This window comes from Vigna angularis, chromosome 7, assembly GCF_016808095.1.
Source record: "Vigna angularis cultivar LongXiaoDou No.4 chromosome 7, ASM1680809v1, whole genome shotgun sequence".
Classification (NCBI taxonomy): Eukaryota; Viridiplantae; Streptophyta; class Magnoliopsida; order Fabales; family Fabaceae; genus Vigna; species Vigna angularis.
The window spans coordinates 14,616,256-14,667,479 of NC_068976.1; the positions used below are offsets into that span (position 1 = coordinate 14,616,256).

The following is a 51,224-nucleotide window of genomic DNA, read 5'->3' on the forward strand; positions in this document are numbered from 1 at the left end:
ATTTAATGTTTATTTCCATATATTATTTGAACTTTTTTATGTTTCCTGTATAATTTTTTTTCTTATAATTATTAATAGATTTTGAAGGTACGAATGTAGCTTAATCATAAAGTTCATAATAATATCTATATTTTTTTAAGTTTATATATTTTATATTAAGATATTTTATAGTGAACATTTAGAATTTTTTTTTAATTTTGAATTTGTTTTCAAACAAGATATCTTGGGACACACAACATCCACTTTTTTACAAATAGGGATAAAAACTGTTTAACACGAGTCACGTGGAAATCTTATAATCCACGTAAGATTTTAGAATGTAGAAAGTAAATTAAACATTATTATGACATACCATGTGGTTCTTCTTTTTTCACAAAATAAATTATACTATAATCATCCTAAATTATTTGTAGAAGTAAAACACGTGTACTAATATAAACATATTTTTAGATAAATTTTCTTTTGAATAACTTTTTTTATATTTCCTTAGATTTTTGGATTATTTTTTGCATGTTGTATGCATATATAGTATTCAACTGTTAAAAAAATTTGGACGTGCGCTGGTAATAACAATATAAATTATTATCAATAAAATGTTAATGGAAAGATTTAACGACAAAGCTTAGTACATGTTAGCATTTCTTTACCTATTTACAATGAACAAAAATGAAAAAATAAATAAAAAGATTAAACATGCAACTATTTATTTAAAATAAAATAAACATTTGTAAGAGAAATAAATTAAAAAATGAAGATAAGTCAAGAACTATTGTTGAATTGAAAACTGTCAATGCCCTTGTAAACTAGCTTATCTCTATTTTAATTTTCATTGAATTCAACTGTTTGAGATAATAATAGCATACCACATAACATAACAGTCATAGTATAAGTTCCACGGTTTCGTTCTTATCTCAATAAAAATCCATTAGTCTTCAGAATCCGGTGTGCTACAAAAAGGTCCACATCACTTCCTGCTCACAGTTTCTCACACAACAATATAAATATCTATATCCACACTGCTGTTCGTTTCATATTCCAACCTTTTTATTTCTTTACCAACAGTTACGATTCAACTCATATTCCAAAATGAAGAGGAGTGAGAGCAAGCTGATGAGGATCATTGGATCGCCGATAAGAGCGCTGGGGAAAGCGAGGGACATGTACGTGCGGAGCATAACCAACTGTGGCCAGCACGTCAGCTACTACGGCGATCCCATGGAAGGTGCCGGAAGGTTCTCCAGGAGTCACAGCGTCGCCGCCACGTCGGTGAGGTCCGAGGTGAACGACGAGGATTACGCGGAGCTCGTGAGAGCCGCGTCGGCGAGAACAACCTTGGCCAACCGAATCCACGTTTCGAAAGTGTTGCCGAAGTCTAGCAGCGTCGGGATGGCGAGGATCGACGAGGATAAAGCGGTGGAGTCGGAAGGAGGCGTGGCTTTCGCCGCCGATCTGTATCCGAGGAGTAGAAGCTACGCTGTGGCCAAGAGCAAACCTGCGTTTGAAACCGTTGTGAAGGTTCAGGCTAGGAAGTAGAATCGCTTAGGTTAATTAGAGCAGAGATTTCAATTGAATTTGTAAGAATTTTTCTTCTTCTTCTTCTCTGTTTGTGGTTCCTGTTTTGGAGAATTAAACGCATTCTGTTTGAGTTTATGTGCATTGATTTTATTGATGATCTGAAAGATTTTCTTCTAATTAAGACTTTTTGGCTTTGTTTAAGGACTATTAGAATTAGAACTTATACATTTAGGCATTCGCATGTTTTTAATCATATTTTTAATTGGAGTAATCGTATCTAATTTTTATCACAATGATCTACTTTAAGGATTCCAATTGGATAACACATACATTTTATATATTTATTGTTTTGAATTAAAATAATTTGAGAATCTAATATTTACTGAATAAATAATAAAAAGCAAATACATTATTACAACACAAATAAATCACATAATCCCAAACATATAGTTTTAGACTGACTATTCGAATAAGGTATGAATGTCGAAACCACACAAGGTTAGTTCGTCAACTACCTATGTACAAGGAACACCAGACCATATACTAAGACATCCTGCCACTCCTCACACAAAATCTCCTTCTCTATCTGAGATGGAACGATTATTGGAGCGTCATGATAACCTCCAAAATTGAGCTCCCTACATTCATACCAACACTACATGGCACCACCATGTAACCTCTCCACAAGGGTCATGGAATCGACTACACAGACACCTATGCTCCAGTAGCAAGGTTGGAAGCCATTTGTATTCTTCTATCATTTTCCGCGTTCAACAAAATCAAGTTATATCAAATGGACGTCAATAATGCATTCTAAATGGCGATATTAAGGAAGAACTGTATGTGGAACAACCGTCAGGCTTTGAGTGCCAAACGAATCCCACACACTTCTTCAGGCGTAACAAAACCTTATATGGTTTAAAGCAAGCTCCTAGAGCTTGGTATGAACAATTAAATCTCTTCCTTATAAAAAAATGGTTTCACTAAAGGTCTAGTAGACACCACGCTCTTCAAGAAAAATACTAATCAAGACTTATTTATGTTAATGACATTATCTTTAGTGCTAGTGATGAAAAATTATGTGGAGACTTCTCGATTATGATGCAAGAAGAGTTCGAGATGAATATGATACGCTAAACTAAATATAAAATTTAGTTTATTAGGTAATATAAATGATTTTCTCCATTATCTTTCATCTTAGTTTCGTTTAATTTGAAGAATCTTTTTTTTTCTTTGAAAATTTTCTCTCTTAACGTTTCATACATTTTTTTCTTTGTATAAATTAGTTTAAACAATCAACTATATTTCAAGAAATGTAATTTTTAATTTTACTGAATTAAATTATTTTTAAAGTATATACTTTGTTAGTTTTATTTAATATTTACTTTTTTATCACGTGCAAATATTTTATTTTCAATTTCTTTTTAAATAAAATTGAATTATTTATAGTTTCATATTATCTTGAAGTAGGTTTGATTTGAACTTATTAGTCTTGTCATCTTAATCATAAGCAATATAAAAAGAAAAGTTTTGACAATCACACTTTTTTTTAATAAACAACTATCTGGAACACTTTATAATAATAAAATATTAAATTAACATAAATTAAAATAAAAATTGAAATCATTCGATAGAAAATTAATGAAAAGAGTTGTGGCTAGTTACACATGATAAAATGGTTTTTCTTATATTATTGATGAAAAAATTACATGAACAATTTTTAACATGTTGGTTGCATTTCACTGAAATGTGAGATGTATTGAATGTATTCTATAATATTGTGGATGATGATTTAAGGTATTGATATATTTAATTTTGGTGGATGAGACATGTTGATGTAAGAATTGAAGGGTATCACTTGCTATGGTTGCTCTATAACATGTCATGAATACTTTTTCTCCTCTTTTGCTCTTGTGATTTATTTTGACGGATAAAATAATTTTTTGCATGGTTGGCCACTTGACTTGAACTTTTTGTTTGAATGTAGGCTGAAATGTTTTTCCAATCTCCTTTTCCATATATATTAAGTCCTTCTAAAAATCCCCTGTACTCAATAAACAAATATAAAAATTAATATAATGTTATGGTATAAAATAAGTTATAAACATTATGATTATATTAAAAATGTTATTTTCATATATATATATATATATATATATATATCTAAAATTTGAAAATCAAAATATATTAAAATTTGAATCAAATTCTAAGTCTAATTTTGCGTTCAAGTTTAAAAATTAAAAATATATTTATCTTAAAAATATATGATAGAAAAAGTATTGACACTAAAATCACCTATGTTCCTCTGCAGTCCATATTATCCTTTTTCTTTTCTTTGATTGAAACTGCATGCTCTGTGATGTTTGAGACGACGACAACATTAAAAGAGCTTCGACAGCGATCGGAAGAGGGTGGTGCTGGAAGGCGGCTGGATCATTGAAGGTGTCCAATGGCACATCAATCAAGTCATACCATTCTACACTCAACTCCTTCCACCAATTCGCACTTTGCTCTGCCATTGCTCTTTCTTCTTTGCTTTCTTTCTTTCCAACTCACTATTAGATAAATTCACTCTGAATGCTTTCTATCTTTCTTACTTTTCTCTTCAACCTATATCTTATTTATAGACAAGATAACATGATACACTGAATTTATCTATGAAAATAATGTTGAAGATATTAATGAGATCATATTTAAAAAAGAATATCTTTTTCACTTAAATTATGTGTAATTCTTTGAAAATGGATAATACAAGTTATAGAAGATATTATTTAAATTGATTATACAATAATCGAATTGATAATATTATGTGAATAGGATGCTTTATTCTATTTATTGTTTTTCTTTATAAACGGGTTAAAATAAAATACATAAGAGACTTTTAAACTTAAAGTACGAAACACTAAAATATAAGACTTTAAAAGGTAGCATTTAATTTATCTTATTTATACATTCAATTGTAAACAAGTTATATAAGCTATTTTATTATTCTTTAAACTATGTTTGAATATTTTGTTATTATTATAACATGAATTTATGTAATAAGTTTAATTGTTATTATTATTATTATTATAACTTAATTTTAAATATTTTAATTATATGTGTGTGAAGAGAGATATGTATTCAGCTTAACTCAGCTCCTTAACTAAAATAACTAACAAAATTATATATATATATATATATATATATATATATATATATATATATATATATATATATATATATATATATATATATATATATTAGAATTGAATAGTTCTTATATGTGTGATTCTAAAAAAAAATTAATCGATGCTTGAGATTTTAATTGATACGGTCTAAACTAAATATTAATTATATTATGTGTTCATTAAAATTAAATAACTAGATAATATATATTTAAAAGCCTAATTTTTCATCAAAGTTATGGGTTTTTATTAAAATTTGAAAATGAAAAGTATATAAAAGATATTCTTATAATAATATAGATATCTAACGATAAAATAAAATGTATCACAATATCCAATTAATAAGATTATGTGTAATTTATAAGTTGATATTGGAGATTATAAATGATGTATTTTAAAGTACATGATAAATTTGAAAACTATGAGATATTAATAATATTAGATAACTAATAATACGTGTTCATAAAATTAGATAACTAAATAATATATATTTAAAAGCCTACTTTTTCTTAAAAATTATTTGTTTTTTTAATATTAATAATGAACAGTATAAAAGATATCGTTTATACTAAATGCAAGATAACAAATTAAATAATGATACTACGTTTGAAATTAAATTATTAGATTATTCAAAATCAACTTTTAAAACAAATTATTTTAATGTATGCCAGAAAACAGGGTGGTTTTCTGATAACGGGATGAGCTTGCTATCTTGGCCAGAGCTCGCTCGATCCATCTGTGTGAAATAAAATTAAAATTGATCAACTAATTTAATTAAATTAAATTAGCGTGTTGTAAAATTAGGTTTAAATCCATGAGCTTGTCATTGGCTTCAGTAGGAAAAAACATTGTAATTGTTTTAAATTTGAATTAAATTGAATATGACTCACTTGATATAAGTGTTAAATAGGTTCAAATTAGATTTAAGGTTCATTAATTCGTAGTTTACATTAATTCTTTATTAATTTTTTGTCATTTTTTTTCGTAACAAGTTTATTATAATTATTTATTATTTTTAATTATGTAAATTGATTTTTTAACTTTTTTTTAAAGATCAAAATGTTATTCATGATTGATTATTCACATCAATCAGGTATGGCTATGACTAATGTTTAATTTTTAAATTGATCTTTGAGAACGGAAATGAATATATACATATTTTTGGTCTATGTTTTGGGGACACAGAATTGATTGAAAATATGGTCCATGGATTCTCTTACATCCAATTTTGAACCATCGATAATAATAAAACAAAAATATGTTTGGTTAGCTTTTGATATTCCAAACTTCATAAATTTCAATTTATAAAAAAAAAGTTCTGATGAAAATATAATTGTGCGTGAGAATAAAAATTAGATAAATAAAATAAGGAGATTAATTTCTCTGGAATAAAACATATCCTGAAATATAATTGTCCCATGCGTGTACGTGTCAATACTAGTTCTTTAAAACAAGTATTAAATCATTGAAATCCTTAAAATGAATTATTACAAAAAGAAATATAATTGATAGAAAATTTAATACATATATATGCAGGATTGCAGAGGTAGGTAGAAACCCTATAAAACTAATTGATAGATGAAAATCATGAAATGAGGTTTCTACTCAGAAATTCAGTGACGCTGGAAACAGAAAAAAACAAAGCCCTTTTTTTAATTTGTTTGCAACAAAAGTTGTTTTCGACTCAGATATATTATATTTCAAGTTTCTTCTAATAATTATGAATATGTGAACGTCATTAATAATCGTATGTTAATATCATTAAATATTTTTAATATTGCCTCCATCCATTCTACTGAGAAAACCTTAAAGGGAAAAAGAAAAGTTTTTACAATCACACTTCTTTTTTAATAAACAACTACATAGAAAATTAATGAAAGAGCTATGATGAAAAATAGTTTTTCATATGAAAAAATTACATGAACAATTTTTAAAATGTTAATTGCATTTGATTAAGCTCTGTGGGATGTATTGAATGTATTCCATAATTTTTGTAAGTGCTGATTTAAGGTATTGATATGATTTAGCTCTGGTGGATGAAGCATGTCGATGTAAGGATTGAAGGGTATCATTTGTGAGGGTTGCATTTGATTAAAGTTTGCATTATGATCAATTATGTTGTTGGAATTCATATGATTTTGGTTGATCATTTCTTCTAACTGTTGATAAGTCATGTTGATATGATTTAGCTCTTGTGGATGAGGCATGTTGATGTGAGGATTGAAGGGTATCACTTGTTGTGGTTGCATTTCCAAAAATTGTGAACCTGCAAGATTTCTGTTTGATGATGAATTTTGAATATGAATATTAGTATGAGTGGTATTCTCTATAACCATGTCATGAATACTTTTTCTCTTCTTTTGCTCTTTTGATTTACTTTGGCGGATAAAATACTTTTGTGCATGGCTTGCCACTTGACTTGCACTCTTGGTTTGAATGTAGGCTGAAATCTTTTTCCAATTTCCTTTTCCATATATATCAAGTCCTTCTAAAAATCCCCTGTGCACAATAAAAAAATTTAAGAATTAATATAATGTTATGGTAAATAAATATAAAATCTTAATTACAATTTCGAATTTAAATTTAAAAACTAAAAATATATTTATCGAAAAAGTAAATAAACAAAAATATTGACACTAAAATCACCTATGCTCCACTTTCGTCCATGTTATCCTTCTTCCTTTGTTCGAGTGAAACTGTATGTGCTCGGATGTTTGAGATGGTAGCAACATCCGAGGAGCTTCGACAACGATCGGAAAAGGATGGTTGTGGAAGGTGGTTGGAACATTAGAGGTGTCCGATGACACACCATTCAAGTCATCCCAATCCATACTCAACTCCTTCCACCAATCCACACTCTCTTCTGCCATTGCTTTTTCTTCTGTCAATGCTTTTTTCTTTTCCAACTCACTATTACAGATATTCACTTTGAATGCTTTCTATCTTTCCTTACTTTTCTCTGGATCTCTTTCTTATTTATAGATAAGATAACATTAAAATTAGATAAGTAGAGAATATATATTTAAAAGCCCAATTTTTCATTGGGCTTTTATTTAAATATTGATAATCAAAAGTATATAAAAGATATACTTATACTAAATACAAAATAAAATAAATTATAATAATATAGATATCTAACGATAAAATAAAATATATCACAATATCCTATTATAATAATATAGATATCTAACGATAAAATGAAATATATCACAATGTCTCATTAATAAGATTATGTGTAATTATTTAGAAGTTGACATTGGATATTATAAATGATGTACTTCAAATTATATGATAACTTAGATAACTATAAGATATTAATAATATTATGTGCTCATAAAATTAGATAACTAAATATTTATTTAAAAGCCTATTTTTTTTAAAAAAAATATGTTTTTTTTAATATTAATAATTAGTAATATAAAAGATATTTTTGACATAAGCTCATGCCACAATTAGGAACAGATAAATTTTGCATGCATACTGTTCAAACTCGACAGAGTTTTGACGAAGACCAGATACATTTTTGAACAATATATGCTGAATTTTTAAGTTGGTTTTGGAGACAAAAAAAAATGTGTACATATATATCTCGGCTCTATCTCATATTTGTTTCCATTTTCAATTATCAAAACACTTATAATTTATTAGGTAATTTGAAAATTTATTTTTATGGTTCTCTTTGGTTAGTGTTTGTTTTAGTTGAGAAATCCTTTTTTTTTTTATTTTGCTACACAATTTTTTTATTTTCTTTATTCTACTTATTCAATATGTACACAAAGTTCACTTAGATTTTTAAAGTGTTAACTTTCATTATACATTTAGTTCTTTTATGTTATTTCGTTCAAATAATGTATTGTAATTCACGAAAAATAAATCTTAATTTCATTTAAACAAACAATTTACAAGATACACTTTTGATACATAAAATTGTTTTTAATTATTTTTTTCGCTTTTAAATGTCATATTTTCAATAATATAAGACTGTCTAATAACTCATGTTAAGTATCTTGCTTAAACGCTTAATAACGTCTAACGTATTAAATGCTTGTATGATTTGTACTCTTTTCTATGTTGTATTGCGTTCTCTTTATTTGTGTAGGTCACAAAAGTACAAAGCTTTTCCAAATGATTTGTGTTGGATCAGAAGAACATTATAAGATAGGAAGACATTCTAAGAATGTTTCTTCAAGTTCTTTATGCTTTGCTCATCCGTACAAGCTTTCTCTGTAAAAACATATAAGCACAAGAAATAAAGATTTGTTAAGGGAATTATGAGGCAATTGCAAGAGTGAATGTATTGTAGGTTTTTCAAGGTTGATTATCATTATTTCTCAACGTGTAAAATAAGTTATAAAGGGAACTTGAGTTTTAGTGAGACATCTTTTTTGGCATCTAAATTACATTGTTCTATGTGGGAGAGAGAGTTAGCAGAGGAGTTATATTTAAACGGATTTCGAAATTCGTTCATATCTTAAACATATTTTGAAATTCGTCGAAACCTTTAACAAATTTCGAAATTCGTTTGAATATGCAAATTCTTTTATTTTTAATTTATAATTAATTTGTTGCACAAAATTTATTGTTTTAAATTTTTTATTAGTTAGTTAGTTGATTCATTTTAACATATTTAAATTTTAAATTTATTTATAACTGAAAGGTGCAGCAGCGATGACGCATCATGTCACCAATATCTCACTCATCGGGAAATGAAAAATGTTGGTCTCAAAGTGCTATCTCTCAACGAACACTAACAATAAACTTTATTTAACTAGAATTTAACACAAAATTGTTGAATACCTTCATGGTCCAAATTTATTTAACTTTTTATGATGGGATCTCCCCTTAATCCTACACAACAATAATTAATATAAAATTTATTGAAACCAAACAATAACCATTAAAATTTAAGTTTTGCAGTAACCTTGCCTACCACCATAAGGCATAAGGAGCATGCTCCACATAATGAATAAGTATGGAAGTATCTTGTGAACCTCCTAAAAATCCACCAACTTTCTCTTTTATTTTAGGAACATCCTCATGCTTTTCCTCCTCAACATGATGTTGCTCAATTAGATGCTCATCAACATGAACATTAATATCAACTTCTTCATGCCTTTTATGAATGGAAGCCGTAATTTTTCTCTCCCTTCACTTTATGAAGAACTTTATTCCCTATACATAGATACACCTCGAGTTTTAGCTATATCTGTCAAAAATTAATAAAATTGAAGTAAAAGATTAATTAACACCACAAATTAAATCAATTGTAAACTTATCAAAACCTATTAAATCATTAAAACTAAAAAACATTAATTAAAAAAATTACGTAATAAATGAATTTCGAAATCTGTCGAGTCTTTCAACAAATTTCAAAATCTTTTCAGCCTCTAACGTATTTCAAGTTTTGTTTAACACTTCAATGCATTATGAAATCCGTTATATGCATCCAAACCAACCCAAATCCAATACACACATGTATATATACAATTATACCTAATTCATCGAAACAAAACCAAGCACGAAATGAAAACAAATGAAAGAAATTGTGATGGAGATGAAGGAAACTGTAATGAAGTTCCGTAAATGGAGAAGAAAGCAACAGTCATGAACAGCCAACAATCACGAACCAATGGACGAAAATGGAGAAGAAAGCACCGATTTGAGATGAAGAATGAAGAAGAAAGGGAGAAGAACAAAGATGCAAGAAGAAGAGATCAAAGAAGAAAGGGGTGCAGAGTGTGTGTGGCGACTAAGGTTTCTTTCCCTTTTGTTTCCTCAAATTGTGATCAAATGGTCAAACACAAAGTTATCGCGAAACACTTTGAGCATTTCTGAAAAATTTGGAGGCATAAAAAGAAATGCATGGGAGTGGAGGTACAGGGAGAAGCTCCTTGAGTCGAAACTGGTGAGATTGATATTCACATCCAACATGTTTTTTTCATTCTTTTAATTTTACAACACTTTTTATTTAAAAACTATTTTTTAGAACTTAATTTGTTTTTAAAATTATAATTGTCATTGTTAAAAACATTACAGAAATTAATTTTGGCAGTGTAAATAAATTAAGAAAATAGAAACAATAATAAAATAAAGTAAAAATATTAAGATTGATAAAAAGAAGAGAGGAGAAGGGTTGGCTTTTGATGATCTGTAACAACTAACTGCAACTTAATTACATTAATGTATATATGTGGATGCATTAATGGCAGAAAGCAGAGGAGACTTGCATCATCAATTATATTATTTTATTTCATAAGTTAAAAAAATAAAAGACAGAAAAGAATAGTCTGGATAATTATAAATAACGCTAAAAAAGTGGTTTGGTTTACCTATTTTGCTCAAAATAATCTCCAAAACATGGGCTTTTCTCGCTGCACCTATTTTTTTCTTTAAGTATTTTTAAAAGAATTTCATCAATCTTTAAAATAATTACAATAATTTAATACATGTACTATACTCTTTAGTGAATTTTGTTTTACCATAACTTATGTGTTTAGGATATCTTAATACATATATAGCTTTCAGCATGTTATCCTATAAGGTTTCTTTTTTCATTAGACACCATTTTGTTATACACTATCATTAAATTTCAAAACAATGATTGTTAATGATCTTGTTTTAACCATTATAATTATAAAATAAAAATGAATTTAGTTTTACATAATAAAAAAAATCAATACATAATTTCACCATGTAATGAATTATAGATGATGCAAGAAGAATGAAGAAACAGGTAATTAAGATATTTTGAAAGGAAAATTTTTAAACATTTGTTTTTTTTTTTTGGTAAATATTTTAAAAGTAAATTTGTAATTTTTTCAATAAATTATTGTGCATATATGCCTATTTTGGTAGCCAACTTTTTTACGGATTATTGTGTTCCTAACATCTCACTCACTAACTCAGGTGAGGAAGAACACTTTGTGGTTTTTGTTGTTATAAATTGTATAATCCAAAGATTGTTCCAGAAAAGACCAGAAAAGGGAAAGATGGTGGTGCTGTCATCGGAGGATGACTTCGACGAGGAGCCCGGCGAGGTTATTGAATCAGCGCCGCCGCAGAAGGTGGGAGAAGAGAGGCAACTCAGAGGTCTCAAGAAGAAGCTTCTCAGACACGGACACGGCTGGGAAACCCCCAACTTCAACGACGTCGTAACAGGTTAGTCACCACCACCACCAACCACCGTGGCTCTAATTTTTTACATTCTATCGATATAAATTAGTTATCAATGCAGTTCACCGTGTTGGGACATTGCTCGATGGAGCGGCGTTGGGTTCTTCCACTTGGGACACGGATCAACCCTTGACGTTTACTCTTGGCAATGATGATGTTCCTGGGTTGGACCGTGGGATTACGAGTATGAAGAAAGGGGAGGTGGCATTGTTCACATTACCTGCAGATGATGAAGGTGATGTTTGGCGTGATTCCGACTCTGTTGTGCAGTTTGAGGTGGAACTCCTTTCGTGGATCAGAGTAGTGGATGTGTGCAAAGATGGAGGCGTTATTAAGAAAATTGTGGAGCAGGGGAGTGGGAACGACCGCCCTTCTGATCTCGATGAAGTGCTTGGTAGTATTCTACCACTTCCTTGTCGTGCCTGTTTATGCTTCTTTCTTTTTCCTTGCATCAATTGAACATATTACTAAGTAGAGGGTTGTATGTTAGAATGTGATTTTCACAGCCTGAGTATGTTGATCAACTGAGACACAGTTAGTTTAATTAGTGGTCTCGAGTTTAGGTTTGACTTTGTAACTGTGGTTTAAATATTTCAGGAAGAGTCATTTGGCTCTTGGTTGTGGTGTTATGATTTTTTCTTGTGGAGGATACCAAAAAGAATAAGTTGACTTCCATATTTTGTTGTTGTACAGATTTTTCACAATACTAACGTAGTAATAATCGGCTTAGATAAGTAGTTATTTCAAAAAGGCAGTAATCTTATCGCACGTGGCGATCCATGATCGGATGACAGTGTTAAAAATCTTTACAATAATAGAGCATTTTGATTTAGTTCATATAGTTGCACACTTTGATGATTTCTGTAGCTGTATTGCTCTTGGCACGCAGTGAAGATTTTGTCAGCTTATTAGTTTGTGTTGGATATTTTGCCATTGCAGTGAAGTATCAGGTGGCACTAGTTGATGGTACTGTTGTTGAAGAGACACCTGAAGGAGGAGTTGAGTTTTACGTGAAGGATGGTATGTTGTTCACGTAGCTCTATCTCTTATTGATTTCATGTAATAGGGAGTATAGTTTCATTTTTCATCTCACAGTTTGTATGACTAATTATGGTGCTGGTTGAAGGTCATCTTTTTCCGATTTTGCCAAAAGTGATCATGACTATGACGAGGGGAGAAAAGGCCGAATTAATTGTCCAACCTCAGTGTATGTTTTTTGTTCCTCTCACCTGCCTAAATTTCCACATTTTTTTGGCTTTTCTGGTAATTAAATGAATGGCTTTTTGTATTGGCCTAATTTCCTTATTTTGTTGAGAGTTGGGATACATGAAACTTTGGTGGTCTCAAAATAGGAGCCTGATTGGTGTAACAATCCCTGTAGTCCATTGTAACGTTTATGCTTCTCTCCTATTCAGTTTCTGTTCGCTAGCACTTTGGTTACTTTACCATAATATTCCTTGTTAAATAGACCAATGTAGGTAAGGGAACTGCCAACTTCCAACATTTGGCATAATTCTTTTCTATAAATTGGGTTCATTCCCGTTTAACCTTATTAGTTTTTACTGCTTCTTTCAAGTTGTGCTTGGAATTACGCTTTTATTCATTATCTTGAGGGGTCTTGTAGTTTGATGACTTGGATGATTAATTTGGAATTTATTTTATATGGTTACTGCAGATGCCTTTGGGGAGACAGGAAGAGATTCTGGAACTGGGCTCTGTCGAATCCCTCCAAATTCAGTACTGCATGCTAATATTGAATTGGTGTCCTTCAAGCCTGTGATAAATGTTACTGGTGACTCCAAGGTGCTTAAAAAAATATTGAAAGAAGGGGAGGGTGCTTTCACAGCCAATGAGGATGCACATGTTACTGGTAAAAATTTAAGAAAACAACATAATCAAGCTCAATAAGCTCAACCACTAGTTGATGGGTTATTAATGTAGTTGATTTGAATCAGAACAAATCTAGAATTGTAAGGATAAGGATTATTGTTATATGATGTGAGAAGAAATTTCAAATCTATGGTCATGGTCATATTATAATCTATATTCATATTATTAAACTCTTGTGTGACTATAATTTTTCTATTTCCGATTTCGTGCATCTCTTCAATGTTAAAATTGTTAACATATAAGTAGTAAATCACATAATCTAATGTTACTGAATTGTGATTCTAGTTTAAAATTGAAATACGATAATTTACTGTGATGAAAGAATAATTCAGTTCATACACTTTCCATATTAAAATAATGAGTTGTTGTTAGCTAGTTTCCTGTTGTTATTCCCACATCTAGTGTCGCTTGATGTTATTGGGGACAGGAGTTAATGTTCTTTTTACCATGTTATTTGCCCATTCAATTTCAAATTTAAAGGAAAGGAAGAAGGCTCGGTTGAATAATTGCTTTTGATGAAATTCCTATTGCAGTCAGCTTCACAGCTATGCTAGAAGATGGCACGGTATTTGAGAAAAGGAGAACTGGTGAAGAACAACCCTTGGAATTCATAACTGATGAGGGTGAGGTTTTTCTTATCTATTTTAGCTACATTATTTTGTACATTGTTTGTTATAATATGAAAATATCTTATCATAAATATATTAGATTATGCTCTAGTGTTAGTTTCTTAATTTCCTCATCATTTCTTAAGATTGACTATCAACTTTCCCTATCTATTGATGATTTGTTCCTTATCTAGCCCAAGATTTGAGGACCGCTCGCCCTTCCCCCTGGGTGCCACAGCCTGCCCCCATCATGGTTGTTCCCCCAACCTCCAAAGACAAGGGGAAAAGAAAATCTTCCAAGGAGAAGTCTTCCACCTCCCAAAAAAGAAGCAAGAGGAGTTCTCCCGAAGGGCCTCTTCTAACGGGACCGCTCGACCCTAACGTCCGTGTAGCCAAGCGAGTGAGCAATAACTTGTCGAGTGAAGAGAACGCATTCTTCAAGTGGATGACTTCTGAGGAGGCTGCGGACATGGCCTTTGAGCTGAACGTGCGGGCGGGGATTTGCATGGCCTTCTCCGCAGGAACTCCTAAGGAGACCGCTTATGCCGAGGAGTTACAGGCCGCCCAACAGGATTTGGAGGTTGTCCTGAAAGCGAATGAAGATTTGAATCGCCAACTGGATGAGGCAAAGAAGGCTTGTGCGACCTATGAAGAAGGCAAGAAAATGGCTGCCTCTTCCCTTACTGAGGCCCGAACGACTTATTGACAACTTTAGTAGGAGATCGATGACCTCAAGTTGAATTATAAAAGAGTGAGTGGCCGATGCAAGGATTTGTTAGCCGAGCGGGATGCCTTGCTGACACAAAAGGCTGAGATGACCAAAGAGAACTAGATATTTGGCAATGCTATTTATGATGAGCACATTGCCGGCTTCAACAAGGCACTCACCCAAGCAATTGTCTTCTTCAACATCCCTACTGATTTTGGAGGCTTCGATGTCATGAAACATATTGTTGATGAGCAGTTGGTTGACATACTAGTGCCTCCCGCTCAGGTCGAGGAAGAGCAATTGGTCGAGCAGGAAGAGCCTCAACGCACCGAGGTTTATGCTCAAGCTGAAGGGGCCAAAGTGGAGGAGGGGGAGGGGGACCCTGTGGGTGAGGAGGAATGAGGGACCTCTTGGGGTGTTGAGGTGTTTATATTTTTCTAAGTTATTTTGTATTCATGGTCATTCGTCAAACGAAGCTTTTAAGTTAGGCCACCTTGTTTTCCGTTCGGCCTTCTTTTGTATACCTCCATACACAATTGATGATTAATTGAATGAACACTTCACTTTTCATAAATTGATTTTTTATTATTATTATTATTATTATTAATTTGATCAAATACAACTTTCAGTTGTCTAACTTGGCGTTTATGTTGTTGCAATGCGGTTTTTCTTTAACTGTGCCAAATAGGCGTTTATGTTGCTTAAGTTGGTCATTGTCGACCGATCATCTACCTCGTGAGTTCTAAGAGCTCACTTAGATTGTTGTGTATAGGCACATTCTTTTGACTCGACAAAAGTTCACGAAGAACGTTCCTCGCCAATCGGTTAGTGCTAGGAGTTTACTTAGAACATTATCTGGATTTGTGATTTTGATGCGACGAGAGTTCACGAAGAACGTTTCTTGTCGATCGGTTAGTGCTAGGAGTTCACTTAGAACATTCCCTTAGACTTTTGATTTTGATGCGGCGAGAGTTCACGAAGAACGTTCCTCGCCGATCGGTTAGTGCTAGGAGTTCACTTAGAACGTTCCCTAGACTTGCAATTTTGATGCGACGAGAGTTCACAAAGAACGTTCCTCCCGATCGGTTAGTGCTAGGAGTTCACTTAGAACGTTCCCTAGACTTGTGATTTTGATGCGACGAGAGTTCACAAAGAATGTTCCTCGTTGATCGGTTAGTGCTAAGAGTTCACCTAGAACGTTCCCTAAACTTGCGATTTTGCGCAATGAGAGTTCACGAAGAACATTCCTCACTGATCGGTTAGTCCTAGGAATTCACTTAGAATGTTCCATGGACTTGCGATTTTGATGCGACGAGAGTTTACGAATAATGTCCCCGCCAATCCATCAGTGTTAGCAGTTCACTTAGAACGTTCCCTAGACTCGCGATGTTGATGCAATGGGAGTTCACTTAGAACGTTCCCTAGACTTTCTTGTTGATGCAATTATGGCCACTGGGTTAAATGGCTTGTGTAAAGAAGTGGTCAGAAACTTCTGATTTCATTAATCATCACAATGCTTTACATAAAGTTTCTAACTGAAATAAAATTTGAGATGAGATGCATTCCACGAGTGTGTATCTTGTTAAGACTTCCTCAAACACTTCCAACCTTCAATCTTTCGAGTACTCGTCCTCCTCCTGAGTACTTGTTCTCATTGAGCTGGGTAGGGGTTGTGCTGGTAGAAGACACTCCAACACCCAAGTCATTCTAGTGCATCAGCAAGCAAGAAATGCAATAATTAATGAATGTAATTAGCATACCTCATAGGATGTGCTATTTATACTTATTGTTTATGGTTTTTTTTTGTGGATGGGCCTGGGCCCATAAGCCCAAATACTTGTTAGCTTCTAAATTATTGCATTCAACCATGAGCCAATGTGATTAAGTGTTTTGTGTGATGTTGTTCTAGTCGAATAGGGATAGGCCGAGTACATGTCGACTTAATAGTCTGACATGTATTCGGCTAGGGATGGGTCCTATACTGGTATGGCTGAGAGGTACTCGGTCATATACAGTACAAGTAGTACACATAAGGGTTAGTGATAAAATTTTATTGAAAATATCAAACACATCAAGACAATATAAGACTATCTCAATTAGTATTGATTCTTTTGCCCTATAACTAAATCTCCATAATTTCAACACATACATTTTCCCCTTGCTTGGGGATGACATGAGGATTTTTAATATTATGACATCAAGGTGGTGATGATAATAGTGTTTTTACTTTGTTGTGTGTAGAACAAGTGATTGTTGGTCTAGATCGAGCTGTGGCAACTATGAAGAAGGGTGAGAGGGCCATTATTTCCATACATCCTGAGTATGCATTTGGAAATGTTGAAGTGAAACGAGATCTTGCTATTGTTCCACCAGGCTCAAATGTAGTCTATGACGTTGAGATGCTGGATTTTATCAAGGTAAATAGAACAAAATATTCCCCTTGTCAAATTGAAAATTTTGAAGAACTTTGTTTTTTCGATAACTATGATGGAAACTTGTACCATTTAACGAAGAGTGGAGAAAACCAAAATGACTTGTAGTATGATTTGGTTTGTTTTGCTTTATATATTTTGTTCGTTAGATACATGCCTTTATGTTTTTCTGTGCAGCATTGCTTTCAATACTTCTAACTTTTGTCTGATTTAAAGGAGAAAGCACCATGGGAATTGAATAGTAAGGAGAAAATTGAGGTGGCTGGGAGGAAGAAAGAAGAAGGAAATGTACTATTTATAGGTGGCAATTACCTCCGAGCACAGAAGAAGTATGAACAGGTAAATCCTTGACTTGCGTTGGTTTTGGGTTTTAAGTTTTGTTAAAGATTCCTTTAGTTCCAAATCCATGATACCTTGTTCTCTCTCAGGCGGTTGATTTTCTTAGTGACGATGGATCCTTCGGGTATAGTGAGCAAAAGCAAGCCGATGCACTGAGAGTGTCATGCTGGTTGAATAGTGCAACTTGTAGCCTTAAACTTAATGACTTTAGTGGAGCAATCAAGCTATGTTCGCAGGTAATAGTCAATCAAGTTGTGCATAACATTTGAACCAGCAACTCTAAGAACAGATTGGCTAATTGGAGAGAATAACTATGGGTGGGAGAAGTGATAACAAATTGGGATGTAAAGTGTTAAGAAGTAAACTTTAAGCCTAATTCAACTCTACAAAACTGGCTTATAAGATGAGGTTTGCACCTACATATATACTCTAAATTGGTCTTTATCTCTAGTCGATGTGAGACTTCTAACACACTCTTCCCACGTCGAGGTAAATACATATCGAGTGTGGGACTAAACATTAGTGGGTGGTTCGATAGCAGTCCCATAACAAGTGGAACAATACACCTAATAAACATCAATTTCATTCGGATAGACTTTAACTCTGATACAAAATTAAGAAGTGTATTTTAAGTCTAACTTAACCTTACAAAATCGGCTTATAATATGAGGTTTGTACTCACTTATATATATTGTGAATTAACCTTATCTCTAGCTGATATGAGACTTTCAACATAAAATAAGTAAAAATAGTTCTCATCAGGATCATGATATGCTTTTCTTGAATTATATGTTGAGTTTCTTGAGGTATCTGGCTGGTATGCAATAGGGAGGGAGAAACTCTTTCATTCATTGCAAAAAAACTGTGAATTAGTGGATATTGGAGAAATAAAAATGGATTTTTTCTATAATTAGGCTTGGTTTTTAGGGTGTAGCTTCTGCTTAAGTTCCATTCTTCCTGCCGAATTCTTGCTTTCACCTCGTTCTCTCTCTTTGCTTTTAACACCTTAACAGGCTTCACATTTTTGTCACTCTTCTTTCCATCACTATTACATGTTTGGACAATTAAATGTAGAGCCTTGCTTGCATCCCCTTTTTCCTTGTCTCTTGCTCACTCGGCGTCAATAATACAGCATATTATGGCTGCTGACCCACACTTTAGTATTACTAGGGTATCTGTATGACTATCCATCAATTGTTTCATCTGCTGACGGTGCATGAATGGCTTGTAATGAATGTACTAGTGGAGGGGTCTTTTAGCACTTATGCTGAGGTTTGAGATTTTTCGAGACATATTTTAACAAATATTTTAGTATTTTTGTCTGCTAAAATCACTTGCTTACATGTTTCAATTAAGAGAAGAATCACACTATGTCTTTTTCAATTTCTATATGTAACACAGTATGGGCTTAAAAAATTGTTACATTACCATGTAAAAATACCGACAAACTTATAGAACAGCCAAAAAGCTAAACTAACATACTCAGGTGTCATGAAGCTTCTCACTATGTGAAAATATGGGAGAGGGTCATTGTACACAATCCTTGAAAATATGCAACGATGTTATTTCCATATTTGAATCCTTGACCAATCGGTCACTAAGGCACAAGAACTTTACCATTGTTTCAAGGCTTGCCCTCTAAAGTAATAAAACAGTCAAGAAGTGAAAATTTTCAATATATATTGGAAGCTTATTGTATGGTGATGCATGCTAGAGAGCGCTAACGAGGAAAGGAATGTTTTGTATCATCTTATCATTCAATTTCTAAGATGTAGGCCTAGGTTATAAGACTATCTATAACATTGAATTGCTTACTCTTTTCTAAGGTGCTTGATGTTGAATTTTGCAACGTGAAGGCTTTGTACAGACGAGCACAAGCATATATAGAAACTGGAGACTTCGTATTAGCAGATGTAGACATCAAGAAAGCTCTTGTGGCGGACCCACAAAACAGGTACTTTAAAACTTGAAGGTGTTGATTCTCCTGAAGAGAACTTACTGCTAGATTAAAAATGCATGTTCTCATTACAGAAACATTTTTTTTTTATTTTCATTTTTTAGGGAGGTAAAGATAATTCAAAAGAAATTGAAGCAACTTCAAGCTGACAAAGACAAAAAAGATGCGAAGCTATACGAAAACATGTTTGCGTGTAAAACAAAGGACTCGTCTACGGCTATAAAGGTGAATATTGTTTAGACTTAATGCCTCGTTTCTGGTTGTGTATTTGAATTGAGGAATTCTCTTGCCTTAAAGTCCCGCACAACTATTCTTTTTGGAGAAAATAGGGTAGAAGTAGGGTTGAATGAATTAATAGACACTCTTTAGAAAAAAGAAAAAAAACTAAAAAAATGAGAGATAAAATAGACTAATTTAAGCATGAATTTCATGTAAGGACCTATGGTGATAAGAATATCATAACAGGTTCGACTTATGCTCGCCTTTTGTATTTTATTAAAATCAAAACTTGATTTTGAGACAGTTGAAGGTCCCAATTGCTGCTGTGTGGATCTAGGGTCAGATTGTATGCGTATGGACTAGTGTATGTCGATTTTTCATCCATGGCCGAAGCTTAACTAGGAGAGGATCTATTTTAGTTCCCTAGGCTCACATTTATTATTGTGGACGTCTCTTTGTATCCAATGATTGCAGCATCGGTGCTACCGAAACATTCAATTTCCTAGTCTGGCTTGATGCATTATAAAGAAAGATTTCAACAATTTATATGTTGTCACTTTAGGATTTGTTGATCATTTCTCCCCTTTTGCATTTTGTAGTTCTTAATCTTTGTGGCTTCTTGTTGCTTCCACATAAATTATATTTGTAAATAAAACTCACTCTTCTGAAACAGAGATTGAAGGTTGAGAAAGACGAGAGGGAAAACGAAGATGGAGCAAGAATGGAAGAGGACACAGTTGCTGATAGCGCAGTGATTTAACAGTTAGTTTACTGTTGTTGAACCTGTATAGATTATAGTGTAAAGTTGCCATTAGAAAAAACTGCATTGTAGAAGATGGGACTTGCAAATTTAATTCGAACGATAATCTACATGCTCGAATAGAATAATCTACATTATCTTATACCATCATTTCTAACCTTGCCATAGTTTAGATGAACATTATACCAATTCGCACCCAAATCTTGTTTATTTGTTGAAGAATTTATTCTTAGATATCATTAGTTGGCTAACTCAAGGGTCATTATTGGTAAAGGTTGGTGGTAAAATCGGTTTGGTTGGCATAGATCAGCAGAAGACTTTTTCCTTTGCATGGTTGAACTCGAGAATTACCCTGAGGGAATAAATAGGTTGAGTTAGATAGAATCTGTGTCGAATTTGATTACAAAATTATTTAAATTAGAGATAAGAGAAAAAGAAGAAACAATATAAATTAGTAGATTTTATTTTATTTCATTCAATCTAAAAGAAAATCATTCAAATATTAAAATAAAAGTAACATTATTATTCAAGTTGATGTTGGTGAATATATATTATTATTCATCATTTCTAATTTGCTTCCATGGAATTCCAAGTTGGTACTAAGCATTATGGAAAATTTTAAGATTTCAAAATATTTGTAATGTTTCAACAAACGAATAACCACGAAGTTGTCAATGGAGTTGGATGATAAAGAGTTGAACCACGCTAACGTTTCTCTCTTGGGGGAAAGGGAAAATGCCTTGCACCACACAAGATCATTGGTGGTGTAGAAGGCCATTTAGTTGATGAACATCCCTAGGTTCTCATCTAGATCAGTCAATTCGTCGTATATCTCAAAGACTGGGGAACTAAAAGCATATGAGTCTCTATGATGGCTACCGTGAAAGGCAACAAGCCGATTGTATTCATCGTTAGCACAAAGGAGATCTCCCTTCTAGCTTTCGTGCTGCCCTCGTGACTGTTATGCACAAGTCTTCTTTGAGCCTGGTTGGGGCAGACTGGAATTGTTGTTGTTGTTGTGTTGAGGTTTGGGGGCATAGACCGTCGAGTGCTTGCGTTTTCAGCCTTAAGGATCGTTGATAACGGTAATTTTTACCATTATCTTTGAACCAATTCTTGTACCAAATCTACCCTTTTTAAGCTTGAAACATGTTTAATCCTCCCTTTTCATCTAAGTTTGCGAATAAGTCTAGCTTAAGCGTTACATGCAAGTTTTCATCATTATTTCCTCAAATTTGTAGGCGAATTGCAAGCTGTTAGAGAAGTACTGTATTCACCAAGAATGGGAGCAAGAAAAGGATTCAAAAGCAGGATCTGATGGAGCAGGAAAGGAAGTTCACGCCTAAAAAGCCCAAGAAGAAGGAAGCAGGATACAATTTCTGCGCAAGCCTCGCGCCTGGGCGCGGCCAAAAGGGCGCTTGGGCGCGACCATATGCGCGAGCTCCGCGCCCAGGCGCGACCAAGAGGGCGCCCGGGCGCGACCATCTGCGCGAGCTCCGCGCCTGGGCGCGAGAAAGAGGGCGCCCGGGCGCGACCTTCTGCGAGAGCTTCGCGCCTGGGCGCGACTGAGGAGGGGCGCCCGGGCGCGAACTCTGCTGACATGGAACCCTAGATCTATTTAAAGCATTCTGTAACTGAGGGTGGTATCTTCTTGGCGGCTGAAGCTTGGAACACGATTTTTCGGACCTAAGGGAGCTGGTTTTGGGCAGTGGAAACTCTCCATCCTTCCTCCTTGGATCTCCATTCTTCCATTTTTCTCCATTGTAAGCTCAAGTTCTCCATGACTATGGAGAACTAATTTCATTTTGTTGGGGAATGATGTAGTTACGAAACTTTCATGTAAATGCACTTGAGTTTAATGAATTTAAGCTTCCTTCAATTGATTGTGAGTGTTTAATTTCCTTCTCTTAAAGCTTGTTGTGACTTGATCAACCATAACATGAATCTAAGATTTGCTAGATATTGGAAAGTATTGTGTGGATCTTGAACTGGAATTAACACCTAAGGGAGATTGTATCTAGGAATGGAGCTTGATGCTTTAGTTGTCTTAAACCTTTAATCGTAATGCAGATGAATTTTCTAGGTTACCAAGGAATTGGGACTGAAAGAAGTGAGTCTAGGCTTTTTCTACCAAGGAATTGGGTCTAAGTATAATTGGAAGGTTGACAAACGCAATTAATTGATGAAGTAGTGATGTGCATTTGCATGATAGCGTAGTAATTACAATCATTCTCCAACATCTCATCCATATTGTTTCATTATCCATTAACCATTTTCCAATCTTTTAGCCTCTAAGACGTTCATTTTATCGCATATATTTGAATTGGAATTTTATTACACTTGAATCATACCAAAATGATGTATTCTTAGTCTAAGTTAGTTAACTTATTATACGGTTTTAAAGTATTACACGAGTCTCTTGGGAAACGATATCCGGTCTTACCGGTTTTATTACTTTGAACGATTTGGTACACTTGCCAAAGAGTTAACAATCGTCGATTCTCATAATCTGTAATTGATTAGGGTGATTCTCAAACTCCTCCGCCACAACATTGCTCGCCATGTTCCTTGTACTCATCTTAGGATTTTTGTTGGTTGTTGAATACTCGACCTTATGGTGGGTATCAAAATGTTTCAAAGTGTAAGCTCGATGTCAACATCCAACATCTAAAAGGTAGTCTAAGGGATCCAAAAGTTGTGTTCTACTCCAAGTCTTCTTGTAGCCATTTGTCCACATCGTTTGGAGCATTTGTAGAAAACACTCTCATGTCAAAGTTAACTCAATGTTTGATAATTAAGATATTAATAGCGCAATAAGTGCAATCACCCATCTCCTTACTTCAAACCTATGTTTATAGATTTTGGAGTGACTTTTTTTATTATCAACAACCTAATTACAATCCAATTATTGATAATCATACTTTACTTTAAGTTGTTTAGCATTAGAGTTAATCACATTAATAATTGACCTATCATTCAAGTTTTGTGACCGTCCAGTCCTAATGATGGTATATTCAAGCATCTTATTAATGGTTGACTGAACGATTATATAATACACTATATTTTTGCAAATACTTCAAAAAATATTTAAGCATATAATAATTAGTTTTATTTACAAAACCATTAAGTCAAAGTGATTTTTTTTTCTTTACCTTATTTCAAGTCAAGATTTGGAGAGAATCCATTTTTTTCTCTCTTAAAAAGTACCAACTGAACAAAATAGAAATAATTTTAAGAAAATGAAGTAAATGTGATATTTGGGAAATTGTTTCAAGACATTCGAAATTAAATTAAATTAAGAGTGTCAAGGACCAAAGAGCTAGTTTGCCATTTTCAATTTATGTGTTTACTTTGGCATGTTTAACTTAGTTCACTGGCAGGTTAAAGGTAATCTAACCGACTTTTGTCCTATTAGATGGTTTGTTTATATTTTTATATTTTTTAATTTAAAAGCTAGAATTAAAATAATAGAAAATATTAAATTTTCTTTATTATATTTTTGTAAAAATATAAATATATAATACTGTTATACTTTAAATCATTAACATTTATCATTGTAATTATTAGTATATCAAAATAATTTAATATATAAATGTAATAATTATTTTAATTTATTAAATTAAAAATATTAATTAATCAATTAAAATTTATAAAATATTTATATTCATTTATAAATATATCCACAAAAAAAGTTCAATATATTATTTTTTAAATTTTTAAAAAATGACCAGCCTGTCTACCTACCCTGTGACGGGACAGGTTGTAATTTATGGAAAAGAAATTTACCGTTCAGAAAGAAACTAATAAACTTTATAATTAATTTCGCATTATTAAATATTAATCATTTTTCTAAGAACATGATTTTCAAATGCTTTAAAATTTCTTATTCTAATTCCGAAAGGCAAGTATAATATAAGTATAATATAATCACAGATGTTTTCTTCTAATGTCAAACAGGGACACTATCCGAACGTTTTGATATTATATTGAACATATTAATTCAAAACATATTAAATAAAATTAAACTTAAATGTTAAGTGTCAAAATGATTACATATTATGTAATATATTATCTGTTATAAATATCATATATACAAAAAGATTATATCATCTTGTTATTTAACAAAATTTCTTTAGAAAGATAAGATAAAACAAACTAATCCTATCAGAAGACAAATATGATAATAATTCTACAACAATAATCTAATAATTATTTTATTTTATCATTTCATTGCTATCAAACAAATTATTAACAAATTATCATAATCATTAACTATATTTTTAATGCACAATTTTGTTAGAAAATAATTGCGAAAATCTCTCTTAAATCACAACAATTATCATAGAAAAGTAATTTACTCTTTAAATATAAGAAACAAGGTATATCTTATTATTTGAACTTTAAAAATAAAAAGATGAAAAAAAAAGAGTGAGAGAAGCTTGATGGGCCTGAGATACCAAACCCGGAACATATACGGATCAGTCCAATCCAATCCAAGTCCGCGCTTAAACCTCAAAACAAAACCTAACTAATAACTATGGCCGCCTTGGGTTTCTCTTCTACCCTAAACCTCTTTTTCTTTCTCTTTCTCATTCTCTTTGGCTTCCTCTTCTTCTCTCACTAACCAACCACTCTCCAAATTGCGTGTTGCGCACCGTTTTGGGGGGTGAGGCTCCATGGTCGAAACCTACAGGGTAAGGTCCATCGATTGGAGACCTTCGCCGGTGTTGGCGCTTGCCACCACCATCGATGGCGCACGAGTTGCCGCCGCTCGCCAAGATGGCTCTCTTGAAATCTGGCTCGTTTCTCCCGGGGCCATCGGCTGGCACTGTCAGCTGGTAACTACCTAACTCATAACTTACGGTGATCCTTTTTTATCTCGATTCTCTTCCTTGTGAGTATTTGAATGAGTTCTGATGCATTGGATTGGCAATTATAGACTATTCACGGAAGCCCTGAGGGAAGAGTGACGTCGCTTATTTGGTGCCCTGGCGGTGTCGACGGAAGTCGTTTGTTTTCCTCCAACGTCGATGGCACGGTCTCTAGGTGGAATCTTTTCAACTTGAAACAGGAGGTATAACATATAATGGAGTTATTTTATTTGGCAATTATATGATCGAAGCATCAATGGGAACATTTTTTACTGTGTTTTTTTTTTGCTGTAGAATGAGGACCATTACTAACTGAAACACCAATTAATAGACAGTCCTAGTCCTCAGAGGCTTAGTTTAGGTGTGGTTCTTGGTTGTTTTAGTGAATATGTTTTTGGCTTTGTCTGGGTAATGTTTATGGTGTTACAAATGGTTGGTTGGTTTTCTTAGTTTTTTATTATTATTTGAGTTTGTTGTTTTGGTTTACCAATTACACACTTGGTGCTTGCAGACGGTGCTGAAATCTGAAGTTTCAATATGGCAAATGGCAATGAGGTTTCCTATTGATGAAAAGGTAAAAGATGAAAGTAAGGATGGACCTATGGTGACTCAAAATGGGAACGGTTTCCATGATTTTGATGATCATGAGAGCAGTGATGGTGATGATGATTCTCATTCGCCTGGTCCTCTTGAGCGTTCATATAGGGAGCTTCCACGCGTGGTGATTGGTTTTAATGATGGACGATTGAAAATCTATGAAATCTCTGACTCTGATGAATTTATTCTTGTAAAATCTTTTCCCCCTGTCACAGGTGAGATTTTCCTCGAGTTATTTGTTGTGTAACAGTTTCTCGTTGGTTATGTGTTATGGTCATTAAGTGTTTGTTTTTGTTGCGTTTTACAGGACGAGTTTTAAGTGTGACTTGGAGTGCAGATGCTAACTACATATATTCAGGAAGCAGTGATGGGTATGTATTGAATTTGTGATTGATAAAAAGATCACTTTGTGTGCTGCTAATGTTGCTTGAATCTTAGCACCGTTTATTTTCCCTTTATAAAAGCCAAATTGTATGCTCCATTTTCTAAAAAAAAACACTAGATCTGTCTAGCAACATAATCTACATTTCATTAGTAGTGTCCGAGAGTACCCTTATTTATTTTTCTTGTCTGATTCTTAACAGTTTGATACGTTGCTGGAATGCTACATTGGGCAATGAAGTCTACAGGATTACAGCTGGACTTGGAGGGTTGGGCAGTGGGCAAGAACTTTGCATATGGTCATTACTGTCTCTAAGGTGATAGTGGAAACATGCTTTGTTGCATTGTCTTTGAATTTGACTAATATGCATACATCTGCAATCCACGTACACCATCTTGTTATAATTTTGATGGTAGATTTCTTCCAATTTGCAAACTCTTGTCGCTCATTAGATAGTCATTTTCTAGGAATGGTACACTTGTCAGTGCGGACAGCAGTGGTAGTGTTCAGTTTTGGGACAGCCAGCATGGAACTCTCTTGCAAGCACATTCTTTACATAAGGGACATGTATTTGCTCTGGCAGCAGCTCCTAATCACAATAGGGTGTTTTCTGCTGGTTCTGATGGTCAGGTACTGCGTTTTATGATTTGTCAATTCTTGTGCACCCTTAGTTATTCATCTTTGAAATTGAAATTCGCTGCTTATGTTTGCATTTGATTTTATTTGGAAATTTATTTTTGACCTCACGCATTATTTTCTTCACAAGATTTATACTATGTTATTTTTCACCGTTGTCTTGTCATTGATGAGGTCAAATTCAAGTAGTGACTGTGTATATTTTCCTCTGCACTTTTTATCTTGTCCATTAATATGTGGTGTTGCCACATGGAAGTGCATATGATGTTTTGTTGTTGGCATTGTCGGCATACACAAATGCCATAATGCAAATAATAGTAGAGTTAAATGGTTTAAATAGTATAGTCATTAAGAATAAATGAAAACCGAAAATCAGAAGTTGAACCACTAGAGAGGTAGTTCCATTTTTGTTGTGTAGGATGTTTGGCACTTGAAGTGATGAACTTCTTGCCAAGGATTGAAGATGATAGCTATGACCTTTTTGGGTTAATGTGTAGCTGTGTATTTTCCTCAATAGAAGTTAAAAAAACAATGATGTTTTGAAAACACTGATATTTATAGTCATTTGGTTTTTGATATGACCGTTACAAGCCTTTTAGTATACTTTTGTCATGTGCACTGCGTGCATTGGATTTATTCTTGGATATTACATAAGCATGATTTAGTTTGACAGTTTAAAAGGAAGATTAAATAAGCATGTTAAAATAGCGTACAGCTTTAGCTTAGTCTTGTATTTTTATTTTTATTCAAAAGCAAGTCATACTTTACAGGCAAATTATTATATATTCCTGTCATATAATTGCTAAATATATAGGTGTTTGGTTATATGTGTTACATTTGCTGCATCTTCTAATGCATGTGTAGATGTTTCTCGAACTGTTCGTAGTCAAGGTCCACTGTTGGTCATTTTTTACGGTGTCTCATTTATTGACTGAATTTTGTATATTCTCAAGAGTAATGTGTAATATCAGCATATGGTTCTGTTATTGTTTGTTCATTAATTTTTGATTCAGTTAGTGTTATCCTGTATTTTGTCTGTTACTGGTGTGAAGTATAATAATGTTGGTTTAGTTTATTTTTGTTTGCAGGTTATTCTTTACAAGCTTTCTGATAGTCAGGTAGCATCAGCTGATGATATCAACTATTCTGCTATGACGAAGAGATGGATCTATATTCACCATGTAAGGTCTCATACACACGACATCAGGGCCCTTTCTGTTGCTGTACCGATAAGTCCTGAAGGTCTATATATTTTGTTATTTATTCTTCAAGTATTTATTAGCTTGTTTGGATGAGCTTGTTAAGTTTTTTGTTATAATGAGAAAAATTAACGTTGTTTTTCTTCTATTTTCTTAATGTGAATCTTTCAGTACAACCAGAAGTTCTTTTGAATACCAAAAACAAGTTTTTATGCTGTTGAAAAGTTTATCCAAATAAGCAGTATCTTTAGTTTTTGTTTATATATTTTCCATTTTCTGTTACTTATCTGTGCTTTTTTGTGTAGGTGACATTAACCCTGAAATTAACCCAGGGAAGAGGATTAAGAGCAGTCGAGGTGCAAGGAAGCCTGCTGATTTTAGTTACCATAAGTGGGCTCATTTGGGGGTTCCCATGCTTATATCAGCAGGGGATGACACAAAACTTTTTGCCTACCCAGTCAAAGAATTCACCCAGTTCCCTCCTCATGACATCTGTCCTGCACCCCAAAGGACACCCATTCAACTAGTACTCAATTCTATTTTTAATCAATCTAAAATGCTTTTAGTCCAATCATCAAAGCACATAGATGTTCATTTGCTACCGCTTAAAAGTGGTTCCACCCCTGGGGCCCTTACGAAGACCGAAATAGTTGCTCGAGTCAAGAGTAAGGCATCTCGTAAGATAATTTGCAGCACCATTTCTAATTCAGGGGCGCTCTTTGCATACTCTGATCATAAAAGGCCTAGTCTTTTGGAACTGAGAAGGTGTGAAATGGGCAAAATCACATGGAATGTTGATAGAAGGGAGCTTCCTCAAAAGTTACCATTTGCCCACTCTATGGTTTTTTCTCATGACTCTTCCAAGTTGATAGTAGCAGGTTGCGACAGAAGGATATATGTAAGCCAGTGACATGCTTCAAATCTGTTATAGTTAATTGTTTTAATAATGGAAGTTCTTTCTGCTTGTCAGAATTCCTGAACTTGTCAATATGGTTGTTGTTATTAACTCCATATTGTGATGATTGTGCTCTGTATTCTGGTCCCTTCTTTGGTTGGCCCTGGTTACTTTTTGCACCTAAACCTGAAGACTGTTTTTAGGGAATGTACTTTGTTTGTTATTGCTCTACAGATAGGATCTGTGGTCTAACCAACTGTGAATCTGCCACATCCTCCTAGAAAAATCTACAGAACTCTTTATTATTAGTGATTTATTGAACAGTTTCCATCCTGCCTGCAAATGCATGATCAATTATTGAATAGCGTTATTCTTTACTGTACACTGGTTTTTATAGCATGTAGTTTATTTATTGATTACTTATCAGTAATTTCCAAATTATATGTTAAAATACTGTGATCTTAAGTTGTAAAAATGTATGTTTTGTTGATACTTTTATCTTTTGAACAGTGTCCTCTCCACTTGCAAATGCATGAGCACTTGTTCTTGTTTGCTATAAGGTTTTCTAATCTATATTGGTTTGTTCAGTTAACTTCTAAGTTTATCTATTGTTTGATTTGTTTCAGTGATTTCCAAATTGTTTAAATTATATGATCTTAGGCTGTAAAAATCTGTTTGATTTGTTGAAACATAATGGTTTTAAATGCTGTAGGTTGTGGATGTTGGGAAGACTGAATTAGTGCATACTTTTACACCACGTTGTGAGTCTCAGGATGAGGATTTGCCTCCAACTGAGCCACCGATAACGAGATTGTTTTCTAGTTCTGATGGGCAATGGTTGGCAGCTGTGAACTGTTTTGGGGATATATATGTATTTAACCTGGAGATACAAAGGTGAGATTTCTAATTTGCTTAATCTTTCCTTTTTAATTCTGGATACCCATTACTGCAGCTGCTGCTTCTCTGAAGATAGTTGGTCATTTTGTTTTTGATAAGAAATTTGAAAATAAAATAAGCTTTTGGGGAGACAAATAGTTGTTGGACAATCTTGATAAAGCTTTGATTGGATGTTTGTTGCTTTTGCCGTGGTAGTTCTGTAGTATAACGTTGTATTCTGATTAGGTGTTGTAAAATAGCAAAGGGTGTTATTCTTTCCCCTCTTTTGTATGGTGTGCTTTTCTTTACAAGCTGGCATTGATTGCATGAATTATTTGATGTTGATATTTTGTTGTATTTTATATAATAAACTTGCTTGTGTTGCAGCCAGCACTGGTTCATTTCAAGATTAGATGGCGCCTCTGTTACAGCTGGTGGATTTCCACCCCAAAATGACAACGTTCTGATAGTTACAACATCCTCAAATCAAGTGTATGCACTTGACGTAGAGGCCAAGCAGTTAGGAGAATGGTCCAAACGACATACTTTTGCCCTTCCTAGGAGATACCAGGAATTTCCTGGTGAAGTTATTGGGCTTTCATTCCCTCCAGCAGAAGCTTCATCTTCTCCAACGGCAATATCATCTTCGGTTGTTGTTTACAGCTCTAGGTAAATATGCCCTTTTCTTTTTCCTTGTGAATACGAAGTTGACAACTTCCATTTGTGGAATGATAAAAATCAAATATGAAATGAGCATGTTTTATGTAAAATAGTATTTTTATACATGTGATAAGCGCCCTATTACTTTATTACTCGTGCCCCCTTAATGTTTTAGGTATTCTTTAAATTTTGTTGTTGTGAAGCTTAATATATATATATATATATATGTGTGTGTGTGTGTGTATCCTGTATGAAGAATTTCGTGCTGTTTAGTAATTCTGTGATTGTTTTTTAGAATATCGAAAGAAAGATTTGCTTCTAGGTTTTTCTCTGTTTTTCCTGGTATCTTCAACAATCAGACAGTAATGTGATATCTATGCCTGTTGTTTTCAGACACATGATACATGGAAAGTTAACCCTTAAGTCAGTTGGTTTCAGAATTGTGATTCAAACTAGAACTACGAAATATTTTTTGTTTTTCTATTTATTTATTTTTTAATCATTTTCTCATGTTTGAAAATTATTCAATGTTCAGGGCAATGTGCTTGATTGACTTTGGGTTGCCTGTGGAGCAAGATGAAGGTGATATGCTTAACACACAAGATTCAAGGTCTGGGAATTTACAATATTTTAGTGTTAAGAAGGGGACTAAGAGGAAGTTTGAAGTTTTACCAATAGATAAACCTGTTAGGAGGAACTTTCAAGTTCTACCATTAGAGAATCCTGTTTTATTTTTAGCTCATACATCAAAAAATTCGTTATTTATAGTAGACAAACCCTGGTTGCAAGTGGTCAAGAGTTTAGAAGCCCCACCAGTCCACAGACATATATATGGGACATGAGCTTTAAGCAGCTTAGAGAATTGTTCTCAGCTTTGAGGGGATATGATGGGGATAAAAGTCCCTTGTTTTTCTTTTTTGTCTCGTCATGGTTGGGAGGATCTAGAATCATGTATTGTGTTATCATAATCAATTTTGTTCCATTAGTAATAGCTTCAATTTACATTTTTTTTATTTACACAAGTTCTGTACTTTTACTCTTAATCAAATCCCCAGATTAATTTTGGCTGCTTTTATGTATTATAATCTTGACACTTCTCATACTACATGATTAATATGTAATTAAAATTTCATATAAAAGCAGTTCGTTTCATAACAAGATTTTTGGCGATTTAGTTGTACTTATTTCCTTTTAATTTGAAAGTTATTTTCTTTTCCTTGATTTTCTCTGAAGTATTTTGGAAATTGCACAAAGACTGTTACACATGCCTAGTGTATTGATCGGATGGAGTAAATAAATAGAGTAAACTGAAACTATTTTCCGAAAACTCAAGTTGAGGCGTTGATTGGAAGGAGAGAGCGTGTATCCAAAGCTTTCAATGCAATAGTTGCAGCAAGCGCTCAGTCTGATTTAAACCACTCGTATATCACATCTTAAAGTTAGAAGAATGATTTTAATGTTTACATCTATCAAAGAATATATTTAAATTGCGTAGGAATGTGTTTGGGAGAATCTGGAAGCAACTTAATTTTTTATATTAAGCGTTTTCTAATTCGGTGTATAAGTTGGAAAGCTACGCGAGTCTTCCATTCTAAATCTCGCGTGTTCCATGGTTGGCATTGGAGGAGTTGTAACACTGTAATTTCCAATTACAAATATTAATTAAATAGTACACAATAAAGTAAGAATGACAGGTGAAATAATAATGTGTTTGTCCGTTTCCAAATATCTGAGTTATTTTGTAGTAGATCCATGCAGTTGGTTGGAGTCTGAGGATATAAAAACTACGAATAACAGATTTTGTTTGATATATATCCTACCAAAACAAAAGTTCAATAATTGTAGGGAGTGTTATGAATGGATGTGAATTGAAGTGGAATAGTTTTCACAAGGTGGTGGGGTTGCTCCTAAAATGAAGGTTGGCTTTTGGTTTGATTTGGATACATTGTCCATTTTGGGTGTGAAGCTAAGTTACCTTGCCACATTTACCCACCCAAAGTGGTTGTGAGCTAGGCTGGCACTGCCTCAACTTAATAAAGTGGGTCACTACTCATTACTAGGCCTTTGGATTTGATATATGCTTCATGCTGGTGAGTGGTGAAATGACTTTTCCTTTTTCTCTGGCTCTCTTGCTAGCTAGCTGTGTTCAGTGGTGAATTAGTTAATTCGGTTTTCTTTTGTGTTTATTATTACTGGAGAAAAAGGAGGAATAGTGAATACCATATGAGGAAGAGTTTGTGAATAGTATCAAAAGAACACGACCTGGGAGGTCCCAGAGATGCCTGCCACTAATGACAACAAAAGAAAATGGAGGACACAAACCTTATTCAGTTTCCTATATTCTCTTAGGTTGCTCCCAATACCATAGGCAGTAGCATACGAGTAGATTAAAAAAAAAAAAAAAAGGTAAAATTACAACATAAGAGCTTTTCTTTTTTAAAATATTTTGAAAAAATAAAAAAGAAAAAGAAAAAGGCGTTCCTTTTGCCAGACATTGAGTAGCTTCTCTCCTTTGACCTCCATTCTTCTGGTCTCTCTTTCCACAGCAATGCAGCAACAACAGTGACAAGGTCTACAGCAAAATAACTCATTTCCCTTCTTCATCAAAACCACCTGATCAGAACACATAACAAAACCCTTGTTAGCATATTTTCCCATCACTCTTCTCTCAGTAATAAAACTAAATTTTCAACCCAAATGGATCTATACCTTCTTCCTCTGTGGCAAGCTTTCCAGCTATAGACCTCTCCAAGAAACTCAAGTGCTTCTTGAATTTTGTCTTTTTCTGCACAGATCAATAAATTTAGCTCAACGCAATGAAAATTCTCCATGCAAAGGCTTAATGCTTTTACTTATAACATAACAGAAAAATTTGATGAAATAATCAGCACTAGAACTTGAGTTTTACCTTTATTCTTGTCGCAGATACGCATTGAGAAAAATCCAATGCACTCTCAACTTCTCCATTCCCGGGGAAACTGTCTTGCTTCTGCTCAAGAACAAAAGAACCAACCCATTAGCATTTTTTCTTTTTGGCTGCTAAGCATAAACATATTTTTGTGAGTGAAATTAACCTTGTGACTCTCCACGGGATAGTTGAAAAACGGAGAGCTTGCAGTGTCATCGAGAGGTGAAGACTGTTGACTTCTGGCATATTCTTTGACCTTCTTCTTTTGGGATTCTTTGGTTGTAGAAGAAAGGCAAGGATACCAATTCTGACAACAGTCTTCGTTATCATAATGTGGAGGTCCAGAAGAAGCATCAGATACCATTGATAAATCTTCCTCAGACTCCTCCATTCTTGCTCCCTTTCCTTCATCCTCCACCACCCCACTTCTCCTCCGGAAGTAATTTTCAGAAAGAGAAGATTGGTCCAAATAATGGGTCCAACCGGATTCACTACCACTACTGTATTGTGAAGCAGAAGATATTTGATAATCCATTCGACCCTTCTTTCTTCAGGCACCAAGGTTGGTGTTGCTTTAATAGATTTTCAATATGTCTGATATGAAATATGATCAAGTGAAAGATGAAGGATGAAATGAAAGATCATATAGTGGTAGAGGAGCTAGAGGTAGCAGCTGCTTTGATTTCCCTGTGTCTCTTACCCCTTGTGCTTCTTATGTAGTTCTTCTTCTAAGCACAAGTAAGAAAAGGAGTAAAAGGAGAATTGATATAAAAAAAATAAATAAGAAAGAGGTAGAAAGAGAGAGGAATTGTCTAAGAATTGTAAACTGGTTCTGTCCTTTTGCACAATCCTTTCGCCTTCTTATTTTATCTTTATGCGAATGAATCAATATTGCCAGTTGGCCTTGTGAACGTGTGTGTACGAGAGTGTCTGGTAGTGAAAGAGTGAGAGAATGTGATAAGGCGAGAGATTATGATTTATGGCAGCATTGCATTGCATTGCTCCCATAAAAACATAGTGCTGTCCTTTCAGGACAAAAGTTAATCTTAATTTGGCCAAGTCACAACTAATGATACTTTAATGATTAGATTTTTGTTTCTATTAATGGTTACTACTCTTGTAATTTGACTCCACAATAAATGCACTCTGCTCCCTCTCCTTAGGCTTTGCTTATCTTCTTCCACACCCTCAAATATTGTGCTTGCTTGCTTTGCAACAACCAACAAACTACAGTTTCTCACTTCATTTATATGACTGTCACCCACCAATCAATATTTAACTCTCAAGTGAAGTTCAGCAGTTTTGAACTTTCCCTTTTTCCAGCTGAAATTGGGGAGCTCAGAAAGTACCTAGAACATGACATGCCACACTATAAAGTTCGAGGCTTTACAATTTCACAGTTTTAATGTGCATAATTGCCATTCTGGAACTATCTCAAGTGATTGTTTAGTTGAGTTTGGTTATTCATTTTGACATAAATTACCATCTTCAGTTGCTGTTTCTTCTCTCGTACTACAACTTCCATAAATGTAAGTCTCCTCATAGAGCTCGACAGACCCACGTTTCATTGAAAGAAACCACTAATGACCACCTGATTTGAATGTGCCACTAATGACAAGCATCTGTGCTTACAATAAAATATAGCAGCTCACTTGAATTCTGTCTTCTCTTAATGCTTATTTTCTCTCTTTAGTCACAATACCTTTTACCTTGTCATGTTTTGTAGGAATAGTTCCATACTATACTCACTTTTGACCCCTACTTGTCAAGGAAAGAAAACATTGTTCACTAAACAAACATTTAGTGACATTAGGATATCATTACCATTAATCTAAAAACACATTGAAGTGCAAAAATAATGTTACCCGTGTGGTATCAGAGTTTCCCCAATAAAGATAATTGAAAGTTACGTGAGAGTGAAATTTAATGCAGAAAGTGAACCACTCAAGGGTTGAAAGGACAGTGTAGAAAAGATAAAGCATGAGGATGCAAGGGAGTTGATGGAGTACAATTCAGATTCAGAAATGGCACACAGGTACAATTTGCTCTTAGTGACAAAAACTCACCTCGTCCAAATGGTAGAAAATCCATATAGTACTTAGGACAACACTATACCCCACTCAGTGGAGAAAATATTGTCACATTTGGGTAACATTAGCCTTCAAATCTGATATGTATGTATGTAGCTTATTGTATGTACTGCTACTATGCAATGCAAGGCTTCAAATCATTCAAACCATTCAACAGTAAAAAACAAACAAACAGTTGTTTAGAATCAATCAATCAATAAACCTTGCTTTCTCACACTGGTTTCATGCCCATTTACTATATAGAATTGATGAATTAAAGAAAATTAGTGAGTGACCCTACCACTTTTCAATAAGCCATTGAACCTCTCTGTATCTTTTTTATTTTTTGTTGTGTGGATTGACAATGAAATGTGACTTTATGTAAAGATCATAGGGCCACTACATGATTCTGGTCTGACTCCAATTGGTCCCTCTCTTTTAATACAATGTGTCCCTTTGCAGCTTTCTAATGCATTCTGCTCTGTTAACCACTGCGCTTATCCATCTCAATCATCTCTCTAATCCGTCTTAAATAAACAAACAAAAACATCATAGAATTTAGGACTTAGGACCCAAATGTTCATGTAATCACAACCAACCAAAACATCATCATGCACTAAATCTTAATGCTCTTTTCTGCCCTTTTTTTATTCTGCAATTTGATGCAGTAAACCTTTTTTTTTCTTTCATTCTCACCAATCACAGATCTACTGTTTCACTGCTTCACACACTCAATTCCAAATCTTTCTGTTCAAAGTTTGAAGTCTATCATTTGAGACCACTAATTTTTAATTTGGGTATACAAAAAAATTAAACTTCACTTGCTCTCTACTTATGCAATCATTTCTAGTTTGTCCCGAATGTTTGTTAATATTACAAGACTGTGTACTATAAAGTGTAGGAATTAAATCAAAAGCAAGCATGATGTGTAAGTAAGAACTAAAAGTACAGTGCTTTTTTGTCCAAATCTGTGATATTTAATTTTTACTTACTCCCTACCTTACTATGTGTTGTTACAAAAACATCAACATAAATTGCTGCAATAAAACATACCACAGACCAAATCTAAAATAATGATTACAAATCGAAGTACTTATTTTGGAAAAGTCTCATGTTCCATCTGAAAATCGAGTGACAATATGGTAAGCTTTAATTGAGGATTTCGTCTTCCAAATCTTCAATTTTCTGCATTTGATTTCTATTATTTAAAACAATATTTTTCACTAAATAGGTATTCTGTATAGTTTTCGTTTTTTACTTAGCCTTTCTAATTCCGATACATATTTCTTTCAATCTTTATGTATTATGGAAATTTATTAAGTTGTTCTAAATATGTATATAGTTTCTCATTAGTCTTCCTAAACGGTGTGCATATAAACATAAATGTTTTAACCAAATTTGCTCAAAGGAAAAAGTTTATAGATGAGTAGTGATATTTATAGATGAATAGTGATTTATGGACATGAAAAAGGTACATTAATACCATAATAAAAATAATAGGTTTATAAGTTATGTGACGTGATAAGAAAAGAGATAAAAAAGAAAGTGTATAATAAATCTAAACAAAACCAAAATGTCAATAAATCAGGTAACAACTTCTAAATGTTTTGGAGTTTTTTGACTAATCTTTCTTGAACATTACCAATTTCTTAATTAGGCTCTAAAAACAGAATACTAAATGATATTTTCATAATATTTAGATGATTGAATAAGAAATAAATTGATGAAAGAAATATTTAATAACGAAAATGTTTTTGATGGAGATATAATTAAAGATGAAAACGAAAAAATCAAAATTTGGAAAAAGTTAAACATGATATAATAAAGGGTGACCAATGAGATACTGTCCACGTACATACGAGCAGTTCAAATCATGATGTATGACTCATACGTTATTTCTACTGTTATAGTGATATACTATCAACCAAAAGAAAGAGAAATTGAAAAGATAGAGAAAGACACTAAAATAATAATACTCATGACATGTCTGCAAAATTCGATTGAAGTTGATAAAGAGAACATACTCGTATTTACAATATGAATAATCTGAAAAAAATATTTATAAATAATTTACAATTGTTAAAAATTTTATATAAATTAAAATTAAAATAAATTTATCAAGTAGTGTCAAAATGGATAACTTGATCGGACTCGACTTGATCATCATTGGTTGATCATTTAGTTAGTCTTTAGCAAACTGAAAAAATTCAAATCCAATCTCATCCACCGGTGGATTAAATGGATTGATTCACTGACTTATTTAATTACAATTTTTTTTTTCAAATAAAGAAAAATAGAAAGTTTTTGTAATCCAAATTTAAATAAGTTTCACTCTAAAATAATATTAAACTCCAAAAACATTTTAAAATTAAAAAAGTATCATACAATCCAAAAATATAATCTAAAAACAAGTATAAAAAGCGAACAAATAAGTTTCTAATATTGATACTTTTTGTCTCACTTAGCCATTTAAACAATTAGAGTCTTGAATAGATAAATTTATAATATTGTGCTCTCTTGAAGTATTTTTTCTTTGTCCCATCTATAATACAATAAAAAAATGTTAACTAATAATATTAAAACACAAAATAATAAATAATTAAATTAGGTAGGTTGGTGAGCAAACTCGGATCACAGGTAGTTCTAAGTGAGTTTAGTTGAAAATAGATCTATATAAAAAAATTATATATTTTTTAAACCCAACCCGACCCAAACTCGTGGTGGGTCAGATTAACATGTGAGTTCTAATCTATTTTGACGTTACTAAAATTTATAATATATAAATAAATATAAATTTTATTTTACGAATTGATTTTATAAAATTAAAAAATTATTTTTAAAAGTTTTAAATTTTGAGACAATTCTGATAAATTTTCTGGGTCAGAAAATATAATATAATAGACATGAGAGTGATGAGAAAAGGTAGATGATAGGTTTTGATTTTGATATGGAAATGCAAGTAGAGCATAATATGACAGAGTATGAGTATGGGGATTTTTCCAGCAGCACAAAGTTTAGCAAGTTTGGTCCCCTTTCATATGGCAAAGTCAAAGATTGCTTATTGCAACAGTGTCTTCAAATTCAAAGTCTTGCTCCCTTTTTCCACTATCAACCTTTCTTTCCCTTTCACACCCATCAATAGTACAAATCACAAACCATCAAAGTCAAATATTAAGCTTCATTTTCCACCAATCTAAGCAAAAGGGTCATAATAAGCTGATGAATTCTTCAACCTGTGGATGACCCAAAAGTGATAACCATCTCTCACATCTGCATAATCACTTCAATTATTGAGATGATTAAGAAAAGTCTAAAACATGTGGGTGATTAATTTATTAATTATTAATTATTGCATTAATGAATGAATGAATGAGTGAGTGAGAGAAAGTGACAGAAAAAGTTGAGTGAATCTGAATTCTGAAGCATGACAGTGATGACGGTAAAATGGAAAGGAAGGCTGAAAGGGGTAAACTCACACACGTACTTGTCAGCTATCTCAGGACCACCAACTACCCTAATCATCTCAATCATTCCTCTTAAACATTTCAACCTTTGTACAATTTTCATATCACTTCTCTCTTTTTCTTAGATCTTTTTCTTTTTTACACATTTTAATAAAACTCTAATCTTACATTCTATAACCTGTTCTGTATCATTTAATTTCCTAAATTATTGGGTTATCGTGGATAATTTTTTGAGCATTATATCTAAGTACCTTATATAGTCTTAATTTTATTCTTTTCATGTACATATGTGAAAAGGAAAATGAAGAGAATGAAATGAGCAATAATTTTGTCCTCTTCTAACCTTTATACTAAAGAATTATTACAATAGATAAATACAATAATAAATTTATTTTAATTCTAAATTCGTCGAACGATATTATCAGAATTAATCATATGTTTGAAGTATTATCTTTTTTGTAAATTAAAGTTTCATTAGAGTTAAGAGACTTACTTTTGTAAAAGACTTTTTAATACTCAAATCTATAAAAGATATTAGATATAATGAATGTAACGTCCCGGCAACTCACATAGACCTTCGACTGCCTCCACAGATCACCACCAGGCTTTCCAGTGTGCTTTGTCCTCACTCGCACACTTTTTGGGAAATTACTCCAAGCTAAGCACGTTAACTATGAAGTTCTTATGAGTCAGGCTACCGAAAAGCAAATGTATTTGGTGATATAAGTAGTCAAATCAATCCCTTTAAGCTATCCTTCAACTGTATAGTCCCATACCTATACAGTCTCTAGATCCCTCTCATTCCGGTGTATGCTCGATTCGTCCATGTGCCCCTTCCATTGGAAGCCTGCCAGGAGCCGCTCATTGTCAGTGCTCCCCGCACTTCGTGCTCCCTGCACCGGCGTCACTCCCCGCCCTCGCCAGTGCCCGGATGTCACAATGAATATAAGTAATTATTAGATAAGTATTATTTAAAAAATATTAATTATATTTATAAGATTAACGTGAATATGAATATATGTTATAATTAGAAATAATACTTATTTAAAATATATAATAACATAATACTTGATATAATATTAAACTGATGATATTAATCATAATATATGAATATAATTCCTAAAAGTTTAGATTATTTTTAAATAAAAATACTTAATAAACTTTGTTAAACTAATATTTTATCAGAATGAATAGAATCAATCCTATATAAGAAATTTAATATATGCAATCAATATAGTAACAGAAAATAAATAAGTTTTGTATTGAGTGATGAATTTGATTTTTGAACACCATCACGGTACTTTTCTCTCCCTCTAAATTTAACTTTTGGAAAGGTGAACTTTGAATTTTGTTTGTCTTTTTCGAAGGACTTAACCTAATTCTAGTTTCACTGTTGTTTTGCCATGCTGTAATTTCACAACTTTCAATAGTAACAACATGTAAGTACTTTCTCTGTTAATGGATTGACAACTCATGATATTGGACTCAGTCTTCTTAATTTTTTATGTAAATTTTTTAACCATTATAACCACGTTTGCCAAAAGTAATTATTAACATTATTTGAGATCTTAAATGAATATAATATACATGAAGAAAGTTTTAGAATAAAATTATACTCTAACAATAAATAAGAAACTAAATTATCATTCCATATTTTAATTTTTGTTACATGGAATTTAATGAAAACATAATCACATAAATAATAAATAAGAAACAATAAAACAGTTAAACTAATTTTTAAGAATTAATTAAAAAAATATTATGTTCTTATTAATAACTAATTCACATGATTGGATTTTTATTCAATTATTGTAATGAAATTTAAATAATCCTTGTTAATAATAATATTTTTTATGATTTATTTTCTTCTATTATTTTAATTTTAAATTAAAATTTTATGATTTAATATAAAAAAGATTTAAACATCTTTTAAAGCTGTAGAGGTTTTTAGTTGTAATATGAAAAAGATAGAAATAGTGAAGTTTATTATGATTATTTAATAACTACAAAGTTTTATAAAATCAAGTAGAATAAAAAGGTTACAAAATTGTGAATAAAAATTACATGTGATACCTCTTAGATTATTTATTATTCACTTTTTGATTTGTGTTAGCTTTCTCACCTAGTTAATTAATCACAACATATAACAATATTTTTTATATTGATCATAACATTCAATTTATACCTACTCATCTTATTAACCTACTGTCATTAGATTCAGAAAATTATTTAAAGCATAGAAATGATTTTATAAATAATATTCAAATATTTTATTATTAAAAAAACTAAACTATACATAGGATTTTATTAAAACGAGTTTTATTTTATAAAAAAAAAAATTATCTCTCAAACCTTATTTATTATTTATCTAAGATTATGATTTGGTCTCTCATCTTTTTCGAGATTTAAGCTTATATTAAGACTCTTAATATTAAGAGCAATGCATATATCCAATCAGTTTTGTGATTAGAATAGATACTTTTTTTTGCTTTTTTATTGAGTCAATTTTAATCCTTTTGTATGTGTTTTCTAAGAGGTTTGCATGTGATTTTAGGTAGCTCAATTTGATTATCTACTCTTATGTGGTCACAACAGAGTGTTCAAATAATTAATCTGAGTTTTTTTTTTGTAGTTTGAGTTACTTGTGAGGATTGTCTTATGTGAAGTCTTTGTGAGAGATGACTTCTCTTTTTAGGTAAAGGATGTTAGCAAAACAAGCTTTTATTGAATAATTTGATTCACGTTTTTATGTTGTTTTCATAGACTCATAATTCTGACCATTATACTCAAAATAGATAAAAATGGCTAAAAACGACTAACACATTAACTATCCATAAGACTTCAACAACTAATATATTAATTACCCACAACGACTAATACATTAACTACCCACAACAACTAATACATTAACTAACCACAACAACTAACACATTAACTACCCACAATGACAAATACATTTAATTTTTATTCCATTTAAGTTTATCCAATAAAACTCCTTCGTAAACTTAAGTGTTTCATCATCTCAATTCTTTTATCCTCATCCCAACTTTGTCATGTGCAATGCACGTTGTGCTTGCTCCTTCCATTAATAGTTGGGTTCTTCACTATCTTCATAGCCAACTTGCTCTTATCTTTGTCTATGATTGACTTGTACTATGCTTTTGCTGATTTGTATTTTGATTTCATTGTGGCCAACTTGTTCTTTGCATTCTAGGTGTTCATAGCCGAATTATTGTCAATAGATTGACCTCTTTTTGAGAGATCAAACAATTCTCACACCTACTTCACACCAATAAATTCTCATACCTACTTCATACAATAGATCGAGATCCTTTTGAATTGCCCACTTGTTCCACTATGGTATCAAACTATTTGGATTCCCTACCGAGTTGTCTAGACTTCCTACATAGTTATCTGAGATGTTCACTTGCTTCATTGAGCTATCTACATGCTCTATCAAGCTTTCTGCATGTTCTACCGAGCTCTCCACATGCTATACCAGGCTATTTGTGCTCTCCATGTCCCCTTCTAGACTATCCGAGCTTTCCACACTCTTTATTGCACTCTTTAAGCTATATAGGCACCCTATTGAGCTATTCAGGCTATCTACACGCTCCACTATATTGTCTGGGCTATTTGCATATCTTATTGACCTCTCTAACCTACTGGGTTGTCTTGCTTACCTATCCATACTAGTCGATTATTTTGTTGAGTTCTTCAGTTGTAATGCTGAAATCTCCATGCTACTTGGCTGTATATCAAGTTCTCCAGGCTACAAGGTTATCTTGTTGAGTTATTCAATCTATGTTATGTGCCACCATAATAACGTCATTTCTTCTTCAACTTCTTCTGTGAGGTTGTTCATCTCTTCTTTTCCATCATATTGACAATTTTTAGCAAAATGTTCGACCTTACCACAATTGAAGCACTTATATGAGTAGCACTCCTTTGCATAATGACTATATTGTTAAGTCATTGGCAAGCGTACGGATCATTCAAGTAATAAAACATGGTAAGACCAAGTATCGTTTCCCAAGAGACTTGTGTAATACTAGATAATTGTATAATTAATAACTCATCGAGACTAAAGAATAGAACATGAATCTACATTATGTGCAAGAAGATAAATTTACAAAGAATAGAGGGTAGACTTTGGTGGTTGGAGACACTTAGGAGTGGAAAAAGATCAGAAAAGGTATGAAAAGACATTGCTAAGGGTAGATTTCACCAACTTCACTCTCATGCACACACAAAATCATATTCTCTCCATCAAACACTAAAGTCAACCCACAGAAACACTCGAACCCTAATCTATTAGGTGAAAGAGCCTAGGTTTCCTTACTAAGCGTCAATCTCTTGATCACTTAACAAACAAATCTGCATTAAGATCTAGAGTTTAAGACAACTAATGGGTTAAGTTCCATTCCTATATACAAGCTCCACTAGATCTCTTGTTTCTTGTCTAGGTTTTACAAGATTCTTCCCAAAATCTAATGAACCACACAAATCAAGCTATCCACGTCTCCATTTCAAGCAATCATTAAGCATAGAAACAAGAAACTAGCATTCAAAGGAAGAGGCATATATATAATTAAAACATTTAAAGGTACACAAAAGTTCAAAGGTTACAAAATAACCCTAACAAGATGGGTTTGACTCTCCATTTCCATTGAGAGCCTCAAGCTTACAAAATAGAAGATGGAAAAAGAAGAAAACACAGGGAGGAAGAAGAAGTTCTTCCCACAAGCCCTAAGCAGCCTCCATGAGCTCCTGTAGTGAAGTCGTGCCTCCAAACCACCAAAGACTCAATTCTTTTCGAGTTTCAAAAAGAAATAAGGCTTCACTTGCCACATCAACACACAAGCCACTCAGCTCACAGGGCCTGCTGCTTAGTTCAGGTGTTCGTAAACACCAAAGTTGCTCTCTGGAAAGTGCTCACCCAACCTCAAGGAGGTAGTGCCTAACGCCACCTAGACTTTAAGAACTCATCTTTTTTATGTTCTTCTTGCTTCTTGGGGTTCCCAAGATTCTTTGCTTTGGTAGAAGGTCTTCCTAACACAAAATTAGCTACAAAAAGAGTGGATTAGAAATATAAATACATAAGTGCACAAAATGTAGATATTTGCAAAAGCAAGATAAATTTGAGGATTTAAGCAAGTTATAAGCTATATAATAACTAATTTTGTCAATAGAATAAGACTCATATAATGGTAAAAATTAACATTATCATATACTTGCCACACTTAAAGCACTCAACATTTGAGTTGCTCGACTGAACTCCTCTCCATGAACCTCGTCCTCTTTCGAGCCAATTTTGTTTACCAGATTGTTATTTCTCTTCTTCTTATCCTTGGTTTCTACCACCAAAACTGCTTCCTATACCTAATAAGTATCATCTTTTGCCTTGAGTGTTCTGATCCTCTCCTTTCATTTGGAGTAATTTTTCAAATGGATTCCACTTCTTCTTCTTTCATTGCTCGTGCACCTCAAGAGATCCGACAAGATCTTCAATCAAGAGTGTTGACAAGTCCTTGGACTCCTCAATTGCACACACTACATTCTCAACGTTGTCAATCAACGACCTAAGAATCTTTCTAATAACTCGGCTAGTGGTAACATTTCTCAGTTTCTTCCCTTGACCATTTTCCACCACCTCGCAATTTTCATGGGAGCTAAGAAGAGTCTTTTCTTAGACTCCAATTGGCATAATTGACCGACTTTGTCAACTTGGATAGGGACACATGTAAGACTGGCCATCTTTCACTTTCTCTTTCTCATTCAAACTCGAGCTAACTGGTTTTTTATATCACTTTGTTTGCAAAGAAAAAGCTTTTGATGAATAATTTGATTCATGTTTATGTGTTGTTGTTCCATTCATGCAACCAATGCTACAATTTATAGACTCACATGTTTTTTATTGTTGTACTCAAAATAGACAAAAACAACTAATACATTAACTACCTATAAGACTCCAATTGCTAATACATTAACTACCCACAATAACTAATACATTTAATTTTATTCCATTTAAGTTTACCTAACCAGGGAAACTAGTTTGATTATACTTTGAATTCTACTTAATGAATGAATTGTGATGAGAAAGTGATAATGTTCTAATATGTATGTTGGTATGCTGAATTGAATTGATATTATTGATTGTTATGATTGAATGGAAATTGGTATCTGCTGAATTGATTAGTTATAACAGGATTGTCCAAATTGATCTATCTAAGGTTTAATTTGAACTTAACCTCAATATTTGGAACTAAAGAAGAGATAGAACTGTCTAGATGAGCAAATTAGGTAGCATGTTGTAGTTAATCAGGGTTTGAGTATTGGTATGACGTTGAGCAGTACCTCAAAATCACCAAACAATATGTTAAAAATTGAAATTAGAACACTATAGTAATTCATGACGCTAGGTGTCAATTAAGGACCATTGGACGCTATTATAGTTAAAAATCACAAAGAAATATAAAAATTTATCAAAATATACCTCAATTTAAAATAAAATAAAATAAATATAGAAAGATATAAAAATTAACTCCATCAAATGTGTGTTCATTTTGAAATCTTGAAAATCTAAAATCTAATTAATATAATTAAAATAAAAATATTATATCTATAAAAAATAAACAAAGATCTTACATAATTAAACATACAAAATATATTGATAGCGTTTTAAACATAAAAAAAAATTATAAATATTCACAATTATTATTGTTTTGGATGTGGGGTCGAGAACTACTCCTTCATACTTTTCTATCAATCTTTTAGTCCTTGTTCACTTGAATGGATTTGGTGAAGAGTGATTGAATGAATTTGAGAGGAATTGAAGGTAAATTTTTTGTTGTTTATTTGAGTGGATTTTGGAGGTAAGTGAGAGTGGATTTGGAAGTAAATTTTTTTAATCTGTCACATCAATCAAATTCTACACTAATTTTCACAAACTTTACTTCCAAATTCACTCTCACTTACTTCCAAAATTCACTCAAATAAACAAAAAAAAATTTAACTTCAAATCCTCTCAAATTCATTCAATCACTCTCCCTCAAATTCGTTCAAGTGAACATGAGCTTAATGTTATCTTAGCGGGTGGATACCTGTCAAAGCACTCTTTACCTTACCTCTATATTTACAGGTATCAAGGTGGGCTTTTAATTATGACTGACCTAATCGCGGCCCAAAAGTAGATAAATGTGGAGTGATGCTCCCTCCACCACCCCATCTTCTCCTTCCACCTCCCCAATTTTTTTAAAATTCTAAATTTACCCTTTTTACTTTTTATTTTTACCAATTTTACTTTTTATTTTTTAAAACCCTAATCCCAATCCCAATCCCCTCTCACTTTCACTTTTCCTTTCACTCTCAGTAGCAAGCCCCCACCCCCCATTGTCACTTTCTCTCTTTCTCTTAATTTTCACTTCCGTTAACACAAAATTTGACAGAAAAAGCAAATTATGCATGGTATAAATTTAAAACATTTATAACTTCTGATGAGTTTTGAAGTATCATGATTCCATAATATAATATGCTAAAAATTTCTTCCCCACTTCCTTGTCTTTTAATAACCAAACTTGAAAATCTATGCTTAAACTTGAAACTCTGAACCACCAGGAGATAACCCTTGTCGTTGTAAACCAAACTATTTAGGCCGCATGAGCTGAACTTCTCTTCGATGATCACTGGGTGTTCAGTGAATCTTGCGAAATTTGAAAAGAAATGGAAAATGTTGTATTAACGGAAGTGGAAATTAAGAGAAAGAGAGAAAGTGACAGTGGAGGGAGGGTGGGAGCTTGTTGCTGAGAGTGAAAGGGAAAGTGAAAGTGAGAAGAGATTGAGATTAGAGTTTTAAAAAATAAAAAGTAAAATTAGTAAAAGTAAAAGGTAAAAAGGATAAATTTGGAATTTTAAAAAAATTGGGAAGGTGTAAAAAGAAGATGAGGTGGTGGAAGGAGCATCACTCATAAATGTGTTTTACCTATTTTTACTTATAAATATATTGGACTTATGATGATTTGGGCTTTAATAGTAAAGTAATTGATTAGCTTAACAAGAAGTCATCCAAATTATAAAAACTTAAGATTGAAAAATAACTTTTCAACATTCTTTTAAAAATATTCACCATATAGTCAATAAATAACCGATTACAATTATCACAAATTTCATAATACACGTTAATAACTAAAAGGAAATAACTAACACAAAGGTAAAAATTCTCAAAAAATGAGTAGAATGCGCAACATTAGGTCTAATATTGTTGTTCTGCTATATAAAAATAGGTTTTCATACTAACATGTCCAAAAGCTTGTCGATCCTATCCATAAACTTCGTAATTTACTTTAATGTTTATTTGATGTTTTAAAATTTTCTATCATCACATTTAATTATTGTAGATGTTGAATAATGGTCAAAGGCCAATAGTATAACTTTGGATTATGCACCCCTAAAATATAAGTTCATTTCAAAGGATGAAGTACATTCATATTAACTTTTAATTATATTAGAATAAAAGAACAGCAATTTTGCTGTTGTGAAAACATCACAATCAGAAACAACAACCAAAAAAATTCCAAATTAATGTGTCGCACTTGTCAACAGAATGGGAAAATAGACGTTTCACTCAGGTGCCAATCAATGACGACTTATACGTGACAATATCATAAAATTCTGTAAATACTTACATAAATTTTGTATAAAACTTCTTCTAAGAATTTAACCATGAATTAAAAGTAAGTTTCACATTCCATACATTAAGAAAGTTTAATTTTTATAGTTAAGAAATTTTAATTTTTATATTTATGAAAGTTTAATTAGTTGAAGAATTTGATACAAGAACCATACCTTATTGAGCAAAATCCTCAATTTTGATATTATTGATGAATTTTTTAAAATTATTGAAAAAATATAATATCAATGAAACATGAATTTTACTCATATAAGAGATTCATTCCATTTTTAATTCAAAGCAAAAAAAAATTGAGTTCTTTTATATAATGTTAAATTTTTTTTTATAATTTAGTCAACTTACATACACATTTCAATTTCTTTTTAATTTTATATATGTAACCCATACCTTAAAAATTTCAACTATTTTATATAAATATTAAGAATAATACAAGTGTGAGTCTCACATAAGATGATGAAAAAGTTATACATTATATGTAAAAGATCTATAAATCCAATATTTTTAGATTTTGAGTTAAAAATAATATTAAATGATGATGTGAAATAAAACTCAAAGTCATATATATATATATATATATATATATATATATATATATATATATATATATATATATATATATATATATATATATATATATATATATATATATATATATATATATATATATATATATAACTTGCGTACGCCTGTTTTTTCAATTGGTACATTTTAGCAATATGTATCAGGTTTTAGTAGACAAAAATATCCTAATATATCATGGATTCTAAATTATAAGGTTAAGGGTATTTTAATAATTTTCATTCTCAAAAAAAAAAAAATCTCAAACCCTTGCTCAACTCCCTCATTCTTCTTAATCCTTTCTTTTTCATCTCTCTCACTCAAACATTTTCTCTGTCATCTCTATGCTAGTCTCAATTGAAAACATCATAAACACTTGCCTAACCTAATCTACCTTCCTCAATTTGTTTCTGTGATTTGTGAAGTTAAAGGTTTTATTTACCATTACATTCTTCTGACTTAATTTTTAATTGGCTAAACTTGGTTTGATTTTGATCTTAGTTTATTGATGATGGTCTGCCTGCAGAGGGGGAGTTTGTAACACAACAAAGTTCTAAAATTTAAAAAAGAAATTTAATAATAATCAGAAGGGAAAATATATAACACAGATTTCTAATCAAAAATCAACATCAACATCATAAATTATTTTGTTATTAAACTGGAAAACAAATGAACGAACAGAGCAAGAGCAACAAATTGTGGTGTCGCGGGTTGTTGTGTGTGAGTGAGGAAAAGTATGGAGATGAGAGAGAAACAAATTGGATAAGTGAGAAAGGTAGATTAGGGTTAGGCGAGTGTTTCTGATTTTTTTCAATTGGGACTAGCATAGAGATGATAGAGAAAATGTTGGAGTGAGAGAGATGAAAGAGAAAGGGTTGAGAGGAATGAGAGAGGTGAGCAAGAGTTTGGGATTTTTTTTTTTTTAGTTTTGAGAATGAAAGTTATTAAAATACCCTTAACCTTATAACTTAGAATCCTTGATATATTAGGGTATTTTTGTCTACTAAAATTCGGTACACATTGCTAAAATATACGAACTGAAAACAGACGTACACAAGTTAGCAAACCCTTATATATATATATATATATATATATATATATATATATATATATATATATATAATTTCTTCCTTAATAAACTCTTAAAAAAAACTAAATGTGAATCTAAGTTCTATGTCAACACATCAAATAAAGATAATTAAATTATATATCATAAGATAAATAACTTATAAACTTAATATCTCAATGTTTTGAATTAAAGGTGATTTTCCTTCCCTAAAAAAGTATCATCAATAAGATTGTTATTAGTTGACAATCTTATGATAAATAATAGTAATAATGATAATGTTGCATTGTATTTGTATATATATTTTGAGACATGTTTAGATGATGAAAGCATAAAAATTGAATTGATGTATGTAAAAATAAAGAAAAATGAGAGTGCAGAAAAAAGGTGGAAGAATTAGTAGGGCCAGCTGTAGCAGGAAAAAGGGGTTTGAAATTATGATTTATATGACTATTGGAAAAAAAAAAAGTTACATTATTATGAAAATGAAAGAAGAGTGATAACTAGAGAGTTAGAGATAAATTAAGAATGGTGTAGCTGTATCAGAGAAAGCAATCACAATAGCAATAGCAACACAACGAAGAGCATGCACTACCTGCTTCCACTGCATCTCACTCTCAAACGAAGATCCACTTTCCACTGCCCATGTTTTCCGGTTCATACAAAATTTATATATTTATTCATTATCTTTTTTATTTTCCAACTATAATTTTATTTCTCGATTAAAATTTAAGTTAAATTATAAATCTTTCCAAGAAAAAAAGTAAATATTAGTCTAATATAAAAAAAATACTGAAATTACTTTTAATTCAAAACTTCAAACAACAATTTTATTGGTCTTTATTCTTATACTATATGTTTATTTTTTCTTAGTGTGACATTTTAGACTTACATTTAATTTTCTAATAATAAATTAACTTATTTTTACAAAATTAGTTAATAAATAAAAATTGTTCACGGTAACTGGATAATTATGTTACGAATGACACAGTAGACTATTATGTCCTATTAACAAAAATGAATTCAATCATAAGTCATCTTTAAAATATATAATTTGTATTTTAAGGCAATAAAAATTATGTTCTGCCAGTCAATGGTAATTTTCACTACCATTTCGTCTTGCCACTGTTTCTATAATTATTATTACTTGTACCTTTTTTTATATATTTCATAATCTTTTCTGTCAAAATTTATCAAAATTAAGCAACAATAATAAAATTTGTTTTAATATATTTTGAAGAACGCATTATACCTATTTTATTATATATAAACAAAAATATCAAAACAATTTTATTAACATGAATTTTTATATATGTAACGTAGGAAAAAAAATATTTCATCATAACAATTGATATAAAATTATATATAACTTCTATGAAAAAGGAAATTTCAATCTAATCATACATTTAATTTGATAACCAATTGCACAACACTTTAATTCTCCCAAATGAGCATCGTGAAATTTTTCTGTAATTTCTCATTTATTTTTAATTTTATATAAAATTTTAAAAGATTATGAAATAGAGAAAAAAAAAACAAAAACCCCAATCAATTATTAATCGAGAAATTAATTTTAGTTAATATG

General features: G+C 32.2%; 4 protein-coding genes and 1 long non-coding RNA gene across 9 annotated transcripts; 3 read left to right on the top strand and 2 right to left on the bottom strand.

The window, feature by feature from the left end:
• Positions 1-1,024: 1,024 nt before the first annotated feature.
• On the top strand, positions 1,025-1,696 carry LOC108337694 (uncharacterized). The gene has a single exon (XM_017574269.2). The coding sequence runs from the start codon at positions 1,087-1,089 to the stop codon at positions 1,531-1,533; it is 447 nt and encodes a 148-aa protein (XP_017429758.1). The 5' UTR covers positions 1,025-1,086; the 3' UTR covers positions 1,534-1,696.
• Positions 1,697-11,548: 9,852 nt separating this feature from the next.
• Positions 11,549-20,945, top strand: LOC108337292 (peptidyl-prolyl cis-trans isomerase FKBP62). 5 transcript variants are annotated; one of them, XM_052880524.1, is made up of 12 exons: positions 11,549-11,840; positions 11,917-12,249; positions 12,795-12,875; positions 12,982-13,062; positions 13,531-13,725; positions 14,279-14,368; positions 17,304-17,479; positions 17,711-17,833; positions 17,923-18,069; positions 19,690-19,787; positions 19,895-20,015; positions 20,683-20,945. In XM_052880524.1, exons 1-12 carry the CDS (start codon positions 11,672-11,674, stop codon positions 20,767-20,769), a joined length of 1,701 nt encoding a protein of 566 aa, XP_052736484.1. In that variant the 5' UTR covers positions 11,549-11,671; the 3' UTR covers positions 20,770-20,945. The 5 variants fall into 5 exon arrangements, with proteins under 5 accessions (XP_052736484.1, XP_017429274.1, XP_052736486.1 ...); XM_017573785.2 differs by having other exon boundaries at positions 19,660-19,787; positions 20,683-20,944; XM_052880526.1 differs by lacking the exon at positions 17,923-18,069 and having other exon boundaries at positions 19,660-19,787; positions 20,683-20,944.
• Positions 20,946-25,299: 4,354 nt separating this feature from the next.
• On the top strand, positions 25,300-31,870 carry LOC108338395 (WD repeat-containing protein PCN). Its single transcript, XM_017575239.2, has 11 exons — positions 25,300-25,607; positions 25,709-25,843; positions 26,152-26,452; positions 26,545-26,608; positions 26,822-26,935; positions 27,087-27,249; positions 28,344-28,497; positions 28,760-29,352; positions 30,062-30,243; positions 30,613-30,894; positions 31,421-31,870. Exons 1-11 carry the CDS (start codon positions 25,446-25,448, stop codon positions 31,725-31,727), a joined length of 2,457 nt encoding a protein of 818 aa, XP_017430728.1. The 5' UTR covers positions 25,300-25,445; the 3' UTR covers positions 31,728-31,870.
• A 1,239-nt stretch (positions 31,871-33,109) lies between these two features.
• LOC108337711 (uncharacterized) lies at positions 33,110-33,674 on the bottom strand. Its single transcript, XR_008250609.1, has 2 exons — positions 33,595-33,674; positions 33,110-33,498 (listed from the first exon to the last, which is right to left on the bottom strand). It is a non-coding gene; the product is annotated as an uncharacterized LOC108337711 (long non-coding RNA).
• A 101-nt stretch (positions 33,675-33,775) lies between these two features.
• On the bottom strand, positions 33,776-34,184 carry LOC128193359 (protein SOB FIVE-LIKE 5-like). The gene is made up of 2 exons (XM_052880644.1): positions 33,960-34,184; positions 33,776-33,874 (listed from the first exon to the last, which is right to left on the bottom strand). Exons 1-2 carry the CDS (start codon positions 34,182-34,184, stop codon positions 33,776-33,778), a joined length of 324 nt encoding a protein of 107 aa, XP_052736604.1.
• Between the last annotated feature and the right edge of the window lie 17,040 nt (positions 34,185-51,224).

Coding starts and splice junctions, on each gene's coding strand:
- LOC108337694 (XM_017574269.2), top strand. CDS start 1,087: ATGAAGAGGAGTGAGAGCAAGCTGATGAGGATCATTGGATCGCCGATA.
- LOC108337292 (XM_017573785.2), top strand. CDS start 11,672: ATGGTGGTGCTGTCATCGGAGGATGACTTCGACGAGGAGCCCGGCGAG. Junction 12,250..12,794: donor TGATCTCGATGAAGTGCTTG/GTAGTATTCTAC, acceptor TTGCCATTGCAG/TGAAGTATCAGGTGGCACTA. Junction 18,070..19,659: donor CAATCAAGCTATGTTCGCAG/GTAATAGTCAAT, acceptor CTCTTTTCTAAG/GTGCTTGATGTTGAATTTTG.
- LOC108338395 (XM_017575239.2), top strand. CDS start 25,446: ATGGTCGAAACCTACAGGGTAAGGTCCATCGATTGGAGACCTTCGCCG. Junction 26,453..26,544: donor ATCTTTTCCCCCTGTCACAG/GTGAGATTTTCC, acceptor TGCGTTTTACAG/GACGAGTTTTAAGTGTGACT. Junction 30,895..31,420: donor GTTGTTGTTTACAGCTCTAG/GTAAATATGCCC, acceptor TTCAATGTTCAG/GGCAATGTGCTTGATTGACT.
- LOC128193359 (XM_052880644.1), bottom strand. CDS start 34,184: ATGGAGGAGTCTGAGGAAGATTTATCAATGGTATCTGATGCTTCTTCT. Junction 33,875..33,959: donor ATCCCGTGGAGAGTCACAAG/GTTAATTTCACT, acceptor GTTCTTGAGCAG/AAGCAAGACAGTTTCCCCGG.